The sequence below is a fragment of the Aquarana catesbeiana genome, linkage group LG10 (assembly GCF_042186555.1).
Source record: "Aquarana catesbeiana isolate 2022-GZ linkage group LG10, ASM4218655v1, whole genome shotgun sequence".
NCBI classification, from domain to species: domain Eukaryota; kingdom Metazoa; phylum Chordata; class Amphibia; order Anura; family Ranidae; genus Aquarana; species Aquarana catesbeiana.
The window spans coordinates 225,838,274-225,910,362 of NC_133333.1; positions in this window are offsets into that span (position 1 = coordinate 225,838,274).

Consider the following 72,089-nt stretch of genomic DNA (forward strand, 5'->3'; position numbering starts at 1 on the left):
TGTGATGCCGAGGACATCGTCTCACTACCTGGGAACGCGTTGTTCTGGAGAATTTCAGATACGGCCACTACACATTTAGGCGTCCATGGGAAAAATGTAGGTCACATGTCGTGCGTATTTAAAATGAAAGAGAAGAGGCTGTCTATAAAGCATGATGTGAGGTTAGCAGTGGGAACTGTGTAAATTAAACAAACCCCGTTTAAGGATTTCTGACAAACAGCAGCCCACGGGCTTTGAACTGGAAGGATCAGACGATTCCTGCACATCATCACTCAGCGCAGAATTACAACAACTTGCCTCGTGGTACGCGATGTTCATGGGACCGCCTTCACCCTGTGACTTTTTCTCTCGTAACCATTGTTTTTATTCTATTTTTAAAAAGCAGCTGTCACTTTTGCAATTTTTTATTTATTCAAAAGCTTAAGGGCCCAGTTCTATGCGTATGCATAGAGGTGCGTTTTTTTGTAGCGTTAGGTAGGTGCTTTGTCCTTTGCATTGACATGCCTTTTTAATGCATTTTTGAATTTAGAATTTGAAGTTGAATGGGTTAACAGCCATTGCCGAGGCTTGTTAATACCTGTTACCAACACTTTATTATGCATGTTATATGGGTTAGGATGTGCTGCTATTCACTTCTATGGTCTTCCAATGCAGTAAGGGCTCATTCAGACTTGTTGCAAGCTCCTCTTAAAAGCAATCCATATTCAAATACCTGTAATAAATTTCAGCTTTAAATAAATGAAATTGGCAGATTTTTACTACCCTGGTGGCATGCATTAAACAGTATTGTGTTTTCTCTTATGTCTAATGACCTGCAACGCCTTTCACGGCTGGATCTATCTGTCTAAATAAAGACTTTCAGTAAAATAATTAGAGGTGACAACCTCACACACACTGAGATCTGCGTCTTGTCACATGGAGTTTTTCTGACCTGTCAAGGGATCTCTTGCTGGTAACACCTCCGCTCCCTCCATAGGGGGTCTGGCTCACTATTCACACTATTCTCTTATCAACTTGTATAAAAGTGACGCTGAGAGCCAACCACTTCCATCTTTACTCCTGCTGTCATCACAGCCCTTGTCTGTCATGCGCACATCTTGTATCAATGTCCTCTAATCACCATAGGACAGGTTGCATGGTTATTAAAAGCTGTATCCAGGATCTGCTACTAATAGCTTCTATTTGGATTGTACATTCCACCAATTAGAAGCCTGAGAAGAAAGATGGTTTCATGTAACAGAAGCCACCAAAAACCTTGTGACTCCTCTAATGCCGCGTACACACGACCAGACTTTACGGCATACTTTGCCCGACGGACTTTTCGACGGACTTTACGACGGACTTTCCGAAAGAACGGACTTGCCTACATACGATCAACCAAAGTCCGACGGATTCGTACGTGATGACGTATGACCAGACTAAAACAAGGAAGTTGATAGCCAGTAGCCAATAGCTGCCCTAGCGTCGGTATTTGTCCGTCGGACTAGCATACAGACGAGCGGACTTTTCAATCGGACTCGAGTCCGTCGGATAGATTTGAAACATGTTTCAAATCTAAGTCCGTCAAACTTTTGACAAAACAAAGTCCGCTGGAGCCAACACACGATCGAATTGTCCGACGAAATCCGGTACGCTAGACCAAGTGTGCCGTAAAGTCCGATCGTGTGTACGCAGCATAAGCAAACTCTACAGCCAACAAGCTTCTGTTCTGCTCCAAAATTTACCATCAGATTTTCAGACAAGGCAAACAAGCAAGGGAGAATTCAACCGGTTTTTATTGGGTGTTTGTTAAACATCCCAGCAACTTCAGAAACTAGTCAACAATGGTATCTACCATTTTCTGACAGGTTTCCTTTTAAGACCAGATCCAAGCAAAAAACAAGTTCTCCCATGCAGGGGGGCTGTGTCGGCAATGCACAGGTTAACAGCTCATTTTGTCCAGGGGCGTCCAGCAAGCTTTTACTCACCCGATCCTCTGCTCCAGCGTCTTATCGTCCAGAGCAGGTCTATGGGCTTGATGACGTCAGGAACAGCCCACCGCACAAGACCACTAGACTACATGCAGGCAGGTGTACTACTACTTTCTCTACTGTAGGGGGATAGAAAGTCAAGAGAAACTTGGTTCCTCTATGGTTTCCTGGGTCACTGGGGCAGCAATCTGGTTGGATGCTGGCTGCCCATGTGACTCTGGTGGCCATCTTAGGTTAGGCAGAATGTATTTGAGACATTACCTTCTGGGTTTGGAACGCATTTCACATGTGGATAGTGTAGGGACAGATTACCTGTCTGAGTAGTGGTAGGGTGAGGTTCCAGACAAGTAGGGGAAGGATAGGAACATGCCATCCTTCCTGGAGGCCTCCCCACTTGGGTTTGGTCCGGTCAGGCTGCATTCCACCCCTCGAGACAGAAGCTGCCAGCACCTCAAAGATCTTCTCCGCTATACATTGCTGCCATATCCTGTAAGTGATCCCAGTTGGGTCCTTGCCCACTGGGCTTGTTGTGTACTGCTGAACTTTACATATTTAATACAAGTTCTGTTCCTGCAACTGGACTGTGTGTGTTTGCTGCTACCGTACCACGCTGCAGCCACGCACACACGGGGGTGCAGGAGCCACAGGGACTGGTCTTGTGTAGGGACTGGGGAGGATCAGAGGACTAGGTGAGTATATCTCCCTTCTCCAATCCCCTAGACAAAAATGAGCAGTTAACCCTTACACAGCCCCACTGCAGGGGAAAACGTTTTTCTTTTTTTGGTGCCCGGATTTGGGCTTTAAGGCACACTAGCCCATTTTTGAAAAGCAGTTGGCAGTGGATCACTTTTCAGAGTGCGGCTGAGCATCCACTGTGAGATGTTTAGGAGGCGATCCCATCCCCTTTTAAATGCCTGAGTTTTTTTGGGGGGGTTTGCCCAGTGTAGCAACCCTATTGACTTGAATTGCAGAGTTTGACAGACAGTACCTAGGAAAGAAACGGATCAAGCTCAGTCTGTGTTCAATTGGCTTCAAAAAAGTACAAGGGTAACATTAAGTATCTAAGAGACCCCTAATGTTTCCCTAAAGAGCACCTGTGATGTGCACTATGCTATCACATTGGAACCAAATCCCTGGTTTGATGTATAGCCTTCTAAAGAAAATATTTAACTACCAATAAAAGTGTTTGACAGCACTAATCATTTCAACCAATCTGTATATTTTTGCTTTTGTTATTTTGAAAAGCTATCATAATGGAAAAATATGGTGACAAAAAAACACCAATGGACATAGCCAATCATTTTTAGTGTATTAATTCTCTCTGGTCTGTGTAATTTGGGGTGTTTGGTGGAATGTGTTCTTTGCCTGAAAGGTGTCTTCTATTACATCTCAGAAAGTTGGAAGGCATGGATTGGGGGCAGTGGCGACTGGTGCTCAAAATTTTTGGGGTGGCGCAAACAAACTAAAAAATACTGAAAAAAACCCCAATCTATTACAGCCTCACTGTGCCCATCAAATGCAGCCACTGTGCCATCAATTGCAGCCAATGCGTCCATCAAATGCAGCCACTGTGCCCCATCAAATGCAACCACTTGTGCCCCTCATATGCAGCCACTTGTGCCCCATCAAATGTAGCCACTGTGCCATCAATTGCAGCCATTGTGCCTATTAAAATGCAGCCACTGTACCCCACCATATGCAGCCACTTGTGCCCATCATATGCAGCCTTTTTTTGCCCATCATATGCAACCACTTGTGCCCATCATATGCAGCCACTTGTGCCCATTATATGCAGCCACTTGTGCCACATCATATGCAGCCACTTGTGCCCCATCATATGCAGCCACTTGTGCCCATCAAATGCAGCCACCGTGACCCGCGCCTGCCCGCTGTCTGCCCGGCACTTACTCCATCTTGGTGGCGGGTCAGGCAGCGGGTGACGGCGGCGAGCTGTGGGACGGCTCCTGTGTCTTCCATTCTCCCCCCTTCTTCCATTCTGCTAGACGTCCAACAGGGGCGCCTGTGTCTTCAGCATATCAGGTGACGGGTATTAGATCCGCGCTTCCTGATTGACGGAGAGGCGGTTCAGTATTAGAAAAGCAAATTTTCATTTGCTTTTCTAACACACCTGGGTGGCCTTAGAGCGCAATACTCTGCGCTCCTAGTCCACCTTTTTTGAAGCCTATGGCTCTAATCAGGTGCTTCAAAAAACACCCCTGCCACTGTAATTCAGGCGTCCGACATCCAAAAAGGGGCCGGACACCTGAATAGAGGGTGGCCGCAGAGGCCATGGATAGATTCATGCAATGCATGAATCTATCCATTAGTCATATAGGGGGGTGGCATGATGAAGGGGGGGGCGCCCGTGTGCCCTTAATGGACGGGCCACTACTGACTTGGGGCTTGTCAACCCCCTTGTGAGAGCAATAAGATTTCAGTTTTCTAAAAGCCCTGACCCCTACATTTGAAATAAATTACATGTATTAGGAATCGCCATGCCTGCCAGAATGAGAGCAATAATTCTAGGGCCACTATTGCAGAGAAACTGCCCTACTAAAACTCCCTAAGGATTTACTGCTAAACCAAATGGTCACTACTCCATACTCCCACTACTAGACCTCTCTACAGCCTTTGATACTGTTGACCACTAGCTCCTTCTCAATAATCTCAGTTCCCTTGGCCTCCAAGATTCTGCTCTATCCTGGTTCTCCCCCTACCTATCACAGCGCTCCTTCAGTGTTACCTATAACTCTGTCTCCTCCTCTACATTTTTTCTTTCTGTAGCGGCCCCCCAAGGCTCTGTTCTTGGACCCCTTCTCTTCTCTATCTGCACCTCCTCCCTTGGTCACTTAAAAACCTCCCACGACTTTCAGTACCACCTCTACACCGATGACACCCAAATCTTTCTCTCTACTCCTCACCGCACCCCTTTAGTCTCCTCTCGCATTACTAACTGATATTTCAACATGGATGTCGCACCACTTCCTTAAACAAAATCTCTCTAAAACTGAGCTGATAATATTCCCCCCGCCCGTGCCCTCCTCCTAGACTCTGACCTGTCCTATCAGCCCTAAATCCAATCACGGTCAAAAGATTGTAGACTTCACCTCCGTAACATCTCTAAAATGCTCCCCTTTTTAACTAATAAAAGCACCGAGTTCCTCATTCACTCCCTCGTTATTTCTCGCCTTTACTATTGCAAGTCCCTTCCCACAGGCCTAGCTCTCCATAGGCTATCCCCTCTTCAGTCTACCATGAATGCTGCTGCCGGACTCATCATCCTTACCAACCGTTCAGTGTGTGCTACCTCTCTCTGCCAATCCCTACACAGCAAATTAAATTCAAAATACTAACAACAACATACAAAGCCATTCTCAACTCTGCCCCGAGCTACATCACCAATCTTGTCTCCAAATATCACCCAAACCGTCCTCTCTGCTCCTCTCAAGACCTTCTACTCTTTAGCTCCCTTGTCCCCTCCTCCCATGATCATCTCCAGGACTTCTCCAGAGCCACTCCCATCCTCTGGAACACTCTACCTCAATCTGTCCGGCTAGCTCCTACTCTGGCTGCCTTTAGGCGATACCTGAAAACTCATCTCTTCAGGAAGGCTTATCACGCCTCCAACTAACTGAACATTTATCACTTAAATCAGCTCATCCCCCCCAGTTATAACCTATTGCACCATTTGCCCCACCCTATTAGATTGTAAGCTCTTATGAGCAAGGCCTTCTTGACCCCCTTGTATTTTATTGTATTATAACTGGACTGTCTCCCTTTATATTGTAAAGCGCTGCGCAAACTTTTGGTGCTATATAAATCCTGTGTAATAATAATAATAATTATTGTTCAGAGTTAACTCCAAATTGATGACCTGTAAAGGCTTTTAAAGCATTCCCTATAGACAGTTTTGGGTACTTTTTCAAAGTTGTATAGGCATATTCAATTTTTAGACTTCACATGTTTGGTATCTATTTACTCTATGCAATTTCATATTTAATATTTTACTGAAAAATTTGAATTTATTTCGTGTTTCTGTGCACTATACTTAAAGAGGTTGGTATAAGGCATAAGGTTTCTGCATTAAGATTAAAAGCCTTCTGTGTGCAGCAGCCCCCCTAGGACTTACCTGAGGTCCCTCTCTGTCCATCGATGTCCACAAGTGTCTAAGCCATCTGATATTCTTCTTCATGATTGGCTGAGACACAGCAGTGGTGCTATTGGCTCCCACTGCTGTCAATCATAGTCAGCTAGCCAATCAGGGGAGAGAGGAGGCGAGGGCCAGGTCGGGGCTCCGTGTCTGAATGGACACAGGGAGCTGTGACTCAGCTCAGGTGCCCCCATTGCAAGCTGCTTGCTGTGGGGGCACTTAACAGGAGGGAGGGGCCAGGAGCACAGAAGAGGGACCCTACACAGAGCAGGCAAGTATAATATGTTTGTTATTTTTTTAGGAAAAAAATTAGACTTTACAATCACTTTAATTTGCGTGTTTTACTGGGAGTATGAATTTGATAAACAGTAGGACAAATATTGTGTGACTTAAAAAAAAGTGACTTAACCACTTAAAGTGGAGTTCCACCCAAAAGATGAACTTCCACTCATCAGATTCCTCCCCCCCTCCGGTGACACAGTTGGCACCTTTCAGGGGGGAGGGGGGTACAGATACCTGTATATTACCTGTATATTACAGGTATCTGTACCCACTTCCGGCATAGATAGCCGCAGAATCTGCGGTTATTTACGCCACTTCCTGCTCCCTCTCCGCTGCTTGCTGGGAAACACACGGGTCCCAGAGACAGCAGGGACCATCCGTATTGCGCTGCGCGACTCACGCATGCGCAGTAGGGAACCAAGAAGTGAAGCCGCACGGCTTCACTTCCTGAATCCCTTACCGAAGATGGAGGCGGCAGCACCCGAGGACGGAGAGACGGTTCGGCCTCGGGTGTGGACATCGCGGGCGCCCTGGACAGGTAAGTGTCCATGTTTTAAAAGTCAGCAGCTGCAGTATTTGTAGCTGCTGACTTTTAAAAAAAAAATTTTCGGCGGAGCTCCGCTTTAAGGACTAACCTCGTTTTGGATTTTAGGTGTTTACATGTTTAAAACAGTTTTTTTTGCTAGAAAATTACTTAGAACCCCCAAACATTATATATTTTTTTTTCTAACACCCTAGAGAATAAAATGGCGGTCATTGAAATACTTTTTTTTGCACCGTATTTGCGCAGCGGTCTTATAAGCGCACTTTTTTGGAAAAAATTCACTTTTATTCATGTTAGCCCAATTTTTTTTATATTGTGAAATATAATGTTACGCCAAGTAAATTCATACCCAATATGTCACGCTTCAAAATTGTGCCCGCTCATGGAATGGCATCAAACTTTTACCTTTAAAAATCTCCATAGGCGAGATTTTTAAGTGTATGGAGATTTTTAAGGGTAAAACTTTGACACCATTCCACGAGCGGGCGCAATTTTGAAGTGTGACATGTTGGGTAACGGTAGCTGCTGCCGTTAACGAGATATCCATCTTCAAAATGCCGACATATATGTACAGGAGCCGGTCAGTAAGTGGTTAAAAAATGTAAACTACCAATATTTTATCCTACAGGGCCTCTGCTTTCAGAAAATGTTTTTTAAGTGTGCTTCCATGTAAAAATAAAAATTTGAATTATTATGTGTGCAAAAAAAAAAAAGAAAAAAAAAGACTCTGGCAATGAACACGTTAAAACTCTCCCTCGCTTTTTTTCTATTTATTTTTTTAATACAATGGTATGATTATGCATATGATCCTTTTTTTTTAAACTATCATATTTGAAATACTCATTGTCAAGTTAATACCACTGTGACAACCAAGACAAAGTCAAAAGGAAGTTTACTCTACATTATCCAGTATACCCTGCAGCATATTCCAGATTCTAAAGGCCATATCCCCTTACATATAGCTCATGTGATAGATAATATTTCTGTGTACTAATGGATTACTGTAATGCTACTTCAGATCTACATTGTCTAACATCAGTAAAATCTTCCAGAAGTATCTCCTATGTGATACACAACATGTGAAACCTGAAGTAGGGACGAGTAAAGTGATCTATTCTAAGTGGTGCCCACCTTTCATCGGATATTATATGTGCTTGTCAGACACACTACGGGTAGATTAAGGATGTTTAAACACAATAAAAGATTTTATTGTAACCTGAGAGAAGCAGAAGATAGAATAGCTAGCAGGTAGAAGGGCCACAGTGATCTGTACATTGTGGGTGAGACCTGGAATGTCAACAAGAGATCGGTGATATCATCAATGGAATTGGTCGGGTGGGGTAAATATTGGATCTGGTTACCGTGGTGTGGTTGAAACTAAAAAATAAGTATGCTCTATCGTAAGGGCCCAAGATGACAGGGGACTCACCAGTAATATAAAGGGCTAGGTGGCCAGGATGGAGAAAGGCTTTTCACGCCACAGCTAATGATCTGGCACTTTTCGTGAACTGGTCTTAATTGCCCCCCTCCCGAATGAAACATGCCATATTAAATACTTACAGTATCTTCATCTCCGTTCCACCAATCTATATTGATCTGCCAAGCCTTTCCAATTAAAAAAAAAATTGCTTTTTGAGAAACAAGAAAACTGTTTTACTCCCGGGTTTTTGGCTCTCCACGGGTCTTTCCATCCTACTTCCTCAATAAATTTCCTAAGAGCCGTGCGGTGTACCCCCTTCCCTCCCACCACAGGCGGATGCTTATCTAGTACCGAGTCCGTACAATTGTTGAAGTCCCCGAAGACATACATTGGTGTCTCCGGATACTTCATTTGGAACGTCACCAGGGTCCTCAACACCAGATTATTATACGGAGGGGGTACATATATAAATGCTAGTATACATTTAAAGGTAAACAATTTACAACATAAAAATACATATCTCCCCTCGGCATCAAGCTCAGAATCTAACTCTACATAATCTATGGAGCCGTGTATCAGTACACTCACACCCTGAGAATACGAGGTGTGAGTGGAGTGATATGCCCTACCCACCCATCTGAAATTAATGCATGACAGAGAGTCGGCAGTAAGGTGGGTCTCTTGTAAGGCACATATAGCCGGGAGACGTTTCCTTAATAAAGATGATACCATAGTCCGCTTTAGGGGATCTTGCAGGCCCCGAACATTCCAAGAAAGGACAGTTACTGTCGTCATTTTTGGGTGACTAGTTGGTAGTTAACAGGGAAAAACCATACATTGCCCCTCTGACTCCCATCCATGGGGGGGGGACCATCAAATCATACCCTACAAGGGCTAACAAGTGACGAATCTGCCAGTGTAAGAAAAAGAAAGTTACGGCTCTATCCAAAAACCATGATACCTCGATCGCTCTGGAACAAATTTGTGTGTAGGAGTACCTTAGAACGCACAACAGTGCGTAAACCGAACAAAAGTGCCTCTTCTGACATGAATTATCCATCAATATGCACTTGTCACATTGAAGGGCAACTATTTCTTGTAATCCACGACACGGTGTGTCAACTGATATAACAAAACTGTGTGGGAACAAACGGTCCCTCCAGCCCCTCACGGGGTTCTGAACAACAATGACATATTTTTTGGTACTTGCTATGAAGTACATTGCCATGATCCATCTCATCATCGAACTCGCATTTTTGTAGGAAATGAATCGATATATGTTTCCGGCACTACCCTCATCCGAGGGCAAAAGAAAAGGAAAGACCCCTGGGCCTTTGTTAGGGATGTCAATCTATCTCCGCTTCTGGTCTCCTATCCTGACGGAGCTCATTTTCATTAGCGTCTAGCCAGTCTGCGGCCTCCGCCGGGTGTTCAAAGAAGTGTGCTCTGCCTCTTAGTGTAACTCTGAGTTTCGCAGGATAAAGCATTGCATAAGAGGCTTGTACTCTCTGCAGGCGTTTTTTAATTTCCGAGAACCGCGCACGATTCTTCTGGACTGTAGCCGAGAAATCTGGGTAGAATGAAATCCGCGTGCCATTGTACTGGATATTTCTCTTTTCTCTGGCTAATTTCAGGATAATTTCCCTGTCTCTATAATTCAAGAGACGGGCCAGTATTGGGCGGGGGGGGGGTTTCCTGGCGGGAGAGGTCTGGTGGGTATTCTGTGAGCTCTTTCCACCGCATACAAATGAGTGAAAGCCTCCTTGCCGAATAGTTCAGCCATCCATTGTTCTATGAATTGCGTGGGGTCACGGCCCTCCACCTTCTCCGGTAAGCCCACTATGCGCACGTTATTGCGCCTGAGACGGTTTTCAAAATCCTCAGCGCGGGTATCCATAGCTCTTGCTAGACGTGTGGTGGATTGGGAGTCTCTAATCAGTGTAGGGAGTTTATCTTCAAGCTCACTTATTCTGCTTTCTGCTGCAGTGGTACGCTCTCGGATTTTCTGAATATCTTGTCTGATGAGACTAACCTCCTCCTTGAGGCCACCAAATCGTACTTGTAGATTGTTTACAGAGGCTGTACATTTATTAACTGCTTTTAAAATGTCTGCCAGTGTGGGCTGTTCACCCCCCTCCTCCTCCTCATGTTCTTTAAGCTCATCAGCTATAGCGTCATTGACCTCTCCCTGTGTCAATATGGCCCCTGCTCCCTGTTCTCTTACACATTCTTCCTCCTCAGTGTCATTAAAGTCAGGGCATTCACTTAGTGACTGTGCTGCAGCCAGGCCTGATTTTTCAGACAGTTTTTGAGCATAGTACCTCATATCCTTAGGGTGATCAGCGGAGCCATCCTTAGAGCCTTTCTGCTGCTTGTGCTGTCCCTCCTTCAGCTTGTCACGTTTCTGTGTGGACGGAGGAACGGCGCCATTTTGAGGATCCATCCTGGAGCCTTCTCCTTTCTGTCCTCGGGTCATCATGCCCTCCTAATACACCGGAGCGGGCGCGGAATGTGCAGGGGGGTCTCCCCGCTCGATCAAGCCGAAAACGGGGGTGATAGAGTGCCGGTAACCGGATCGAATCAGGATCACTGCGGGAGCTCTGTGACTAGACGTCTGCTCACATGCCGCGCTGGCCACGCCCCCCGGCAGGGCACATGTCTAGTAAGAAGGGAGATAGAGTAACTGCAAAATGGAAACTTGCTCCCTCTAGTGGCTAATCTATATTCAGTTCAGTAATAATAATAATAATGCATCCCTCCCAACTTTTGGGCTTGAGAATGAGGAACATTTCAGGGAGATAGTGACCTGCGGCACTTGTAGTGTGCTGCAGCAAAAAGCAGATGTGGCCAAACATGATAGTGGGGGGGAGCTTAAGGGTCGTGGATAAACCTGGGCTTCCTTGTACCTATAAAATACACTTTGATTGATGTGCCACAAGCTGAAGTCTCAGGGATACATATAAATCTCAACACAATCATTTAGAAAATACTTCCAGTGTGAACCAACCCTCAGGGAGAGAGATTTAAAAGAGGGAATGATCATTGTTATTTGGAAGGAAGGATCACTATAGTATATGGAAGAAATGAAGCAGGGGTCACTATGCTAAATGAAAAGGACGAAGGATCACTATGGAAGGCAGGATGATTACTATGGTCCTCGCCTCGTCTGTCTGGGGGAGAGAGAGAGCCGTCCTGCAGCTGTCAAATTCCCTGGCGACGTGGATTAGCGAGGAGGTGAAGATGCGATGAGGCGGCCCAGGTTCTGAACCAAGCTGGAATGCATGCGGCTGATGTAACATCAGGTAAAGGTGGTGGACTAATCATTTTATGCCTATGACCTCTTACTCTCTTGTAAGTGTTTTTAATCCCATTGTGCCTGTAATAAATCTTTTAACTACTGCACTTGGAGGCGCCTTTCTCTTTCTTTTATGACCCTCCAGAGCTGCTTCTTCTCTACAAAGTGCTGCCTTCAGTGCCATCTCTCCACTGCTACAAAGAACTGGATACCCAGCCTCACCAGAGCGCCCTCATCTCTCCCTCTTTTCAGGAAGGACCATTATGGCACATGGAAGGCATGAAGAAAGGATCAATATGGCACATGGAAAGCAGGAAGGATTACTATGACACATGGAAGGCAGGAAAGATCACTATGGTACATAGAAGGCAGGAAGTATCACTATGGCACATGGAAGGCAGGAAGGATCACTATGACACATGGGAGGCAGGAAGGAAGAATCACTGTGGTACATGGTAGGCAGGAAGGAACACTATGGCACATGGAAGGCAGGAAGGATCACTATGGCACATGGGAGGCAGGAAAGATCACTATGGCACATAGAAGGCAGGAAGGATCACTATGGCACATGGAAGGCAGGAAGGATCACTATGGCACATGGAAGGCAGGAAGGATCACTATGGCACATAGAAGGCAGGAAGGATCACTATGACACATGGAAGGCAGGAAAGATCACTATGTTACATAGAAGGCAGGAAGGATCACTATGGCACATGAAAGGCAGGAAGGATCACTATGACACATGGGAGGCAGGAAGGAAGAATCACTGTGGTACATGGTAGGCAGGAAGGAACACTATGGCACATGGAAGGCAGGATGGATCACTATGGCACATGGAAAGCAGGAAGGATCACTATGACAAATGGAAGGCAGGAAGGATCACTATGGCACATGGAAGGCAGGAAGGATCACTATGACACATGGAAGGCAGGAAAGATCACTATGGCACATAAAAGGCAGGAAGGATCACTATGGCACATGGAAGGCAGGAAGGATCACTATGACACATGGAAGGCAGGAAGGAAGAATCACTGTGGTAAATGGAAGGCAGGGAGGAACACTATGGCACATGGAAGGCAGGAAGGACCATTATGACACATGGAAGGCAGGAAAGATCACTATGGTGCATAGAAGGCAGGGAGGATCACTATGGCTTATAGAAGGCAGGAAGGATCACTATGGCACATGGAAGGCAGGAAGGATCACTAAGACACATAGGAGGCAGGAAGGAAGAATCACTGTGGTACATGGTTGGCAGGAAGGGATACTATGGCACATCGAAGGCAGGAAGGATCACTATGGCACATGGAAAGCAGGAAGGATCACTATGGCACATGGAAAGCAGGAAGGATAACTATGACACATGGAAGGCAGGAAAGATCACTATGGTACATAGAAGACAGGGAGGATCACTATGGCACATAGAAGGCAGGAAGGATCACTATGACACATGGAAGGCAGGAAGGATCACTATGGCACATGGAAGGCAGGAAGGATCACTATGACACATGGGAGGCAGGAAGGAAGAATCACTGTGGTACATGGAAGGCAGGAAGGATCACTATGACACATGGAAGGCAGAAAAGATCACTATGACACATGGGAGGCAGGAAGGAAGAATCACTGTGGTAAATGGAAGGCAGGAAGGAACACTATGGCACATGGAAGGCAGAAAGGATCACTACAGTATGGCACATGGAAGGCAGAAAGGAAGGATCACCATGACACATGGAAGGAAGGACTAAATAGAAGAAAGAGAGAAGGGGGAGAATTCACTCACCTGAGGCTGGCTGGTCTCCAGAGGCTAAGGCAGTGATCATGTGCACTGCTTTAAAATTCCTGCCCACATAAGCCCTTTACAGGCACAGCATTGGCTGCACGCCAGGGGTTGTGGGCGGACATATGGGGAAGAGGTGGAGCAGACCTAGCTTCCCTCCTCTATCATTCATATGTTATGTAGAGCGGGTGGCATGCGGGGGAGGGGGAGATGTGCTGACTGGACACTGAGCATGTCAGTCTCAGCCTTGCCAGCTGCAGCTTGGCGTGCACCTGACAGGCGGATTAGTGGAGTCAAGTGCCGGAACATGTTCTGGCACTGGGCACCGCTGCGGGATTCAGCCCAGATTTGCGGGACACCAGGATTTACTTGGAATCCCGGGGCGGTCCCAGCAAATCTTAGATGGTTGGGAGGTATGCTAATGTGCAGGGCTTTTTTTCAGCGGGAACATGGGGGGACACAGTTCCAGCACCTCCAGTACTGAATGTATGTAATGGCAAGGGGTGCTGAAGGATCTATTGATGCTGGCTGCTGGGGGATCTATTGTTGCTGGGGAGGTCTAGTGTTGCTGGGGGTGGGTCTTAAGTTGCTTGGGGGTCTGTTGTTGGCGGGAACCCAGATAGCAATAATAACTTGCTACAAAATAGTGGCAGTGTTGAATTGTAAGTCTGTTAACTTGCTGCACATTTTCACTGGCAAGTTGTACACTTGCAGAGCACTTGAACCACAAGTTCTAGTTGACACTTTTCCAATCTGTAGCAAATTTGCGCGGCAAGTCTCTAGCAAGAGCAAAATTTAGCCACAGTGCCCCCTGTGGTGGGATGATTGTTTCACAACATAATGGAACCAGAACTTGCAGCAGACTTGCAGAATGTTTGCAAAGAAAGTTGATCTCATGCAATGCAGACTTGCTGCAAATGTGCAACAAACTTGTGAAGCCTGGCAAGTGTAGCAATAGCTTAGCAAGTCATTTTCAAACTTGCAGCACAATTGCTTGCTATTTGGGAAGAGATCTATTGTTGAGGGTGGGTTCTATTGTTCCTGGTGCTGGAGGAATATATTGATGCTGGCTGTTGGGAGTCTATTGTTGCTGGAGTGGATCTATTGTTGCTGGGGGGGGGGGTATCTATTGTCCCTAGCTACATTGGATCTATTTTACTGCATTTCTTGTTATGACAAACAAATGACATACACATTACTTAGTGCCGCAAAACGATACTTAGTTCGGTATTCTCTGTGCTTAGAGTTGGGTAGGGAGCAGAAACATGGGTTGACTCAGAAGGGGGGAGTTCCTGCACCTATTCTCTTAGAAAAAAAAGCCCTGATAATGTGGATGAGCAAATATGTTAAAGTGTGAAAGTCAGTTACTTTACGGTAAAAACCAAAGGATGAGCTTGAGTTTGGTCCAAACCCAAAAGTTAGCTGGGTTGCTGGCCAAGGAGCTTTGGGTGGGTGATTCCCTGCCCTGCAGCTTTAGGTATACAATAACAGTGCCCTGATATGGCCATGTGTAGGTCAATGAAGTCAAAGCATGCCTGCACCTTTCTTAGTGCAGCTGCGTGGCTGGGAATATCCCCTCAGCAGCTCGTTGGGCCAGTGGAGATTCGATCATGTGAAAGCTTTATGGACCTGAACCCAGCTCACCCCTAGTAAACAGTGCAATGATAACTCCAAAAATCTGCTTACTGACAATATACTATACTTTCCCTAATAGGAATCTGAGGGCTCCCCTTGTTTTGTATAGAACAGTTTTTTCAACCAGGGTCCCATGGCACCTTAGGATGCCTTCTGGGTTCTTCAGGGGTGCCTTGGTAAAATGCCAAAAAATTGCCCCAAATAGCCCAAGAATTGTCAACAAACCACAGGTTTTTTTTGTGCACTTTTGTGCATCATTACAACCTTGGGCACAGCGTGATTGATTGATAAGGAGGACATCAGGCACCTGCACAGCCTCCTTGTTTGCTCTTTCCTTTACCCTCTCCATCAGCACCGGGGTCACATTAGCGGAATGAGGGAGAAATACTGAAGGTTCAGTGTGTAAAGGTGTATTTGCTTTGTAAGAATAAATCCTCTCCAATATTGGGTGTCCTACGTATGTGGATGTAAAGCTATTAGTTTACTTTTTAACATTTTAGAAGGGGGTGCCTCAAGATTGTGCTGGTGCCTTGTCCAAAAAAAAAAGAAAGAGAAACACCTGTATAGAGAGCCGCAGAAAGGTTAAAATATTGGATGTCTGATGAAAATATTGAATTCCACAATTCAGCTGAGATCCACCTGCTCCTACCCCATGTACCTACCCTTCTGATAATGAGCTCCATCACATGTGGTGGCCAATAGGAATGCAATTAGGGCAGGAAGATCCAACATGGAAACTGTGATCAAATAAATCAAATCAATAAAAAAAAAAAAAAAATACAATTACATTCTGAACGTTCATCTTTCAGGGAAGGAGAACTTCAAGCCTTACCTGGCTTTGCCCAGGCAAGGTAAACAAACCTCACCTAACTTCTCCCCTTTCCAACAGCAGATACGACTTTCTCTCCTGGAAACCGAATGGAGTGGTGGGGTGTGAAGGGAAGGTCATAGTCATGGGCTTTTGACTAAAATGCTATTTTTATTTTAGTCGTATTTTAGTCATCTGAATTATTTTAGTTTTAGTCCTATCTTAAATATTTCCTTCGATGAAATTAACCACTTAAGGACCAAGCCTCTTTTTGAGATTTGTTGTTTAAAAGTTAAAAACAGTTTTTTTTGCCAGAAAATTACTTAGAACCCCCAAACATTACACATTTTTTTCTAACACCCTAGAGAATAAAATGGCGGTCATTGCAATACTTTCTGTCACACCGTATTTGCGCAGCGGTCTTACAAGCGCACTTTTTTGGAAAAAATACACTTTTTTTTTAAATTAAAAAATAAGACAACAGTAAAGTTAGCCCAATTTTTTTTATGTTACACCGAGTAAATTGGTACCCAACATGTCACGCTTCAAAATTGCGCCCGCTCGTGGAATGGCGACAAACTTTTACCCTTAAAAATCTCCATGGGCGACAATTGAAAAATTCTACAGGTTGCATGTTTTGAGTTACAGAGGAGGTCTAGGGCTAGAATTATTGCTCTTGCTCTACCGATCGCAGCGATACCTCCCATGTGTGGTTTGAACACCGTTTTCATATGTGGGCGCTACTCAAGTATGCTTTTGCTTCTGCACGCAAGCTCGGAGGGAGCTCGGAGCGCGCGTTTAAATTTTTTTTTCTAATTATTTATTTTACCTTTTATTTTTTATTTTTACGCTGTTCTTTTAAAAAAAAATTCTGTCACATTTATTCCTATTACAAGGAATGTAAACATCCCTGGTAATAGAAAAAAAAGCACAACAGGATCTCTAAAATATGAGATCTGGGGTCAAAAAGACCTCAGATCTCAAATTTACACTAAATGCAATAAAAAAAAAAAATTGTAATTTAAAAAACAAATAATAAAAAAATAGCACTTTAAGAGCTGTGGGCGGAAGTGAAGTTTTGACGTTGCTTCCGCCCTGCAATGGTATGGAGGCAGGTGGGGGCCATCTTCCCCTCACTCATCTCCATGCCAAGGAAGGAGCAACATCCGATCGCCTCCGCCGCTGTCGATGGCTCCGGTAAGCGGCAGAGGGCACCAGAGCACAGCGGGGGGGGGATAAAAGTGATCTTACGGTGAATCCGCCGCAGAGCCCACTTTTATCTGAAAGCGGACCATGGGCCGAAGAAGAGGATACCGGGGTTATGGTAGCTAGCTGCTGTCATAACAACGTCAACGTTATATCTCTTCAAAGTTACGGCGTATATCGGCGTGCGGCGGTCCGGAAGTGGTTAACACTGGCTGCTGGGAGGGGGGCAGTTAAGTAAACTTGTTAAAAAAAAATAGTACATCCGGGTATAGTAAACATGTGGCTCACTCTCCTTCCTTCTACGTCACAACTGGGGCACACCTCATCACATGGAGCTTAAAGTTTCATCTCTTCATTTCTCCAGGGGTAAGTGATGGTGAGTAAGTAAAGCTGGGGAGGGCTCTAATAAAGTGAACCTGTGCTTTTACCCTACATGGACAAAGCACAGTGTCACTTCAAATTGCAAATGACTATGACTCCATATCTTACCCCCCTGAGATGCTGCATTTTCCCATTAGTTGAGGTATTCTTTCAAAGTTACAGTAAAACATAACTTTCTGGTCTAGGGGTGAAAGGTGAGAACTTCAGGGACTGAAAAGTGAGCTGTGCTGATAGCATTGCTGATCTGCGTCCCTCTTTCCGTCTTTGAAGGATTTTGTTACCAGAGAGCGGAGTGATCCCAGAGGCTGACCTGCAGAGTTTTATTCTATCAAGTACACAGAAACAGTAAATGTACAATATCCTGATAGCAGTTACACACGTGTGGTCCTGATGGCCTGTGTTATCTCAATGGAGGTGACTGATAGATGGGTATGGTGGTTCCATAGCATTTTGTTGATATGTTGGTGGAATGATTAGCAGTTATTACTGTAACGTTTACTTGAAAGGAGCAGCTGTGTGAAGTTGGCACCCCATGTTTGTAAAACCTGAATAAAAATATACCATTCGTTTGTGCCGCGTTTGTGCTGATTTGTGCCGCAAAAATGAGCGTTTGTGCCGGTTCGGTTTCTGAGATATTAAACATTCAATTTAATGCAAGCCCCGCCCACTTTGCACCCCATGTCTTTGAATTTTAAAAACAAACGCGCCATTCGTTTGTGCCACGTTTGTGCTGGTTTGTGCCGCAAAAATAAACGTTTGTGCCGCTTTGGTTGCAGAGATATTGTGCGTTATAGTTGCTGTAACCCCGCCCATTTTGCACCCCATGTTCCTGAATTTTAAAAACAAACGTGCCATTCGTTTGTGCCGCGTTTGTGCTGGTTTGTGCCGCAAAAATAAACGTTTGTGCCGCTTTGATTGCGGAGATATTGTGCGTTATAGTTGCTGTAACCCCGCCCATTTTGCACCCCATGTTCCTGAATTTTAAAAACAAACGTGCCATTCATTTGTGCCGCGTTTGTGCTGGTTTGTGCCGCAAAAATAAACGTTTGTGCCGCTTTGGTTACGGAGATATTGTGCGTTATAGTTGCTGTAACCCCGCCCATTTTGCACCCCATGTTCCTGAATTTAAAAAAAAAACGCGCCATTCGTTTGTGCCGCGTTTGTGCTGGTTTGTGCCACAAAAATAAACGTTTGTGCCGCTTTGGTTGTGGAGATATTGTGCGTTATAGTTGCTGTAACCCCGCCCATTTTGCACCCCATGTTCCTGAATTTTAAAAACAAACGCGCCATTCGTTTGTGCCGCTTTTGTGCTGGTTTGTGCCGCAAAAATAAACGTTTGTGCCGCTTTGGTTGCGGAGATATTGTGCGTTATAGTTGCTGTAACCCCGCCCATTTTGCACCCCATGTTCCTGAATTTTAAAAACAAACACGCCATTCGTTTGTGCTGCGTTTGTGCTGGTTTGTGCCGCAAAAATAAATGTTTGTGCCTCTTTGGTTGCGGAGATATTGTGCGTTATAGTTGCTGTAATCCCGCCCACATTGCACCCCATGTTCCTGAATTTTAAAAACAAACGCGCCATTCGTTTGTGCCGCGTTTGTGCTGGTTTGTGCCGCAAAAATAAACATTTGTGCCGCTTTGGTTGCGGAGATATTGTGCGTTATAGTTGCTGTAACCCCGCCCATTTTGCACCCCATGTTCCTGAATTTTAAAAACAAACACGCCATTCGTTTGTGCTGCGTTTGTGCTGGTTTGTGCCGCAAAAATAAATGTTTGTGCCTCTTTGGTTGCGGAGATATTGTGCGTTATAGTTGCTGTAATCCCGCCCACATTGCACCCCATGTTCCTGAATTTTAAAAACAAACGCGCCATTCGTTTGTGCCGCGTTTGTGCTGGTTTGTGCCGCAAAAATAAACGTTTGTGCCGCTTTGATTGCGGAGATATTGTGCGTTATAGTTGCTGTAACCCCGCCCATTTTGCACCCCATGTTCCTGAATTTTAAAAACAAATGCGCCATTCGTTTGTGCCGCGTTTGTGCTGGTTTGTGCCGCAAAAATAAATGTTTGTGCCTCTTTGGTTGCGGAGATATTGTGCGTTATAGTTGCTGTAATCCCGCCCACATTGCACCCCATGTTCCTGAATTTTAAAAACAAACGCGCCATTCGTTTGTGCCGCGTTTGTGCTGGTTTGTGCCGCAAAAATAAACGTTTGTGCCGCTTTGGTTGCGGAGATATTGTGCGTTATAGTTGCTGTAACCCCGCCCATTTTGCACCCCATGTTCCTGAATTTTAAAAACAAACGCGCCATTCGTTTGTGCCGCGTTTGTGCTGGTTTGTGCCGCAAAAATAAACGTTTGTGCCGCTTTGATTGCGGAGATATTGTGCGTTATAGTTGCTGTAACCCCGCCCATTTTGCACCCCATGTTCCTGAATTTTAAAAACAAATGCGCCATTCGTTTGTGCCGCGTTTGTGCTGGTTTGTGCCGCAAAAATAAATGTTTGTGCCGCTTTGGTTGCGGAGATATAGTGCGTTATAGTTGCTACAACCCCGCCCACATTGCACCCTATGTTCCTGAATTTTAAAAACAAACGCACCATTTGTTTGTGCCGGGTTTGTGCTGGTTTGTGCCGCAAAAATAAACGTTTGTGCCGCTTTGGTTGCGGAGATATTGTGCGTTATAGTTGCTGCAACCCCACCCACTTTGCACCCCATGTCCCTGAATTTTAAAAACAAACGTGCCATTCGTTTGTGCCGCGTTTGTGCTGGTTTGTGCCGCAAAAATAAACGTTTGTGCCGCTTTGGTTGCGAAGATATAGTGCGTTATAGTTGCTGCAACCCCGCCCACATTGCACCCTATCTTCCTGAATTTTAAAAACAAACGCGCCATTTGTTTGTGCCGCGTTTGTGCTGGTTTGTGCCGCAAAAATAAACGTTTGTGCCGCTTTGGTTGCGGAGATATTGTGCGTTATATGTTGTCAAACCACATTGACTTTACACCTTGTTATTAAAGCTTACATACAGAACCTAAACTCAGATTGGGTTTCCTTAATGTAAAGCTCCTCCCACTGTACTGGCACTGCACTTCATATTGTACCCTGAAAAAGGCACCTCTGCCGGGTTAGCCCCTCATATCAAAATTTTTGAAAAAATCTTATGCAGTTTGTTAGATCTTTGTTAGATCAGGTTAGATCAACCGTTGTTTGCATTAGATCTCACACAGAAGAAGCGATATTAACAGTTATTTGCTGGGGGGGCTAACCCGTCATCAGCCCCCCTTATCAAAAAATTGACCAAACAGTTAGCTATTTTGGAAGCAATTTGTTAGATCCGGTATGATCAAGTGTTTTTAACGTTAGATCTCACATAATTAGAGACTTATTAAGTGATTAATGTGGGGGGGCTGGCCCTCCCTTATCAAATTTTCGCCCCAAAAATCATTCAAGCTAATAGATATTGGTTAGATCCGGTAAGATCAAGTGGTTTTAACGTTAGATCTCACATCATTTCAGAGATATTCCACATCAAAATAGAGATATTAGGTGGTACATATGGACGGGCTGGCCCCCCCTTATATTCAGCGCAATGAAAATCACACCCAACTTTTGCTGCGGCACAAAAACTTTTCCTCAGCTGCAGGGGCCCAACTTATGATCCTGCACACAAGCCCTCTGCTTTCAGAAAATGCCCCTGACCTGAGCTCATCATTGCACATCCATTCCAGATGCTCGTATGTGACATCACATACATCCCATACATCACATACATCCCACACATCCCATACATCACATACAAGCACGTGGTCTGGATGTGAGCGGTGGATCAGCTGGATGAGTGTGCCAGGACAAGTAGATGTGTCTCATCTCTGCTTCCTTTTACCACTCTGCATATCACACATATCATAGATGAGAAGAGGGTACAGTGGTGGGAAAAATGAGCAGGAGGGGTTTAGATGTGGGACAGAAGAACAGGAGGGTACAGCCGTGGGGCAAATGTGCAGGGGGGTTCAGTTTTGGTGCAGATGAGAAGGAGGTTCAGTGGTGGGACAGAAAAGCAGGTTGGGTAGAACAGTGGGGCAAATGTGAAAGGAGGTGTATTGGTGGGACAGATGAGCAGGAGGTTACAGTGGTGGGGCAGGAGAACAGGGGGAACATAGGTGGGGCAGAAGAGCAGGGGGTACAGAGGTGAAACAGATGTGCAGGAGGTACATTAGTAAGGCAGATGAAAAAGCGGGTTACAGTGGTAGGGCAGATGAGAAGGTGATTCAGTAGTAGACAGAAGAACATGGGAATATGGCGGTGGAGCAAATGTGCAGAGAGGTACAGTGGTGGGGCAGATGAGAAAAATGGTACATTGATGGGGTAGATGAGCAGAGGGGTTACAGTGGTGGGGCAGAAGAGCAAGGGGGTACAGTGGTGGTGCAGATGTGCAGAAGGTGCAGTGGTGGGAGGGATGCGAAGGGGGTTCAGCAGTGGGACAGAAAAGCAGGGGGGTACAGTGATGAGGCAGATGAGCGGGGGAGGGGTTTAGTGTTGGGCCAGATGACAAGGGGGTTACAGTGGTGGGAAAATGAGCAGGAGGGGTTCAGTGTTGGGGCAGATGAGAAGGGGGTTTAGCGGTGGGACAGAAGAGCAGGGGGGTACAGCGGTGGGGCAGATGTGAAAGGAGGTGCATTGGTGGACAGATGAGCAGGGGGTTACAGTGGTTGGGCAGAAGAGCAGGGAGAACAGAGGTGAGACAGATGTGCAGGAGGTACAGTGATGGGGCAGAAGAGAAAGGGGGTTACAGTGGTGGGGCAGATGAGAAAGGGGGTTACAGAGGTGGGGCAGATGAGAAAGGGGGTTACAGAGGTGGGGCAGATGAGAAAGGGGGTTACAGAGGTGGGGCAGATGAGAAAGGGGGTTACAGTGGTGGGGCAGATGAGAAAGGGGGTTACAGAGGTGGGGCAGATGAGAAAGGGGGTACATTAGTGGTACAGATGAGCAGGGGGTTACAGCGGTGGGGCAGAAGAGCAGGGGGAACAGAGGTGAGACAGATGTGCAGGAGGTACAGTGATGGGGCAGAAGAGAAAGGGGGTTACAGAGGTGGGGCAGATGAGAAAGGGGGTTACAGAGGTGAGGCAGATGAGAAAGGGGGTTACAGTGGTGGGGCAGATGAGAAAGAGGGTTACAGAGGTGGGGCAGATGAGAAAGGGGGTTACAGTGGTGGGGCAGATGAGAAAGGGGGTTACAGAGGTGGGGAAGATGAGCAGGGGGAACAGAGGTGGGACAGATGTGCGGGAGGTACAGTGGTGGGGCAGATGAGAAAGGGGTTTACAGTGGTGGAGCAGATGAGAAAGGGGGTTAGAGAGGTGGGACAGATGAGAAAGGGGGTTACAGTGGTGGGGCAGATGAGCAGATAAGTTCAGTGTTAGGACAGATGAGAAGATGGTTCAGCAGTGAGACAGAAGAGCATGGGGGTACGGTGGTGGGGCAGATGTGCAGGGGGTTACAGTGGTGGGGCAGATGTGCAGGGGGGTACAGTGGTGGGGCAGATTTTCAGGTGATACAGTGATCTGAGGTGTGAAGGTGTATGAATTGGGGTTGATCTGAGGCGTGAGAGTGCAGGATGTTAATTTCTCACTGCTAAAGTAGTTTACAGCATTTACTTTATAAAAAATCCTTTTCGTGATTGAGATTGTGAAGTTGACTTTTTTTGTTATAAAATCGGTACGCTCAATTTCTTTGAAAACATTTTTCGGCACACTGCTCAAAAGGCTGCTTACCTCCTGGCCTATCAGTTTTTATTAAAGATGGAAAATGGGCTGTGGAGCAAGACCCGCTGTCGCCCAAAACTATTTTCTCATTTTCAATAATCAAAGAAGGTAAGGAAAAAAGGATGGAAAAGGTAAAAGGATAGAAGGGGGGGGGAGGTAAGGCTGGGGGGGGGGGTGAAATGGCGTTGGTTCAGGATAACTATGATGAATGGGCTCCGGAACTTTTCTGTGACATTAAGTCCCAAGAAGGGCAGTACCCTCTGCGGAGACGACAATCTGGTTCCATAGTCCCCAAGTGTTAGAGTATTTTTCCTGTTGGTGTTGTGCAGTGAGTACTCGATCTTCCATCTCATTTGGAATGGAGTTTTTATAGAGTTTGGCTCAGATGGAGGAGACATGTAGCAGGAAAAAGCTGGATCACCAGGAACCTTGTATTCCGTAAATTTTTGCGTGGTTTATCTGTCTCCCAGAAGTGGATCAATTTAGGGCACGACCAAAATATGTGAAGTCATGTTCCTCCATCCCCCTGGCATCTCCAACATTGGTCAGTAGTTGCAGGGTGAGGTACCACCTTGTTAACAGTTTATAGTTGGTCTCTTTAATTTTTGTACAAACCGATGATTTCAACGAAAATCTGAGGACATGTTGTATCTGAGCAGATGTTAATGTACGCCCCAGCTTACTTTCCCATTTGTTCAAGAACGGTAAGTGTGGTTGTTCAGCCGGACAGTTCAAGAGGGCGTATGTTTTGGATAGAGCCTGTGGAAGGGAACCCTCTTTGGAACAGTATGCTTCAAAGGACGTCAGGGGACGATTAAATCCCTGTGAATTAGGCAAAGTATTGAGAAAGTGTTGTAATTGTAGCGCTGTCCACAAGGAAAGTTTGAAGGGCTCATTAGCACTACTGTGGAAGGCCATTGGCCTCCCGTTAGGAAGTAGGATGCCTGGACCCTACCTGTTTGGCTTAGGGTCCGAAACATTTGCGGTTCCAGACCAGGGAGGAACCACGGTTTTTCTATGATAGGGAGCAATGGGGAATCAGGGAAGAAAGCCGGTTCTGTGTGCTGACCTGGGAGCATATGCGGAGTGTCGTACCCAATATGGGGTGTAACTTCAGCACAGGTGGTAGTTGGTCATAGCACCACAGAGCCCCTGGCAGCAGAATGTCAGTCTGGGCCTGTTCCAGTTGTGCCCACAATTTAGAGCAGCGATGCCAAAATTTATTAATTTTAAGCTACTGCCACGGGGGCCTAACTTCTCATATAAAATAACGAACTGTTATGTATTTATCATAGATTAAATAAAACATCTCACTGATCAAACTGCAACAAGCTTTTATCCCTACTTACATTGCGATTATTACTGATTTCTGCCATGTGCATGCTAGGTTTAATGCAATAATAACTTCATCTAACAATTAACTACTAACTTGGATGTTGTTATTGGCAAAGAATATGAAATCTCTGAAATGATGTGAGATCTTACGTTAAAACCTCTTGATCTTACCGGATCTAACGAATATCTATTAGCCCGAATGATTTTTGGCCCGAAAATTTGATAAGGGGGGGCCAGCCCCCCTCATTAATCACTTAATAAGTCTCTAATAATGTGAGATCTAACGTTAAAAACACTTGATCATACCGGATCTAACAAATTGCTTCCAAAATAGCTAACCGTTTGGTCAATTTTTTGATAAGGGGGGGCTGATGACGGGTTAGCCCCCCCAGCAAATAACTGTTAATATCGCTTCTTCTGTGTGAGATCTAACGCAGACAACGGTTGATCTAACCTGATCTAACAAAGATCTAACAAACTGCATAAGATTTTTTCAAAAATTTTGATATGAGGGGCTAACCCGGCAGAGGTGCCTTTTTCAGGGTACAATATGAAGTGCAGTGCCAGTACAGTGGGAGGAGCTTTACATTAAGGAAACCCAATCTGAGTTTAGGTTCTGTATGTAAGCTTTAATAACAAGGTGTAAAGTCAATGTGGTTTGACAACATATAACGCACAATATCTCCGCAACCAAAGCTGCACAAATGTTTATTTTTGCGGCACAAACCAGCACAAACCCGGCACAAACAAATGGCGCGTTTGTTTTTAAAATTCAGGAACATGGGGTGCAATGTGGGCGGGGTTGCTGCAACTATAACGCACAATATCTCAGCAACCAAAGCGGCACAAACGTTTATTTTTGCGGCACAAACCAGCACAAACGTGGCACAAACGAATGGCGCGTTTGTTTTTAAAATTCAGGAACATGGGGTGCAAAATGGGCGGAGTTAAAGCAACTATAACGCACAATATCTCTGCAACCAAAGCGGCACAAACGTTTATTTTTGCGGCACAAACCAGCACAAACGCGGCACAAACGAATGGCGCGTTTGTTTTTAAAATTCAGGAACATGGGGTGCAAAATGGGCGGGGTTACAGCAACTATAACGCACAATATCTCCGCAACCAAAGCGGCACAAACGTTTATTTTTGCGGCACAAACCAGCACAAACGCGGCACAAACGAATGGCACGTTTGTTTTTAAAATTCAAGAACATGGGGTGCAAAATGGGCGGGGTTACAGCAACTATAACGCACAATATCTCCGCAACCAAAGCGGAACAAACATTTATTTTTGCGGCACAAACCAGCACAAACACAGCACAAACAAATGGCGCGTTTGTTTTTAAAATTCAGGAACATGGGGTGCAAAATGGGCGGGGTTACAGCAACTATAACGCACAATATCTCCGCAACCAAAGCGGCACAAACGTTTATTTTTGCGGCACAAACCAGCACAAACGCGGCACAAATGAATGGCACGTTTGTTTTTAAAATTCAGAAACATGGGGTGCAAAATGGGCGGGGTTACAGCAACTATAACGCACAATATCTCCGCAACCAAAGCGGCACAAACGTTTATTTTTGCGGCACAAACCAGCACAAACGCGGCACAAACGAATGGTGCATTTGTTTTTAAAATTCAGGAACATGGGGTGCAAAATGGGCGGAGTTAAAGCAACTATAACGCACAATATCTCCGCAACCAAAGTGGCACAAACGTTTATTTTTGCGGCACAAACCAGCACAAACGCGGCACAAATGAATGGCGCGTTTGTTTTTAAAATTCAGGAACATGGGGTGCAAAATGGGCGGGGTTACAGCAACTATAACGCACAATATCTCCGCAACCAAAGCGGCACAAACGTTTATTTTTGCGGCACAAACCAGCACAAACGCGGCACAAATGAATGGCATGTTTGTTTTTAAAATTCAGAAACATGGGGTGCAAAATGGGCGGGGTTACAGCAACTATAACGCACAATATCTCCGCAACCAAAGCGGCACAAACGTTTATTTTTGCGGCACAAACCAGCACAAACGCGGCACAAACGAATGGCACGTTTGTTTTTAAAATTCAAGAACATGGGGTGCAAAATGGGCGGGGTTACAGCAACTATAACGCACAATATCTCCGCAACCAAAGCGGAACAAACATTTATTTTTGCGGCACAAACCAGCACAAACACAGCACAAACAAATGGCGCGTTTGTTTTTAAAATTCAGGAACATGGGGTGCAAAATGGGCGGGGTTACAGCAACTATAACGCACAATATCTCCGCAACCAAAGCGGCACAAACGTTTATTTTTGCGGCACAAACCAGCACAAACGCGGCACAAATGAATGGCACGTTTGTTTTTAAAATTCAGAAACATGGGGTGCAAAATGGGCGGGGTTACAGCAACTATAACGCACAATATCTCCGCAACCAAAGCGGCACAAACGTTTATTTTTGCGGCACAAACCAGCACAAACGCGGCACAAACGAATGGTGCATTTGTTTTTAAAATTCAGGAACATGGGGTGCAAAATGGGCAGAGTTAAAGCAACTATAACGCACAATATCTCCGCAACCAAAGTGGCACAAACGTTTATTTTTGCGGCACAAACCAGCACAAACGCGGCACAAACGAATGGCGCGTTTGTTTTTAAAATTCAGGAACATGGGGTGCAAAATGGGCGGGGTTACAGCAACTATAACGCACAATATCTCCGCAACCAAAGCGGCACAAACGTTTATTTTTGCGGCACAAACCAGCACAAACGCGGCACAAATGAATGGCATGTTTGTTTTTAAAATTCAGAAACATGGGGTGCAAAATGGGCGGGGTTACAGCAACTATAACGCACAATATCTCCGCAACCAAAGCGGCACAAACGTTTATTTTTGCGGCACAAACCAGCACAAACGCGGCACAAACGAATGGCACGTTTGTTTTTAAAATTCAAGAACATGGGGTGCAAAATGGGCGGGGTTACAGCAACTATAACGCACAATATCTCCGCAACCAAAGCGGAACAAACATTTATTTTTGCGGCACAAACCAGCACAAACACAGCACAAACAAATGGCGCGTTTGTTTTTAAAATTCAGGAACATGGGGTGCAAAATGGGCGGGGTTACAGCAACTATAACGCACAATATCTCCGCAACCAAAGCGGCACAAACGTTTATTTTTGCGGCACAAACCAGCACAAACGCGGCACAAATGAATGGCACGTTTGTTTTTAAAATTCAGAAACATGGGGTGCAAAATGGGCGGGGTTACAGCAACTATAACGCACAATATCTCCGCAACCAAAGCGGCACAAACGTTTATTTTTGCGGCACAAACCAGCACAAACGCGGCACAAACAAATGGCACGTTTGTTTTTAAAATTCAGGAACATGGGGTGCAAAATGGGCGGGGTTACAGCAACTATAACGCACAATATCTCCGCAACCAAAGCGGCACAAACATTTATTTTTGCGGCACAAACCAGCACAAACGCGGCACAAACGAATGGCGCGTTTGTTTTTAAAATTCAGGAACATGGGGTGCAAAATGGGCGGGGTTACAGCAACTATAACGCACAATATCTCCGCAACCAAAGCGGCACAAACGTTTATTTTTGCGGCACAAACCAGCACAAACGTGGCACAAACGAATGGCGCGTTTGTTTTTAAAATTCAGGGACATGGGGTGCAAAGTGGGCGGGGCTTGCATTAAATTGAATGTTTAATATCTCAGAAACCGAACCGGCACAAACGCTCATTTTTGCGGCACAAATCAGCACAAACGCGGCACAAACGAATGGTATATTTTTATTCACGTTTTACAAACATGGGGTGCCAACTTCACACAGCTGAAAGGAGCATGTGACATGACATTTTGCATAGCTCCCAACTGTCCCTGATTTTGAGGGACTGTCCCTGATTTGGAGCAATGTCCCTCTGTCCCTCTTTCCTCCTCATTTGTCCCTCATTTTGGTCTGATCTATATAGTTGTATATAAAATGCACTTTTTATCTATAAAAAAGTGTTTCCCAGCGCTAAACCTTTCATCTGATTTCTAAATTGCTGCATTTGTAAATTCCAAAAGCCAATATAAAGGAATAATAGTGGTAAAAAAAGCACTTGTGTGTTCAACCAACTCGTGTGTTTAACCAATCTTGTTTTTTTATACAATTCTCCTTTAAGAGGGCGTGGCAAAGGGTGTGTCCTATGCCTGCATACCTTTGCTGATAGGTGTCCCTCATTCCCATCTCAAAAAGTTGGGAGGTATGCATTTTGGGGTTGATTTACTAAAGGCAAATAGACTGCACTCTGCAAGTGCAGTTGCTCCAGAGCTTAGGAAATGAGGTGAAGCTTCACTTTACAAAGAATACCCAATCACATGCAGGGAAAATTAAAAAAACAGCATTTTTGCTTGCTCGTGATTGGATGATGGAAGTCAGCAGAGCTTCACCTCATTTACTAAGCTCTGGAGCAACTGCATTTGCAGAGTGCACAGTTTATTTGCCTTTAGTAAATCAACCCCTTAGATTTTTGTATAGGCAGAAATGTAAATGTTGCATTTGGTGGCCATCAACTAAATGTAAATGTCAAGACAAGAATTATTTTACATGACATTTACATTTACAGTGACTTTCAGATAATGTACACATGTAGATGTGGTAATGATTCTGTTGGTGGCCCATCTGTAACAGCTCAATTAGTCCTACTGAGAGTCCTATCTCGGCCTAGTACTTGGCGGTTGGCTTCGGCTGACCACAAGGAAAGGGGTCCACCAGGCCTTCTGGCTAGGCAGACCATGTCATACCCTTTGTCCCTGGGATGGGGCTATTTTTTAAGCACATGATTAGAGCCAGAGGCTCTATGGAACCCGCCGCCCGCCACTCTGGCGGGGGGAGGGTGTAGTTGTTTGCCACTCACCCAGAAAAAAAAAAGCCACCAGCCGCCACTGGGTCCTACCCCTTCGGGAAGCGGGACGAAAGCACACCCTTAAGGGCACTTTCTAGTGTGTGTTTCACATGCATGTTTCTTGTTCACTTGATGGTTTTTCCATTTTAGGTTTTTGTACTAGGTTTTGGATTAAAAAAAAAAAATGTTTTTTGAAATATTAGCATGCAGTGGCGGCTGATGGTTTTTTTGTTTGGGGGGGCGTGGCAAACAACCACACCCCCCCCCGTGGCACCTCAAACCCCACTCCCCGCTGTCTGCCGGTCCACCGGCACTTACCACGATCGGCCAAATATTCGTAAATTAAAATATTCAAAAATACGTATATTCGGAAATTCGGAATTTGAAATTCGAAAATCCAAAAACCTGAAAATTCGAAAATCCAAAATAATAACTAACTAATAATAACTCAACTATTATTAACTAATAAATTATAGGTATTGGAATTTCTATTCAAATTTGGCTGTTAGTGAATGTAATGAATACGAATTTATCCGAAGTTACGAATTATCAGAAATAACGTATGCCGTATCTAAACGAATGCAACGTAACAAATTCATAATAATAAATAACAATAATAATACTAAAAACCTTTTATTATTATTATTATTTTTAGTATTATTTATCATTAATTTGTTCCATTCCATTTGTTTAGGTGCGGCATTCATTATTTCAGATAATTCGTAACTTTGGATATTCGTTACGTTCACTAACAGCCAAATTTGAAAGGAAATAATATTTAATAGTTAGTGATAATTAAGTTATTATTAGTTATTATTTCAGATTTTCGAATTTTCGGATTTTCGAATTTGCGAATTTATTATTAGTTAGTTAGTTCATTATTCTTTCAAATCTTTGAATTTTCTTTCTTATTTTCAGGTTTTCGAATTTTCGAATTTACAAATTTATGAATTTTAGAATTTACGAATTTACGAGTTTACAAATTTCTGAATGGTAAACATAACGAATGACCCGAAAAACGGAAAAAAAAACAAAAAAACGAATGAAACGAAAATGAAAACAAACACATTTTTCGGCAGCGCATATGTTTACTCTCCGGGTCTCACCAGGACTGTATATCTTTAGCTCTGTATATAAAGCAATACCTTAGATAGGACATTCTAGCGTTTGTTTTTATTAAAACCTTTGCATGACACAAGGGCATAGGTATGCACAGGGGGTGTGCCTGGTATGCTTGGGCACACCCTAATCACTGTGTGCGTGGGCGATCCCCCTACTGTCTGGGCTCCCCCCACCCCTTAGTGCTGCTGGCTTCCCTCCTCTCCTCTCCCCCTGGCTACTGAAAGGGATGTTTCAAGATGGAGAGCGAGGGAAGGAGCTAGTAAATAGGTAATTTACCGACCCCTTCTTTTTCTAAATTAACACACTCGCTCACTGTGTCCATTCAAAACTGGAGCATAGTAAACTGTGTTTACTATGCTTCTATTTGTGAATGAACAGGAAGCCACTCAGCACAGAGCACTTCCCATTCATTCACTGTCCCATGCAGCAGAGGCTGCAGAGAAAGGCATGTGTGTTTGGGCTTTGGGGCGCACACCCTAATGCAATAGGCTGCACACACTTATACACAAGGGACTGTGCTTGTATAAAAGAGTGTCATTTTCCAGGCAATATACAACTTCACCTCTTATTTTGTAAAGTTGGCCATCACATAAAAATGTAATTGTAGCATCTCCTTAATGCTGATCATACAATTATCAATGTGATTGTTTGAGAAACAATTGTTTTTGGTCAAATCTAGCTATAATCGGCTTTACTAGCATTTCCAACTATTTCTATCAATATCTGCCCAGTCCAAACTAAGAAGATAGCAATTGTATGGTGTGAATATTTCTGATCCTGTTGTACACGGGGCAATTATTCTATTCTGAAATGATCACTTTTGACTTTTGATTGCCTTTTCTATAAACATTTGACATTGTAAATGTTTAGGTTGATAAAGGCAGTTATGCTGTTTGTGTTGCTCTGAACAATCACTTCAGATTTCGATTTGACTAAAACAATCCGATAAGACCCGGGCTTTTTTCAGCAGGAACACGGGGGGGGGGGGGGGGGGACGTAGTTGTTGCACCTCTGGCACCGAATGTATGTAATGGCTGGGAGGTGCTGAAGGGTCTATTGCTGGCTGCTGGGGGATCTTTTATCTCTGGAGGGATCTATTGTTGCTGATGGGAGATCTATTGTTGCTGGGAGGGACCTATTATTGAGGGAGGAGTCTATTGATGCTGGGTGCTGAGAGATCCATTGTCGCAGGGGATCTATTTTGCTAGGTGGAGGTATTGTTTTTGGCAGAAGATCTATTGTTGCTGGGGTGCTCTATTGTTGCTGGGGGGGGAGCTAATAAAAAAAAAAAAAAAAAAATAATAATAATTTAGGGCCAGCCTAAGGAAGGAGAAGCAGCCAAGTTGGGAGAAGAGGCGGTAGTGGCCATTGAAGAAAGTTCTGTTGGGGGATGGACTGGTGGCTGTATTGTCTATCTCTCTCAGCGGCAGGGACCCCAGGCTGGGCCCGCTGCATAGCAGAGCTTTCCTATGGCCTGGGCCTGGACCAATAGTGTGCGAGGCCTTATCAATCATACAGCAGTTTCCCTCCATGCTTTTGGGCTGAAGAAAGTGTAAAGTGTGTCGTGTGTTAAAGAACTGGTGGAGGAAAATCTGTGTTTAACTGCTTCAGATCCGCGCTATAGCCGAATGACGGCTACAGTGCAGATCTGCTTTGTCGGGACGACGTCTATTGATGTCCTCCCCTTTTCAGGCTCGCCACGCCGCCCTGAAGGCCCCTTACCACGTTATCAGCTGTCAGCCAATGACAGCTGATCACGTGATGTAAACAGAAGATTGGTAATCGTTTTTTTTTTCTTCTCACGCTGACAGCGTGAGGAGAAAAAAAGCCAATCACTGGCTGCTCTTTGAAGGGATATCGGTCCCAAAGAGGAAGAGCCTGTGTGCCCACCAGTATCTCCTGCCAGCAATCAGTGCCCACAGTAAGTGCCAGCAATTAGTGCCACCTATCAGTGCCCACCAGTGGTGCCAATCAGTGCCTCATCAGTGCTACCTAGCAGTGCTGCCTATCAGTGTCACCTACCAGTGCCGATCCCTGCTCATCACTGCCACCCATCAGTGTCCATCAGTGCCAGCTATCAGTGCCACCTATTTGTGCCCTTCAGTGCCACCTATCAATGCCCTTCAGTGCCGCCCATCAGTGCTACCCACAAGTGCCCACCAATGCCACCGATCAGTGCCCACCAGTGCCACCTCATCAGTACCCAACAGTGCCATCTATTAGTGCCCATCAGTGCCGCCTTATCATTGCCCATCAGTGCAGCCTATCGGTGCAAATGAGTGCAGCCTATCAGTGCCCATCAGTGTAGCCTCATCAGCGTACATCAATGAAGGAGAAAAATGACCTGTTTGCAAAATTTATTTAAAAAATATAAAACGGTTTGAATTTTAAAAAAAAAAAATCAGTCTTTTTAATTTTTTTTAGCAAAAAATAAAAATCCCAGAGGTGATCAAATACCACCAAAAGAAAGCTCTATTTGTGGGAAAAAAATTATAAAAATTTAATTTGGGTACAGCGTTGTATGACAGCGCAATTGTCATTCAAAGAGTGACAGTGCTAAAATCTGAAAATTGGTCTGGGCAGGAGGGGGTTTAGGTACCCAGTAAGCAAGTGGTTAATACTATTTCCCTCAAAATAACTTCGAAATCAGTGCTGGAACAGGTGTCACTGTCAGGTGGAAAGACGTTATCCTTCCGGTGTGGGGCTCAGTGTAGTGCTTAGACCTTCACCAACTTGGGGTGCTAACCCAAACAAGAAGCAGATCTCCATGCAAACACTTAACTAAATGAGAATTGATTGCATAGAATTCCCCCACCAATTCCAACAAGCATTAGATTTACCAACAGCTATTGTAGTGCAAAAAACTACCTGGTTCCATATACATTGAATGGACTGTTTAAGTTGAGATTGTACCGTCTAATTGTTATATAAGTACCTACTTTAGGGGGAATGATGGGATCAGCACTGAAGAGAGTAAGGAGCAGACTTTTCTCCAAGAAATGTAAGCATTTCAGTCAATTACTCTTTATCATTCTCAGAAAGCCCAGCTCTAGGTAACGTTTGAGTACAGGTCCTCTTTATCACATGACTATAAAATAAGGCTTATTAGTGTTTGAATTAACCCCTTTAAGACACCCCACAACTTATGCAATGAAGATCCTTAGTGCGTTAGATGACAATTTAATCCTTATAAACCTTTACTCGATTTTAATATGTCAATAATGGGCCAACCTACGTCACTGCTAGTCACTTTGTGAATACTAAGCTTGATGAATTGACCCCATAAAACCCTTGAAAAAGATGGAGAAAGGACATTTTTCCCCCACACCCACTGACACTTTTGTGGACGTTTTCCTCCCTTTGGTTATCTCTTTTGTTAGTTAGAATTTATCGCCGGCACATCCTGCAATAAATCACTCTGGTGATGGAGATTCCAAATTAGACACCTAAAGACTATTGTTTGTGCTGCTTTTCAGGGATGCACAAAGAGGCCGCTGCAAAAGTCAAGAAGAAAATGAGAAGGGAGGGAGCCAAAAGCAACATCAAGTTAATAAGATGGCACGGTTACAAAAAGTGAAATATACTCAACTTCACGGCTTCCGCTGGGGAAAATAGCTCTTTCCTTACTGAATATTTCATTTTTGGATTAGTTTGATGCAGGTTAATTCTCCTAGCTGTATGTTCTACATATACTGTATAGGGACTGGTGTGGCAAGACCTATGGGAACTCCTAATACCATACAGTTACAGCCTTTAGAAGGGGCAATCTTCTTTCCTGGAAAGAATCAGTCTATCCAATTGTATCTCACCAACAGTGAGGCTGGAACCTCAAAGGTAAATCCAAGTTCTATCAACATCCTATAATGTTTTCAGCTGTTTCCCAATGAAGAAAACTCAAGGCTCAAAGTAGGTGGGACTTTTAAGTTGCACAAATAAATTTAAGATACCGAATAAACACAAATCATATAATTGTATTCACTTTAGTGAATTGTGGTGTTTTGAGAGCCCATAAAATGTGTTGTGTATCTGCCAGCCCTCCCCAACTTCATCGGTACACATGATAATATGTTATACCTGTAGTGCCCTCCTAGTTAGGCTGCTAGGTGTATTTATTTTATGGCTCCACTGTAGTAAGTGGAATGGTTGTTGATTGGTTGGGTCTGGTTGGGATTCCTGAGCTAAGAGTTTGATTGTTTCTCCCTGCTTCTGGAAGCAGCTTTCAGAGCATAGGGAGGGAGATTCAAATGATCAGATGAAGATTTATCATGCCCTGGCCAATCCCAGGAAGGGGACATCCAGAAGGTAGCTGGGGATGTTATAAATATGCAGGAAGCCTAAGCAGATCAGGGAGTGTTCCAGTCTCTTGGGGGGCTGTTGCCCCTTGGAGATGGCCAGAGAGACAAGAGATTCCTGCTTGGGGCTCAGCGGATGTTGGGCTGAGGGCCTAAAAAATAATTGTTAAAGAAATACGTTTGCTGAATGGCACTGTCTCTGAGTCCTGGACTGAAAGAGGAATTCTTATTTCCTTTACAGAGGATTTGCCTGAGGATGCTGGATGGCGGACAGTTCCTGGGACACTGTGAGTAAAGACTTCACTCGGGCTGATAGTTGGGCAAGTGCCAGAGGGGAACCAGTTGCCAGAGGTTACTTTATGGACTGCTGTTGCAGGGCAGTCGATATACTAGCCATGCCCTGCTACCCCCAGAAAAGCTGCTTTTGGGAAGATTTGTCTTTCTACTGTGTTTATTGATTGTTTTGGAGTATCCCATGACCCTAAACCCTAAAAAGGCATACCCTAGACCAGTGATGGCAAACCTTGGCACCCCAGATGTTTTGGAACTACATTTCCCATAATGCTCATGCACTTTTCAATGTAGATGAGCATCATGGGAAATGTAGTTCCAAAACATCTGGGGTGCAAAGGTTCGCCATCACTGCCCTAGACTATGCCTTAATTTTCGGTATGATTGGGACTTTGCCTGGGTGGCCGGCAGCAGGCAGCCTCTGTACTATTCTGGAGAACTCATCTATTTTCAGTGGTCTCATAATGGGTAAGCGCTACATACCTCTGATGTAAAGGAGGATCATAAGAGGGTGTGGGACATGTGTGCAGAGTTTAAACTTATCATTATAATTGTTGTGGTATTTATATTTTTGTGGTATTGTGTCTGCCTTTTTTGGAGGCTTATGTTTGCCTTTGGGAGGCTATTATATTTTAAATAACTAAATTATCATTTTTAGACTACTGTGAATAAAATTATATGATTTTTAGTTAATTGGGGTCTTAAATGTATGCGTGCACCTTAAGGCCCGTTTTACACGTGCGCCTTCACTAAGCGGAATCCACTTGCTCAGCAGGGGATCTTTCTGCTGATCCCCGCTGAGCAGGCGGATGACAGGTCCATGTCCGCTCAGCTTTGCAGAGCGGACATGGACACAGCCTCACTTGCCTCCATGGTGCAATCGGATGGAAATGCCATCCGATCCGCCGGATGAATGAGGAATAGGACCAGCATTCATCTGTTTTTGGCAGAAAGGATCGAATCGGATAGCTGCAGGTGCCAGTGGACATCCGACGCTCCATAGAAGAGACTAGAGGGTTGGATCAGGTCCGCCTGGAAAACTAACAGGCGGACCTGATCAGACAGCCTGTGTGAAAGGGGCCTAGAAGTCCCACCTGTTTTGATGCTTGAGTTTGTGACACTGCAAGGGACATTGGTACCAAGTTCCAGCTTTATTTGGGGTCCTGTTTCCTAATGTCAGCTTAACGTGCTTTTTGGTAAATGTTCCTTCCCTTCAGTCAATTAAAAAAAACACTAATTAGAATTGAACGGTCCTTAGCAATTTGTTATCAGCTAAATCATTTCCCAATTTTGTGAGACCAAACAATAAAATGTTGTGGTGGAAATTAATCAAAGCCACTGCAGTGCCCGTGTGAAAGCAGTTTTTAATTGATTACAGTTCAATGCCCATTAGATGATCAATAGACACAAGTGAGGTTATACTTACCTGCTCTGGTACCCATTTGTGGAATTTCTGCTCTGCTACAGGGTTAGGCCACTGGAAGAATCTTCACATCTGACACACTTCCAAGTGTGTCTTATGTCTGTATCCTTCTCTGCCTTTTGTGGTTCCCTACACGATGAACAGTGCATTTCAAATGTACACCATACTGGAGTCAACCCATTGGTTTTCAGGGTGATATAAGGACTCCCATCTGGTCTGGGAGCATTATTTATTGAATGACCGCAATTTGGGGCCATGTCCTATGCCTGATGAAGGGTTACTACATGAGGAGGTTCCTAGGACACGGCGCAACCCCGATCTAGGTAAAGAGCCTATGACGTTGCTCTTTATCCATGTGATCGGCTGTGTCCAATCACAGCAGGTCACATGTAAACAAGGAAGTGCCATTTATCGTCTCTCCTCGACTCACACAGGGAGAGCCGATCAGCAGCATCTCCTTGGAGGCGAGACCTGTACAGGTAATCAGGGCACTGATTACAGTGCAGTGCCCATCAGTGACACCAATCAGTGGCCCATAAGTGACACCAATCAGTGCCCATTAGTGATGCCAGTCGGGGCTGCCTTTCAGTGTCCATCAGTGCTGCCCATCAGTGCCTTTCAGTGCCGCCCATCGGTGCCCACGAGTGCCCACCAGTGCCACCTATCAGTGCCCATCAGTGCCGCCTATCAGTGCCACCTATCAGTGCCCATCAGTGTGGCTTATTAGTGCCTCCTCATCAGTACCACCTAATCAGTTCTCTTCAGTGCCGCCTCATCAGTGCCCAAAAGTGCTGCCTCATCAGTGCCCATCAGTGCCACCTATCAGTGCCGCCTATCAGTGCCACCTATCAGTGCCCATCAGTACAGCTTATTAGTGCCTCCTCATCAGTACCACCTACTCAGTTCCCTTCAGTGTCGCCTCATCAGTGCCCATAAGTGCCGCCTCATCAGTGCCCATCAGTGCCACCTATCAGTGCCACCTATCAGTGCCCATAAGTGCCGCCTATCAGTGCCACCTATCAGTGCTCATCAATGAGGCTTATTAGTGCCTCCTCATCGGTACCACTTCATCAGTGCCCATAAGTGCTGCCTCATCAGTGCCCATCAGTGAAGGAGAAAAATTACTTAATTACAAGATTTACTGACAGAAACTAAGACTTTTTTTTTTTAACCACTTCAATACCAGGCACTTAGACACCTTCCTGCCCAGGCCAATTTTCAGCTTTCAGCGCTGTCGCAATTTGAATGACAATTGCGCGGTCATGCAACACTGTACCCAAACAAATTTTTTATCATTTTGTTCCCACAAATAGAGCTTACTTTTGGTGGCATTTGATCACCTCTGTGGTTTTTATTTTTTGCGCAACAAATAAAAAAAGACCGAAAATTTTGAAAAAAACAAGTTTTTCTTTGTTTCTGTTAAAATTTTTTGTAAATAAGTACGTTTTCTTCTTCAATGATGGGCACTGATATGGCAGCACTGACGGGCACTGATACGGCAGCACTGTTGGGCACTGATGAGGTGGCACCAATGAGGTGGCACTGACGGGCACTGATGATGGGCACTGATAGGCGGCACTGATGGGCACTGATAGGTCGGAGGCTCTTTACCAAGATCGGTGTATCGGTGTGTCAGACTGACACACCGATCCACTGATCGCCGCGATGCGTGCCGGCGGCATGTTATCCTGCTGGACGTCATATGATGCCCAGTCAGGATAACTGAACCACCGCCCGGCCGTCATCTGCTATGGGCTGGGCGGGAAGTGGTTAAATATTCTGTCGTTTTTTTAGCAAAAAATAAAAAAACAAGCAGTGGTTAAATACCACCAAAAGAAATCTCTATTTGTGTGAAAAAAATGATACAAATGTAATTTGGGTACAATGTTGCATGACCGTGCAATTGCCATTCAAAGTGTGACAGCACTGGAAGCTAAAAATTGGCCTGGGCAGGAAGGGGGGTAAGTACCCAGTAGGCAAGTGGATATAGTCACACTAAACTATATCCTTATTCTCCAATAATAATAATAAAATCCAATCAGATACACTACATAATAGCCCTGTAATCTATTTTTCATGGGAAAAGTATGTTTTTCTGCCTCCTTGTAATGTACAAGTCAGATCACAACAACAATAAAAAAGGAATCTGGGACATTTAAAGGAGGCTTAGAGCAATTGAAGGGATTTTTTTAAGTTAGGAGGACATACTTAATTTTGCTTTTTAATTTCATGTACTTGATCTTCTTTTTTTTTCAAGCAACAGGGTCACTTTAACTAGGAATAACCCAGACAGAGAACCCCTTCAGTTGAGCATGGAGGGTTCAAGTTTAGTAGCAGGGTGAGCCCTACAAAAACAGTCATAGTCTGTTGCCATATAGTGTAAATGACAGACGTCAAACTAACAGACCATGCCGTACTATGTAAAGCATACATAGGTAAAAACAGATATTTTTTTGAGGCCTTCAAACGAAGAAGGAATATACGGAAGGTAGATTCTGTCTGTCAAAGGCTCATAGTAAACATATTTTACACATGGATAGAATTTAGTGTTATGGTTTTAGTGTTGTCATAGAGAACAGGTTTTCCTCTTCAGTACTGTTTGCAGATTATAAAATAGAAACAAAAAGAGTAGCAAATGTAAAAACATCCATTTAGTCCCATTGCGGTTGACCGGTTGGGAAACTGGGAAGTCACACAGGAGGTTTGGACAGAGCCATGATTTGGATGAACAACTACCGAAGTTTATGTACTTGTAATAAATAGTGACTTTCACTGGGAATTTCAACGGTTTCACACAAATAAAACCTGCAAAGTTTGTTTTCTAACCCACTACAGTATTTTTAATTTTGGAACCTTTTTTTTGTTCCATTTCGTTCCCACGTTTTATGTTGACTCTTTTTTCTTTTCTTTTTTTTACTCCTGTATCGCCTTTGCTTTTTAAGTCACTAAAACCTGCTGCCATGATAGATTACCTGACAATATCACATTTTTACATTGGAATCTCTTTTGATCACCCCTGGTAACTAAAAAGCCAGTGAACTTCCACAGATGTCATTAAACAGAGGAACTGAGTAAGTCTGGGGACAATAGGGCTGTTACGTGTACAAGTGACTGTGTAACCTTGATGGAGGTGTCCGTCTTTTTTTGCGTCAGTGAGAGCCTTTTGTATTTAGAATTTCAAGGGCTGAAACAACGGCTGATTCCCCCTTTTCATGTTGTAGGTTTCAGTGGCATATGTAGGGTTGCCACCTCATTCCTTTAAAACCGAGCACATATGAATTACACAGGTTCTGAGGCAAATTTAATGCAGATAAGGCACCAAGTGAGTTTAATTACTTTACCTACCCAATCAGCCACAGAACCCGTGTACCTAATATGTGTTTGGTTTTAAAGGGATGAGGTGGTAACCCTAAGCATACGTTAGTATACAGCAGTCTTTCTCAACCTTTTTAACATGGAGCCCTTGATAAAACTTAACTTTCCAGCCCCAGGGAACCCCTGCTAAATTACTATATCTACATCAAATGGTAGATTAGTGTGATGGTCAGTGAGAAGAATGCTCCTTACATTATGGTCCTTGGGAAGGATCCCCCCTTGGAGATAGGTAAAACTATCATGGGTGTCAGTGGGAAATTATCTTAGAGGCATAATCTTTATATTGCTCAAGAAACCCCTAACAACCTCTGGAGGAACCTTAGGGTTTCACGGATACCTGGTTGAGAAAGGTTGGTTTAGAGTATCAGGCCCAGGAACATAGTAAGTGACCTCATTGGGATAAACATGAATTAATAATGAGGCTGGTTTTAGATGTTCTTTCTTTATACTTACCTTTTTTAAATGTTTTTAGGCTGGGTCATGGGAGGCCTTAGGAGTGCATTGCACAGTTTCAGCGGACGTCTGTTTAGTTCTTTTTGGCCCACCTTACCAAAGCTCTACTCCAACTTTCTCAGCCTTTTTAACATGATGGAGCCCTTAACTTTCCAGCCCCAGGGAACCCATGCTAAAAATTACTAAATCTACAGCAAATGGTAGATTAGTGTGATGGTCACTGGGAAGAATGCTCCTTACATTATGGTCCTTGGGAAGAGAAGGCCCCCCCCCCCCCCGGAGATAGGTAAGACTATCATGGGTGTCAGTGGGAACTTATCTTAGAGGGAGAATCTTTACATTGCTCAAGGAACCCCTAACAACCTCTGGAGGAACCATAGGGTTTCACGGAACCCTGGTTGAGAAAGGCTGGTTTAGAGTATCAGGCCCAAGAACATAATAAGTGACCTCAGTGGGATAAACATTAATTAATATTGAGGCTGGTTTTACATTTTTCTTTCTTTTTTTTTTTTTTCTTTTTTTCTTTTCTTAGTTTTCTTTATACTTACCTTTTTAGATGTTTTTAGGCTGGGTAATGGGAGGCCTTAGGAGTGCATTGCAGTGTTTCAGTGGACGTCTGTTTAGTTCTTTTTGGCACACCTTACCAAAGCTCTACTCCATAGGATTGTTTCCATACACTAAAAGCCTAAAGCTGTATTCAGTTTGGAAGAAATTGCTCGATATTAGACTGTTTATGTGCTGTAAGCCAGCAGTTCTAGAAATACTATTGGCCCCATGGACATTAAGGAATAACTTACATGGCACTGCCAAGTATACTAAAATGAGGAATATCCCTATTATACGTATATATATATATATATATATATATATATATATATATATATATATATATATATATAAAAAAACAAGTTAAGCACTGTTCTTAGTAATTCTTGTTTCCTGGAGCAAGAGTTCTGTCCAATCTAAGCACATTTTTTTTTAAAAGATGGAGTAAAAACAATTATGAATAGTGTAAAAATAAACCTAATGTATTACGGTACATTAATTTGTGATCATTGTATTGCCAGTAAATTTTTTTTTTTTTTATTTTAAGTGATGTATATTTTTTAAATGTCATTTGTTTTTCTTTTTTTTGTTTGAAATAATTTCAATTATTGATTTTCAGCATTTAATTTTTTCTCTAAAGCGTAAATAATTTTCGTATCAAAATTCAGCTTTCTGAAAACTCAATTTCCAATATTGTCAAATCTTTATACTAAACAACAGCTTGTGACTCATAATCAATAAAACATACAGATTTACTGGCTAACTTGAGGAAAAAAAAATAGACAAATCCTTTGAGAAAACTGTTCCCGCATTTCCACTATGAGAATTGTGTTTTCTTTTCAAAGTCTAACATATTGTTCCCTTACTAGATCTCAGACGCTTTCCATAAAACAACATCATAGAATGGATTCAAAATCGAAAACTTTGTGTCAACCCCTCACACTGAGAGGTGATTGCTTTTTCTCACACCTCGCCCCATCAAAAGAAAGGAAAAAGTTTCATTGTAAAAAAAAAAATTCAAACCACCAGGAAAGCTATAGGGTATATTTACTGTATGTATTTTTTTAATAAATATATATATATATATATATATATATATATATATATAATTTATTTTTTAATTAAATGTTTTAAATTTTTTTTAGCGACCACCCCCCATACATTTACTGCGGCAGGGTGGCCGTTCTGAGCCAGATCATGTACCTAGTAAGTGATCTGACACCCGGGGCGGGCCTCTGGCGACCCGTTCCCGCTGTGATTGGACACAGCGGGAGCCAATCAACAGGTCCGATGAACTTGATGTCCGCCGGAACCCGCCAATCATTTCGGGACACAAGCAGAACAAGGCAGACTGTCATTCTGTCAGCGGGGAAGGCTTTGATCCTGTGTTTCTGCAAAGCAGGAATACGGATATTTGCCTTCCCCTAGTCAAAGCAATTCTCCCCACAGTGAGTAAGCACAAACTAGGCATGCATTTAACCCCTTGACTGCCCCTGATGTTAACCCCTTCCGTGCCAGTGTCATTAATACAGTTACAGTGCATAATTTTTAGCACTGATCACTGTATTGGTGTCACTGGTCCCCAAAAATTGTCAAAAGTGTCAGTTACTATCCAAATTGTCTCCTGCAATATCGCAGTCCCATTATAAATATATATAAAAAAAAGCCCTCACTGATCTCAGTAGCTGTAGGTATTGTGGAGCAATTCAGCCTCAAAGTTTTTAAGAGAAGCAGTGAAGTCATTCAAGTCAAGACTTAGCACTCAGCACTGGCAAGCTACTAACTCATGGTTGGTCAGGGTAGCAGACAGAGTTGAATTGATAAAAATCAAATCAAAAAGTGCTTCTGCTGTTAATTTTGAGGTTGAATTTCTCCACAGTATAAATAATCCACAATGGGGTAGGCGCTCCCTATAGGGTTATATGGGATGACCAACTACAGTGAGGGGGGGTGGGGGGAATTTTCTCCTATTGTCCTGAGACGTAGTACTCTAAACTAAAGTAAATGAGGTTTGCAAACACCACGTAAGCTCTAATGGTGGTCCATGGAGACCATAATTAAATTGTACCAAAATAATAACACTCTTAGGTGATAAGACAAATCATAGTGAATGGTGAACACATGAATATAAAAGGTGTAAGCTAAACAGCTATATTTGGTAGTGATACAATTTCAAAAAGAGGCCACCATATAGTATAGTGATTTAGCATTAAACAGAGACCTAAAATTGCACCTCTACCTACTAGTTCAGGTATATGCAAATAACACCAAACAAATTATAAATAGTGATCGTAGTCCATAGGTTGATAGATTTCTGCAGAAAACGTGTATAAATTTTCTTCATACAAAGCCGTGACTGAAGTGCTTTTAAATGTTCTTAGTGACTTTTGTGCTCCCCCTCAAGGGTCCACACTCACCGAATCCAACAACCCCAAAGGGGCATACAGCATATGATTGTATCATCCACGATCTCCTCACCACCGCAATCATGTAGGGCACCCAGGGTAGTCTCCGATCTCCGTATTGATGATTAAATTATATTGATGGTAGCTCCCTCATGGAAAAAATAAATATACGGCTCCCATAGTGTAGTAGATAAAAAAAAAATTTTATTGACAAATCTCCATATTATAACCGTCAACAGGTAAAAATTGAAAAAATTGAGAACAAGCCAAAAACTAATTAAAAATACAAAATTAAAAATAAAACTGAAAAAGTCCAGCAACAGTGTATCAGATACACCACAGATCAAGGTACAGATACCTTATATGGAACGTGCCAGAAAAATGACCCAGGTGTAACTCAGCAGCGTGACGCTGGATGGAGGTAGTGCTGGTGTTTGCACTCCACCTGCGTTCCAAAGGTCCGTACCCGGAAGTGACGTAGCATGCATGGCGCCATCGTACGCGTTTCGTCATAGACGTCCTCAGTACTGGAGTGTATCATACTATGTCTCTCTTTGTGTAAGTAGCATGATACAGTGGAAGAAAGACGAGCAACTTTTTTTTTTTAATTCTGACTCGGTTTGCTAGTGTTAGCTCGCAAAACAAGCAGAATTTAAGCTAATGGGGTGTGTAGTACCGCATTTGGCCAGAGGTGCGGGGGCGTCAGGGTCACTTGGAACGGTTCTGAGCCGTTCGGAAATACTCGGAATTACTCGGAATTACTCGGAAATACTCGGAAACACTCGGAAATACTCCGTTCCCTAGTGTTTCCGAGGCTTTCCGAGTTCAGCCAAGCTGTCCCTGAGTATTTCTGACTTTTTCCGGCACCCCCCCACCTCTGGCCACATGCGGTATTGCATGTAATAGAAGTCAATGCGGAACAAATTATCTTCGCATTGACTTCTATGGGAAAACGCACTTTGATATGTGAGTGCTTTGGTTTACAAGCATTCTCCTGGAACGGATTATGCTCGTAATCCAATGCTGCCAGTGTTCCTATCAAATGCTGCCAGTGTGCCCATTAAATGCTGCCAGTGTGCCCCTCAAATGCTGCCAGTGTGCCCATTAAATGCTGCTAGTGTGCCCATCAAATGCTGCCAGTGTGCCCATTTAATGCTCCCACTGTGCCATCGAATGCCGCCAGTGTGACCCCCCCGCCCGCTCACCTTACCCTGTCTTGGTGGGGCAGCAGGTGATGGCGACGAGCGGGGTCCTTCAAGCCAGAGTCTCCTGCCGTCCTCATTTCCTGACTCCCGTCCTCGCCTCCTGATAGGCGTCCAATAGCGGTGTCTTTCGTTTTATCCAATCAGGTGACAGGTAACAGACCCGAGCACCTGATTGGTGGAGAGGGGGATCAGTGTTAGGAAAGCGAAGATTCATTCGCTTTCCTAACACAGCTGAGTGAACTGAGAGCACCAAGCATGGCGCTCGCAGGTCACTGATTTTTGATGCCTATTATAGCCTATGGCTCCAATCAGGTGCTTTAAAAACACCCCCCGCCGCTGTAATTCAGGCCCCCGGCTCCCGAAAAGGGGGCGGACACCTGAATAGGGGGTGGCAGCCGCGGCCATGGAAAGATTCATGCAATGCATGAATTTATCTATAGTGCACAGAGGGGGTGGCAGGAGAGAGAGGGCGGCGCCTGTGCGCTCTTAATGCACGGGCCGCCACTGAAAAAAACTGACATGACCTCAACATTGGTGTGAACAGGACACGTAACTGACACGCATGAAAACGGATGTGAAACTGATGTCTCTGCAAGTGAAATCTGCGTGCTTTTCCCTTCAGTTCCCATCAGTTTTCATTCACGTACAGCATGAACAAGCCCTAATGAAGCCGCACAGATGTCAGCAAGCCGCACATGAAATTGCACTGATCGGCGGCTATGAAATCACGCTGAAGTAGCATGATTTCAAACCTGCACTGGTGTGAACCAAGGCTAATGCCAAAAAATTTTTAAAAATACTTAAAATACAAGCTAGTTTCTAAGTGTGCATGGAGATGCTAATGCATTATATGTGAGACAACCCAGATCTTTTCTTTGCTAGAATAAACAGTCCATTCTCATTTTACAAACGCCAAGCCATTACATGGTAAAGTATAGACACCACTGATACACAAAGCTCCATTATGCATCTTCAAAAAACAAAGGGGAAATTAGCGATCTAGTTCCATTTTCAGTTGTATATACTGTATACTAATACATTGTGTCCAATTCTGCCACAAACAGCGGGATGTAATCCACCACTAGGAAGGGCCTGAAAGAAAGTCTTCTCTGTGTCATGAGAAATTGTTCCTTTATTGTTTCCTCCTGACATCTCCAAGGCCTCTAGTATGATTGATTCGCCGGCGCACAATAAAACGCCTCTCCCTGGGCCATAAGAAGACTGTAATTTCACAATTAGTTGGTAAAACACACCTTAGGAGAAAAATGAATCCAAGCGGGCCAAGTTTGACAGGGGTGAGAGTTAACCCTGAGGGCCAGGTCTGGGCACCGAGCTGTGCTCGGGAAGGGCATAGGAAGAGGGAGTAATGGATCCATTTATGGATTATATTATAGTTCTTTAAAAGGAATATAGAACACTTTTGTATGTAGCAAGGTCCCAGGCCTCCTTTGATCTAATGAGGACCTCCAGGGCCAGGGAGAGCCGACATCCTTCTGTATGTGGTGGGTTGTGAGGCATGGTGGGTGCAGAGTTGTTAGAGTTATTGGGCGCCAGACACTTCTTGAATGCAAAAGAAAGTTTATTTCCTTTAACAAATTTTTGGGGGGGAGAGAGGTTAGGGCCAGGACACCCTTGGGTAGTTGCAAGATTAATTGGCAGACTCCGAGACTTCAATAGGAGGACAGCCATGCAGGGAAAGGCATCCAGCAAGACGCTTATCTGTGCGGGAATGCTGTCTCCTACTGTTTGGCAACAGTCTTTAACAGTTCCTAACACAAACGTAACAGTTCCTTCTTTCACTACAATCACTCATTGTAGTTCTTCAGCACACTGAGCTCCCGGTCTCTCTCACTAGACCCTCTCATTCACTGCCACTGAATCCCTTGAGCTCCTCCGATCTTCACGGTGGTATCTTCCTCAAGCATCACCCCCACTTCTCTGCTGGGTCCCTAGCTCGGCACTCTAGATACCTCTCAAGCTTCACCCCACTGGTCTGTTCGGTCCCTGGCTTGACACACAAGGCTGCTCTGCAAGCGTCACCTCCACTGGCTGGGTCCCTGACTTGATTCCCACTGAAGTTTTCCGATTCTTCACCATCCCCAGTTGGTGAGAATACTGCTCCAGTACTTGCTTCAGCTACTCACTGTGATCCCTGGTAATAAGGCGGATAGTCCCTTACTTGCGACAGCTTCCCTTCTACCTCCAACCACTGACAAGTTCTCCGGCCGGCAGAACTGTCACATCTTGTTGGACTGCAAGCCGCAGTCCCAACCCTGCACTGCTCTCCTGCTTCTAGATAGGCCCTCAAACAGCCTAGCAGCCAGATGTGCCTGGGATAGGCCCCATCTCCGGCTTAACAGCCCTGGCAATACAACACATATCCACCCAGACAGCCGTCCAGGTGGCACAGAACACAGATCACCTAAATCCACCCGAATATATGTGCTCTCCTAGCAAGCCAAAGGATTCAAGAAAACCCCTGCCCATTGGCTGAGATACCCCATATACCCATAACCTGACCTTGAGTTGCCCTTCTCATTTCTAGTACCACCAAGTACCCGGCCACCTAGTGGTAGAAGAGAAAAGTACAACAAGGCCAAACTTGGAGAAATCAATAGATCTCTAACAATCGACCATGATAATTACCGTATTTATCGGTGAATAACACGCACTTTTTTCCCCTTAAAATCAGGGGAAAATCACGGGTGCGTGTTATACGCCGATCCCCTGCGATCCTGACCTGTCAGAACTAAAAAATCACCGACCGCGATTTGAAAATGGCGCTGCCGGCGCCGAAATACACAGTGCCGGTCCTCGGCTCTTCTCGGCCACTTTCGGTTTCACTCGAGCGCCGCCCGAACCTAGCCGAGTATACTCGGCTAGTTTCGGATAGCTCCGCTCACCGTCCAAGTGGAGCCGAAAGTGAACGAGAGCCGCCGAGAAGAGCCGAGGACCGGCTCTGTGTATTTCGGCGCCGGCGGCGCCATTTTCAAATCGCGGTCAGCGATTGTGAAGCTCAGAGGCTTCAGCAAGGCTGCACTGGGGCAAGGCTGGACTGGGGCAAGGCTGCAATGGACACTGGGGAAGGCTGCACTGACATGGCTGCACTGACATGGCTGCACTGACATGGCTGCACTGACATGGCTGCACTGGCAAGGCTGCACTGACATGGCTGCACTAGCAAGGCTGCACTGACATGGCTGCACTGACATGGCTGCACTGGGGCAAGGCTGCACTGAGAAGGCTGCAATGATGGGCATTTAAATGTAAGTTTTTTTCCCTTCAAGTTCCCTCCTAAAAGTTTTTTTTCCCTTAAAATTCCCTCCTAAATTGGGGTGCGTGTTATACGCCGATTAATACGGTATTCCTTGCAAGTAAATTTGTGAGGAGCAACCCTGCCTAAACTCCAGGGTGCTACATCCATATGGTATATTCTCATATCATGGTCAGGACTATTATCGTTATGTGTAACAACATTGTGAAATAGATACATGTTTATATACTATTGGAGTCTCTGAAATTGATACATGTTCAGACATCATTGGAAATTTTAACCATATTATTGGTGGAAATGTATTAATTCCTCTGTTTATGTGACACTTTGGTGATTTGTTAGATATAGCTACTAGGCTATCTGTCTCATAATAACTTAGTTCATGTCTACTATATCTACATACCCTTTTTTTCACTCATGCGGGTGTTTCATTGATGTATGTATTATCATTATTTATCTTCATTTTTCTATTTTCATTCTTTACTATTTGTATTTTATTTTATTTCATTCCCATTCTTTCTCATTTTCCTCATTATTATTTCTTTTTGGGTTGTTGTTTTATATTTATTACACCTTTTGATATGCATACTGTGATAAGCTAATACCATGGCCTCTATTTTTTGAGTGTCATTCATTGACATTTGGTTATTCGGAATGTCAATATCTGGTTATTCCCAATCCACAGGTGTTCTTTATCCTTGGGATTTTGGGTTTAATTTGTGTCAAGGGTGTTGTCTAATTGTTTAGTTTTTATTGGTGGTTTTCCCGCCTATTTTTTCTATTTATATGAATATTTCTCCTTAAATACTTTAGTTTTGAGTAAGCATCCACTGACGTGAAACGCGTTAGATATTGCTCTTTGTATTGTCCTTATGAGGTGAATCTTGTTGGATTTTAACGATTTATAATAAAGATGCCTTATTTCGGAGTGCGGCAGTCAAGGATTTCTTAATTTCCATAGACTTGCGTAGAGCCTGCACCTGAATCCAATTGCATAGGGTGGGAGCAACTACATGAGGTCCAGAGGCTTGGTGAGTGGCCTTTCCCTTCTATCACATTACATATTGGCATTCATGGTTCTCTCAATGATCTGTAGCTCCCCAGTACCGGCAGCACTCATGCAGCCCCAGACCATGACACTCCCACCATCATGCTTGATTGTAGGCAAGACACACTTGTCTTTGTACTCCTCACCTGGTTGCCGCCACACACGCTTGTCACCATCTGAACCAAATAAGTTTATATTGGTCTCATCAGACCACAGGACATGGTTCCAGTAATCCATGTGCTTAGTCTGCTTGTCTTCAGCAAACTGTTTGCAGGCTTTCTTGTGCATCATCTTTAGAAGAGGCTTCCTTCTGGGACGACAGACCAATTTGATGCAGTGTGCGGCGTATGGTCTGAGCACTGACAGGCTGACCCCCCCACCCCTTCAACCTCTGCAGCAATGCGGTCAGCACTCATACGTCTATTTCCCAAAGACAACCTCTGGATATGATGCTGAACATGTGTACTCAACTTCTTTGGTTGACCATGGTGAGGCCTGTTCTGAGTGGAATCTGTCCTGTTAAACCGCTGTATGGTCTTGGCCATCATGCTGCAGCTCAGTTTCAGGGTCTTGGCAATCTTCTTATAGCCTAGGCCATCTTTATATAGAGCAACAATTCTTTTTTTTTCAGATCCTCAGAGAATTCTTTGCCATGAGGTGCCATGTTGAACTTCCAGTGACCAGTATGAGAGAGTGAGAGCGATAACACCAAATTTAACACACCTGCTCCCCATTCACACCTGAGACATTGTAACACTAACAAGTCACATGTCACCAGGCAGGGAAAAGGGCTAATTGGGTCCAATTTGGACATTTTCACTTCGGGGTGTACTCACTTTTGTTGCCAGCGGTTTAGACATTAATGGCTGTGTGTTGAGTTATTTTGAGGGGACAGCAAATTTACACTGATATACAAGCTGTACACTCACTACTTTACATTGTAGCAAAGTGTCATTTCTTCAGTGTTGTCACATGAAAAGATATAATAAATATTTACAAAAATGTGAGGGGTGTACTCACTTTTGAGAGATACTGTATATACATTTAGGAAATAATCCAGGCCTTTTTTAAAGCAATCTACTGAGCTGGCCAGAACAGGCTCTTGAGGGATTCTATTCCACATTTCCACAGCTCTTATTGTGAAGAAACCTTTCCGTATTTGGAGATGAAATCTCTTTTCCTCCAGATGTAAAGAGTGCCCCCTTGTCCTCTCTGATGACCTTAACCACTTTCCACCCAATCCTATTCTGGCACTTCTCTCCTACATGTAAAAATCATAATTTTTTTTCTAGAAAATTACTCAGAACCCCTAAACATTATATATGGTTTTTTTAGCAGAGACCCTAGGGAATAAAACGGCGGTCGTTGCAACTTTTTATGTCACACGGTTTCATGAATTAAAAAAAAAACTTAGCCCAATTTTTTTGTATAATGTGAAAGAAGATGTTATACTGAGTAAATAGATACCTAACATGTCACGCTTTAAAATTGAGCACAATGGTGGAATGGTGCCAAACTTTGGTAGTTAAAAATCTCCATAGGTAATGCTTTAAAAAATTTTTACAGGTTTCCTGTTTACTGAGGAGGTCTTGTGCTAGAATTGTTGCTCTTACTCTAACGTTTGTGGCGATATTTCACATGTGTGATTTGAACGCTGTTTACATATGTGGGCGCAACTTACGTATGCGTTAGCTTCTGTATGCGAGCAAGCGGGGACGGTGGCCTTTAAAAAAAAAAAAAAAAAATTTTATTGTTTATTTTATTCAAATTTTTTTATTTTTGATCACTTTTATTCCTATTACAAGCAATGTAAACATTGCTTGTAATAGGAATAGTGCAGGACAGGTCCTCTTTATGGAGAGATGTGGGGTCTATAAGACCCCACATCTCACCTCTAGGCAGGAAAGACTGAGATCAAAAGAAAAAAAAAATCTCTGCCTTTCCAGCTGAGTCCCGGCAATATTTACTTTTGCCGGGCCGGATGTGATGCCATAACGTCGTGCCCGGGCCTTCGAAGGTCATAGAGACTGCTGGGGACCATCTGGTCACCGGAAATCTCTATGCTTAACTTCTAGCACCGGTGGATTTCTTCTCCCGCTCACCAATCGCACGGCGAGCTGGTAGAAGCACCGGAAGGCGGCGGGAGGGGGGGACGCCTGTAAAAACGATCAAGCGGCTGAACATCTCCACTCAAAGCCCAGGACGTCATATGATGTACCTTGGACGGCAAGTGGTTAAAGTGAATAACTCAACACCAAGTTCACTATATGGACCACTTACAGTGGTGGCCCGTGCATTGCATGAATCTATCTATGGCCACCACTGAATAGGATCCCCTATCCAGGCATCTGGCCCCTTTTTGGGCGCAGGGCGCCTGAATTACAGCGATGTAGGGGTGTTTTTGAAGCACCTGATTAGAGCCATAGGCTCTAATAGGCGTCAAAAAAGGTGACCTGCGAGCGCCATGCTCGCAGGTCACCTTCGAAGGTCATAGAGACTGCCGGGGACCATCTGGTCAATGGAAATCTCTATGCTTAACTAACACTAAAGTGTTCGCTTTCCTAACACTAAACTGGCTCTCCGACAATCAGGTGCTCGGGTCTGTTACCTGTCACCTGATTGGCTGAAACGACAGGCGCCGCTATTGGACGCCTATCAAGAGGAGAGGACAGGAGATGAGGACTGCAGGAGACGCATGGAGGACCCCGCTCGTCGCCGTCACCCACTGCCCCACCAAGACAGGGTAAGTTCCGGGCAGACGGCGAGCGGGTGGGGGTTACACTAGGGGCATTCAAGGGCACACTGGCAGAATTTAATGGGCACACTACACTGGCAGCATTTGATGGGTACACTGGCAGCGTTTGATGGCACAGTGGCAACATATGATGGGCACACTGGCAGCATTTGATGGCACAGTGACAGCGTTTGATGGCCAGAGTGGCTGCGTTTGGCACAGTGGCTGCAATTGATGATTTTTTTTCAAAATTTTTTTGCGCCCCCCCCCCCAAAAAAAAATTTTGAACACCAGCCACCACTGACCACTTATGTACTTATACATGGTGATCATATCCCCCTTAGACCCCTTTCACACTGGGGTGGTTTTCAGGGAGTTTAGTGCTGGAAATAGCCTCTGCTAAGCGCCTGAAAACCGCCTCTCATTCATTCCAGTGGGACTTTTCATACTGGGGCGGTGCGCTTGCGGGACGGGAAAAAAAGTTGGAGCAGGTTGGGAGAGCTGTATACACCACTCCTACACCGCCCCTGCCCATTGGAATGAATGGACAGCGCTTTCAAAACACCTTAAAAGCGATTTGAAAGTCCTGCAAAAGGGGAGTTTTTAACCCCTTTTTTGGGGTTAAAAGCACCCCGCTAGTGGCCGAAAAGCGTTGCAAAAGCACTGCTAAAATGAGCTGCGCTTTAGTGTTAACCTGACCGCGGCCCCAGTGTGAAAGGGGTCTAAATCTTCTTTTCTCATATCATTTTTATTTAAATAAATAAAAGACATTAAAAAAAAAAGTTGCCATTGAGCTCAGAGGGAACATTAACCCTGACTCACAACTAGATCTCTGTCTTAAAGTCCCTTACATATACCCAGTGAAGTGACTGGCCTCAGGTGATTAAACAAATCATAATACATAAGCTGTACCTGTTTATCTGCAGTCTTCTCTTCTCTACATCCATTCAAAATCCAGAATTTACAAAGCTTGTCTGTGCTGTCAGAAAAAAAGGGGGGTGGAGAGCTGAAATTACACTCTGCTAAGCTCGGTGAGGAGAGCTCTGACAGCTGATTGGACGAAAGGAACACATCCCCCTTCACACAGCACACAGGAGCAGAGCTGAGGCTGTCAATAAGCTTGAGGTCCCTCCCCTGTCCCCATTTTTCTTTTGGTTTTAGGGAAAACTTGTCAGAAGTGATTCATTCTGATAACAAATTAGCCAAGCAGCAGACAGAAATGACACTTATGCCGCGTACACGCGGTCAGATTTTCCGACGGGAAATGTTCGATGGGAGCTTGTTGTCGGAAATTCTGACCGTGTGTAGGCTCCATCAGACATTTTCCGTCGGAATTTCCGACAAACAAAATTTGATCTGGATCTCAAATTTTCCGACAACAAAATCCGTTGTCGTAAATTCTGATTGTGTGTACACAATTCAGACGCACAAAGTTCCACGCATGCTCGGAATCAAGCAGAAGAGCCGCACTGGCTATTGAACTTCATTTTTCTCGGCTCGTCGTATGTGTTGTACGTCACCGCGTTCTTGAAGGTTGGAATTTCCGACAAGATTTGTGTGACCGTGTGTATGCAAGACAAGTTTGAGACAACATCCGTTGGAAAAAAAAAACATGGATTTTGTTGTCGGAATGTGCAATCGTGTGTACGCGGCATAAGTGCTCTGGAGTGAGACAAGGACACACTATAGAGGGTTATGCTTTGTTCATATTTCATGTCAGAGGTTTACAACCACTTTAACCTCTCCTTCCATTAGCATAAACTAAAAACATTCTGCAATCTTAAACTTTTTTAAATGAGTACATCACAATAAAAAATGTGTTTTTAATTTCTGGGTTAACTCTTAATTTATTTTTAGCAAACACAAACCTTTTATGTTCTTCTTCTTCTATGGTTGCAACAGGGACATCACCAGCTTTTTAAGCGAGCATTCCATAGACAACCATTAACAGCTCTAAACCGTCTTGCTTATTGTACACCCACACGAGAGACAAACCTTTACACAGTTCTCAGAAGGGATACTTCAAGAGTCTGCTCTTGTAATATGCAATGTGCTAGCTCAATATATTCTTTAGCAATGATTTGAATTGATATCCTAGTTACTATTTTGATGGTGAAGCCCACAGTTCTTCTCAAAGTTTTCTTCAAGATACAGAATGTTCCCGAGAAGAACCTTTCTCCATGTTGCTTCATCAGACAGGTGCTGTAGGGTTCTACTGACCTCCAGTGGAGTTGTAAAACCAATTAGGTAAATGTGCACTTGAGAGATTCGGGCCGTAGAAGAAATAACATTTCGATTAAACCTGATCCAAGAGAGACGACCCGTCCTTCTCCACTTTAAGGCCCCATTCACACTAGCGCGTTTTTTGATGCATTTTGCATTTTGCAGAAATGCACGGGAATTTTTTAACATGGGTTCCTATGGAACATGTTCACATCAATGCTTTTTTGTATCTCTGCGTTTTTGGAAAGGGTCGGGGACTTTTTTTCATGCAAAAAGCAGCGTTTTGCATGTAATGGTTTTCAATGGACAAGCATCAAAAACGCAAGTGCACCATTTTTGCAGCGTTTTTGATGCGTTTTTGGTGCGTTTTTGGTGCGTTTTTGCCGTTTTTTTTATTTTTTTTTTTTTTGTAATTTTTTTTTAAGACTGTAAAAAAAATGAAAAAAAAAAAAAAAAAAACGCAAATCGCAAATCGCGGCAAAAACGCGGCAAAAACGCGGCTCAAAAACGTGCCAAGCATGAAAAAAAAACCTTCAAAAGCAACATGCATAGGTGTGAATCGAGCCTAAGCCCTGTTGATCTTCTTGTTGCTGGGTGTTCTGGAAAGGTCTTCCTGGCTCTTCACGGTAACTATAAGCTTCATTCACACCTGAGAGTAGCGTCTTTGAGTGCTTTTCCGGCGTTTTTTTGCACATTTTTATACGCGATTTTGGTCGCGTTTTTGCGCGACATTGTGCGTTTGTATGCAGCGTTTTTGGGCTAATGGGAGTTTTTTTTATTAGCCGATAGAGAAAATATCTGTTGCATCATTTGTTACTAGGTGTTTCAGCTTTTTTAGCTTTTCCATTAGCTTTTAATTCTTCTTTTGTTATTATTTATTTATTGTAATGTTTTTTTCGTTAGGGTAAGGGGTTCGAGTTCAGTTTAGGTTAATAGGAGTTGGGGTTAGGGTTATTTATTATTATTTTATCTATTTTTTTATTTTATTCTATATATTATTATACAAATAATAATAAATACATTCATAAATGTAAAATAAATACACAAATAAATAAAAATGAATTCAATAAATACTAAGTAACAATAAATCAATAATTAACCCTTAACTTTAACCCTTAACTTTAACCCTTACCCCTTAAAAAAATTAAATAATAATAAATAACTATTCATCGGCGTATAACACGCACATTCATTTTAAGAGGGAAGTTTCAGGGAAAAAAACTAAAATTTTACATAAGGAACTTTGAAGCAAAATAAGGGTCAGTGCCCATCTGCAGCCTCACCATTGTCATCAATGCAGCCTGATCAATGCCCATCTGCAGCCTCACAAGTGCCATCAATGCAGCCTCATCATTGCCATCAATGCAGCAGCCTCGTCATTGCCATCAATGCAGCAGCCTTGTCATTGCCATCAATGCAGCAGCCTCGCCATTGCCATTAATGCAACAGCCTCACCATTGCCATTAAAGCAACAGCCTCACCATTGCAATCAATGCAGCAGCCTCGCCATTGCCATCAATGCAGCAGCCTCACCATTGCCATTAATGCAGCAGCCTCATCATTGCCATCAATGCAGCAGCCTTGTCATTGCCATCAATGCAGCAGCCTCGCCATTGCCATCAATGCAGCAGCCTTGCCATTGCCATCAATGCAGCAGCCTCACCATTGCCATTTATACAACAGCCTCACCATTGCAATCAATGCAGCAGCCTAACCATTGCCATTAATGCAGCAGCCTCACCATTGCCATCAATGCAGCAGCCTCACCATTGCCATCAATGCAGCAGCCTCACCATTTCCATCAATGCAGCAGCCTCACCATTTCCATCAATGCAGCAGCCTTGCCATTGCCATTAATGCAGCAGCCTCACGATTGCCATCAGTGCAGTCTGATCGATGCATATCTGCAGCCTAGAGGGGACAGGGAGGGGGTGGGATGAGCGCCAACAGATTACATACAGTGAGAATCTCCTATGATAGACAGAACAGTGGTCCAATGGTGGCCGAGGAGACGGACCTTTCTATTACAGAGGCCGCCAAGTAAACAGGAGATTCTCGCTGTATGTAATCTGCCGGCGCTCGTCCCACCCCCTCCCTGTCCCCTCCGAGGCAGCTAAAATTGAAGTATTGGCTTATAACACGCACACACTATTTGCACCCAGTTTTCATGGTGAAAAAGTGAGTGTTATACGCCAATAAATACAGTATATATTAATGCATTTTTACACATTATTCATTTGTTTTACTTACTGTGTTATTTGAGTATTTATTTTACATTTTTTTATCCATATATTATTACTATTTTGTTTTTTACTTTTTTTATTTGAGCAGAAAATCACGCAATAACGCATGCAGAAATGTGCAAAACGAGGGAATATAAACGAGCCAAAAACACCCAAACCTGCCCGTTTCAAGTGACAAAAAAAGCTCCAGAAATTGTTTGATCTTCAGGCGACATGGAGAGGAGATGTGAACCAACTCCATAGAGAATAATTGATTTTTTTCTCCTCCAGCGTTTTTTAGCTTCAAGCAGATAATCGCTCAGGTGTGAATGGGGCCTAATTGATATTGTATCTTCTGTTATTCTGGACCTCTCTGGGGTCTTTTTATCCTTCTAATGTGATTTACTGCTCTGTGTATGCCGGATACTTTAACCGCTTAAGGACCGCCCCACGTACTCATACTGCAGCAGGGTGGCCCTTTAGCGCAAAATCACATGAAGATTTTTTTCTTCAGCGTCTGGGGCGCCAGCAACTCGCTCCCGCTGTGATTGGACACAGTGGGAGCCAATCAGCGGGTCCGACGGACCCAATGTCTACCGATCATTCTCGAGGAAGACAGAACGGCGATCTGCCTATGTAAACAAGGCAGATCGCCGTTCTGTGACAGGAGAAGACAGAGATCTTGTGTTTCTGCTAAGCAGGAATACGGATCTCTGTCTTCTTACAGTTAAAGCACATCTCCCATAACTAGCAAACACCCCCTAGGGACACATTTAACCCTTTGATTGCCCCTGATGTTATCCTCTTCCCTGCCAGTGTCATTAGTACAGTGGCAGTGCATAATTTTTAGTACTGATCACTGTATTAGTGTCACTGGTCCCCAAAAAAGTGTCAAAAGTGTCACTTAGGGGGTTATTTACGAAAGGCAAATCCACTTCGCACTACAAATGCAAACTACAAATGCAAAGTGCACTTGAAATTGCACTGAAAGTGTACTTGGAAGTGCAGTCACTGTAAATCTGAGCGTGATATGCAAGGACAATAAAAAACACCATTTTATCTTGCACATGATTGGATGATAAAATCAGCAGAGCTTCCCCTCATTTCAGATCTACCCCTCAGATTTACAGCGACTGCACTTCCAAGTGCAGTTTCAGTGCAATTTCAAGTGCACTTTGCACTTGTAGTTTGCACTTGTAGTGCGAAGTGGATTTGCCTTTCGTAAATAACCCCCCCAAGTGTCCGATTTGTCTGCCGCAATGTCACAGTCCCGCTATAAGTTTCTAATCCTCGCCATTAGTAGTAAAAAAAAAATTCAATAAAAATTCCATAAAAATATCCCATAGTTTGTGGACGCTATAACTTTTGCGCAGACCAATCAATATACGCTCATTGGGAATTTTTTTTTACCAAAAATATGTAGAAGAATACATATTGGCCTAAATGTATGAATAAATTTGAGTTTTTACATTCTTTTTATTTGAGTATGTTTTATAGCAGAAAGTAAAAAATATTTTTTTTTTTTCAAAATTGTTGGTCTTTTTTTTTTTTGTTTATCGTGCAAAAAATAAAAACCGTAAAGGTGATCAAATACCACCAAAAGAAAGCTCTATTTGTGGGGAAAAAATACAACAATTCTATTTGTGTACAGTGTCGCACGCCGGCGCAATTGTCAGTTAAAGTAACACAGTGACATATCGCAAAGAATGGCCTGGTCATGAAGGGGGTAAAACCTTCCGGGGCGGAAGTGGTTAAATAAAGAATTTGAAAGAAAAAAAAAATTGTTTTGCTTATAAATTGCCTTTAAAAAGAAAGATAGGGAGAGGGTAACGGAGAAGGAGAGAAACAGATGCCGCTGCCGTGAAGCCCCTTGTGCAGGTTCTTCTTGTTATAAGCTAACAATGCTCTGTCCTTGTTCTCCAGTTGTGCTTCAACATTGTCACCCTTCTCACATCGACTTCCAATAGAGACTACAGGTGACTCTTTTAACACACATTACATAGACATGGTCCACTGTTCTCTCCAACAGGAAATCAAAGCAGCCATTGTTGGAGTGCTTGTAAACCAGAAGTGGCTGTAAAGAGAATGCAGTAGATAAGCAGCACCAAGATGCAGCAAAGCATGAAAAAAAAAGCATGGAGTACAAGCTGTACTTTTTACATTCACTTCGGATCAGTTTTTAATGACAGGTGACTTAGAGGGGATATGTCACCTCTGGAACATCTGTCTTAACCCTTAAAAGGCTGCACACCGCAGCATTCCGTTGCAGGGCAGTTGAGTCACCGCTCCATTCAGTCGAACCTTCACCTGTGGCATGTGCATAGCTCCCAACTGTCCCTGATTTCGAGGGACTGTCCCTGATTTGGAGCAATGTCCCTCTGTCCCTCTTTTCCCCTCATTTGTCCCTCATTTTGGTCTGATCTATATAGTTGTATATAAAATGCACTTTTTATCTTTTAAAAAGTGTTTCCCAGTGCTAAACCTTTCATCCAATTTCTAAATTGCTGCATTTGTATTTTTTAAAAGCCAATATAAAGGAATAGTAGTGGTAAAAAAAAGCACTTGTGGATTTAATTAACCTTTCTTTTTGGTTAAGTCTCCTTTAAGGGGGTGTGGCAGGGGGCGTGTCTAATGCCTATATATATTTGCTTGTAGGTGTCCCTCATTCCCATCTCAAAATGTTGGGAGGTATGCATGTGTTTCATTTTAGGTTAAAGGGGGGGAGGGGGGGGGTGTTAAAAATGTGGATCAACTGCCATTTTTTCTTGCCCCCTGGCCGCAAGTGTAAATGAGGCTGGTCTAAATAACTTGAAGGTGCGTGGACATACTTTTGTCCATATAGTGTTCAGGGCAGTACTAGGCACTACAGACTGTGATGATCTGGTGAATTCAACAAAATTCAGCAGTGATATCAGTATACCAATTAGGATATAATGGTGCAATGCTTTTACATTTCAGTTGTGGTCATAGGTGTGTACAGCCTATTACATTAAGGTGTGCACCTCAAAGCTCAAACACACATGTGTGCGTGTAACTAATGAAAGTATCAGTAGAGCAGTGGACGGTGTCAGTAGGGCAGTGAATGGCGTCCAGTAGTTTTTATTTTTATTATGTTATTCATTATTTTTTACAATTTATTTTTTTAATTTTTTTTTAATAATTTTTTTTAGGTGCCCCATTAGGGGGCTTTGCTGAAATATCAGGGCATACCACCCTGTGTGCACGCCTATGGTTGTGCAGAGGTGTTGCTGGGTAACAAAAAGACCAGGGACTTCAGCCTGCAGTCCAAGACCGGGGGGGGGGGGGGGAGGGGGGGCGGTAGTGGCGTGGGGTTTTTTGGCTCGGCGGTGGGGTTGTGTGGCGGGGGGTGGGTAAGCTCACTTGCTGGTTGCTGCCTGGCTTACCAGTGCCCATCAACGCTGACCGCTAAACTCACCTGCCTGACACACTGACCTACCTACCTGACATATATACACTGATGGTAGTGACATGCATACACTGACCTACCTACCTACCTGACATACATACACTGAACTACCTACCTGACATGCACTGACCTACCTGACATACACTGACCTACCTACCTGACATACATACACTGAACTGCCTACCTGACATGCACTGACCTACCTGACATACACTGACCTACCTACCTGACATACATACACTGCCTACCTGATCAGGAGACAGATTTCATGTGCACTGCAGCAGCTCAGCTCAGCTGTGGTGTGCGGTGCGCAAATCATCATCACAGCAGGCAGACAGCCAGAGGAGGAGAACCGCCCTCCCGAGCGCAAAGCGGGGATCTCTCAGTGGCGAGGCAACCGCATTGTAATTCCTGCCTTCTGGAGCCTGCAGCGCCTATGATGGACGTCACACATCCTGCGATCCTCGCATTGGACCAGTGGGACATGCATCATAGGCGCTGCAGGCTCCAGAAGGCGGGACCTGCTATGTTACTCGGCCGCACTCAGGATAAGATCGGTCCCCACTCAGCGGCGCCGCTCAGGGCTAACAATGAAATGGTGTGTGCATGAGACCCGGGGCTTTTCGGAGACCCATTCGGGGCTCCAGCCCCCCCACAGCCCCCCCTCCCGACGCCACTGTGGTTGTGGCCCCGTTCCACAACGCTCCCTGCACAAACCAGGCTGTGACAGTTTGCTCAGCCACCTATGGAGCTGTTGCTGTCATTTATCCCCCTCTCCCCTTCCATGATCATGTGTAGCGGCTTCAGGAGGAAAGAGGAAGAAAGCAAGCCAGAGGATACAGCCTCTCTGACAGGGCTGCCTTTCTAGTCACAGTCATGGGTGGAGGAGAGCAAGCCAATGCCCAGGATACATGACACTGTGATTGGCTGCTGTACAGTCTTGGAAAGGAAGAGCCTGCCTATAGAGTGGGGAAAGACTGCTGGGCGCTGCTTGGAACTATGGGAAATGTAGTCCCCAGTTGACAGCTTCTTTTAAGTGGAGAACTGTATGGGTCTACAAGTCCCAGGAGAACGATGTTCTGTAGAGAGAAGGAAAAGGAAAGAGAAGGTCTCACATAAAGAGTGAGAGGTGTCTGTTGAAGTAGTTGGAGTGAGTCGGAGAGGCTGCTGTTGCCAGAGCTGTTGGAGAAGGACTGTGTTGCTATATTCACACATTGGCCACAGCTGTTGGAGCTCTCCATTGAGCTGGAGGTTAAAGGCATCACTAGTTTTGGAAAATTTCACGGCTTCAGAGTCCAAATCCATCACCACCGCTACAGGTGCCAGACACCAGGGAGCAGGAAGAGGCTTCATAACAGACTGCATAGTGATGAGAGGCCGCTGGATATGACCTCCCCTACCTTTCTCCTAAAGGGGCATGCCACCCTAATTTGGAACTTAGTTTGTGGCCTTCTGTCCTTTACCATGTGATACAAATCTACCCGAGCGCTCCAACACAGGACTTTGGGCCCCAACATTTAGTACCACACTAAAGGAGGGGTTTGTGGAGAGACTCAAGGACCTTTCAGCTTCTCACACTGTTAGGACCCCCTATATTTAGGAATCAGGTACACAAATACTTGTCCCTCGCATTGTTTGTTGTGATGTACAAATTTGTTTTATTCTGTTACTATTTATTGCTGTTGCTGTTGTTTCTGTTGTTGTTGCCACATGGGGTGTATAGCTAAAATAAATCCTACTTTTTCAGATTTGGTGTGTCAAAGGGTGTGGAGTTGCCAGAAGGGCCCTTGTTGCCCAGAATCAGGGAACCCATACATCAGCAGCTCCTCTGAGGTTAAGTGCTACACAATACATGGATTTTTGGAGCTCAAGATTAAAAGAAAAAAGGCAGAATACGTTGTGTGATATTGTATAAGTTTAGAGAGAATTTACAGTTGTGCTCATAAGTTTACATACCCTGGCAGAATTTATGATTTCTTGGCCATTTTTCAGAGAATATGAATGATAACACAAAAACTTTTCTTTCACTCATGGTTAGTGTTTGGCAGAAGCCATTTATTATCAATCAACTGTGTTTACTCTTTTTAAACACAAACTACCCAAATGACCCTGATCAAAAGTTTGCATACCCTGCTGATTTTGGCCTGGTAACATGCACACAAGTTGACACAAAGGGCTTTGAATGGCTATTAAAGGTAACCACCCTCACCTGTGATCTGTTTGCTTGTAATTAGTGTGTGTGTATAAAAGGTCAGTGAGTTTCTGGACACCTTACAGACCCTTGCATCTTTCATCCAGTGCTGCACTGCTGTTTCTGGATTCTGAGTCATGTGGAAAGCAAAATAATTGTCAAAAGATCTGCGGGAAAAGGTAGTCAAACTATATAAAACAGGAATGGGATATATAAAAAGATATTCAAGGAATTGAGAATGCCAATCAGCAGTGTTCAAACTCTAATCAAAAAGTGGAACACGAGGGGTTCTATGGAAACCAAACCATGGTCAGGTAGACCAGCTAAAATTTCAGCTACAACTGCCAGGAAAATTGTACGGGATGCAAAGAAAAACCCACAAATAACTTCAGGTGAAATACAGGACTCTCTGAAAACATGTGGTGTGACTGTTTAAAGATGCACAATAAGGAGGCATTTGAAGAAAGATGGGTTGCATGGTCGAGTCGCCAGAAGAAAGCCATTACTACGCAAATGCCACAAAGTATCCAGCTTACAATACGCCAAACAGAACAGAGACAAGACTCAAACCTTCTGGCACAAAGTCATTTGGAGTGATGAGACCAAAATTTATCCTTTTGGCCACAACCATAAACGCTACATTTGGAGAGGAGTCAACAAGGCCTATGATGAAAGGTACACCATTCCTACTGTGAAACACGGAGGTGGATCGCTGATGTTTTGTTGATGTGTGAGCTACAAAGGCACAGGAAATTTGGTCAAAATTGATGGCAAGATGAATGCAGTGTGTTATTAAAAAATACTGGAGGAACATTTGCATTCATCAGTCAGGAAGCTTCGCATGGGACGTACTTGGACATTCCAACATGATAATAATCTAAAACACAAGGCCAAGTTGACCTGCCATTGGCTACAGCAGAACAAAGTGAAGGTTCTGGAGTGGCCATCTCAGTCTCCTGACCTCAATATCATTGAGCCGCTCTGGGGAGATCTCAAACGTGCAGTTCAGGCAAGATAGCCCAAGAATTTACAGGAACTTGAGGCTTTTTGCCAAAAGGAATGGGCAGCTTTACCATCTGAGAAGATAAAGAGCCCCATCCACAAATACCACAAAAGACTTCAAGCTGTCATTGATGTTAAAGGGGGCAATACACGGTATTAAGAACTGGGGTATGTAAACTTTTGATCAGGGTCATTTGGGTAGTTTCTGTTGTCATTATGATTTAAAAAGAGTAAACACAGTTGATTGATAATAAATGGCTTCAGCCAAACACTAACCGTGAGTGAAAGAAAAGTTTTTGTGTTGTCATTCATATTCTCTAAAAAATGGCCAAGAAATCCTAAATTCTGCCAGGGTATGTAAACTTATGAGCACAACTGTATATCTTTAACAAAAAAAAATATCAGTGGTTATTGGAACTAGTATTCTGGGAAACTGATGATAAGGAAGATAAGAAAAACCTCTTCAACTGCATCAAACTACTGAGAACTAAACCTAGTTACTGCAAAAATCTCAAATTTTCCACCTTACTTTTTATATGTATCATTATGTCAATGCTGATAATTTCTATCCTGACCCTCCCTACCTATCTTCGGCAGAGTTTAGTAGACTTTCCTGTTGACCTTGGTGGGAATTAACATTATCCTTAAAATCAGAAATAATTCCATTGGTTGCAAAAAATCAGCTGTCACTTTAGACTTCAGAACTGAAATATCTGGACCACTCCCCACAGCAATGTTCCTTTATCCTACTCTAGGACTCCAGTTTCCATTCTCCACCTAGAAGCCGGGCTTATTTACTTAGTGATATCAGGCCATGTTTTCAAGATATACATTGGTTGGGCGTGTGGAAAGTTTAACATCAAAGAGAATCTAATTCCCAAGACTTTTTTCCTTTAATCCTTGTTGCCATGTCATCTTGTGAGCATCAAACAGACACTAACAGAATGAATCTACTTTTGTTTGAGATGGAATTTAGTACATCTAAGAACGTCCGCCAAGATTCCATTTAATACACATTGAAAGAATATCAGCACTGAAAGATATAGTTGATCTTGGATAACCAACGTAAATCCTGAGAGTCAAATTAGGTGATGCACAAAAGTTTCCTAATTAAAAGGGTAATCTCTCAAAATATGTTTTACAGAGGAAGTCACCTCTGTAAGGAGATTGACTGAACCATAATTCCAGCCAGGGTTTAGGGCTCATGCACACGGCCACGAAAAATGTGATGTTTTATTCTTGGAAAAGAAAAATGTGATGTTTTTATCAGTAAACTTTTTTATACAGATCTGAACACAGGTGTCAAATTGTTCTTTGGACGCGTGTACACAGCTGCATAAGGTTCTGCATGCTTCAGATATGTTAAAAAACATATAGTCTTCATCTGAGGTCCTGTCTATGAACTGTATTTTAAGCTGTACGCATACTGTTACTACTGCTATTGTTTACATGAATACATGGAAAATGTAGTCTATTGGAGTACAAGAGCCGCTTGCATTGGAGCAATAGAAGAATGTTAGGTGGCTTAGCAAGGGTAGGACATTAGGAGGCAGAAGCCACCTGCGTCCTAGCAACGGATGAGAGACAGCTGCTTTTAGAAGATAGATAAAAAATACTAGATGCTCTACCAAGGATGGAGTGCTAGGTGGCAGAAGCAGCCTACGTCCTAGCAATGGAGGACACTAGGTGACTTCCTTCTGAAATCCTTGAGAAGCTGATTGCCTCTTAGCAACAGAGGACACTAGGTGGCTTCCTTAAGAAGTTGCCTGCATCTTAGCAACAGAGGACACTAGGTGGCTTCCTTAAGAAGTTGCCTGAATCTTAGCAACAGAGGACACTAGGTGGCTTTCTTAAGAAGTTGCCTACATCCTAGCAACAGAGGACACTAGGTGGCTTTCTTAAGAAGTTGCCTACATCCTAGCAACAGAGGACACTAGGTGGCTTTCTTAAGAAGTTGCCTACATCCTAGCAACAGAGGACACTAGGTGGCTTTCTTGAGAAGTTACCTGCGTTCTAGCAGCTGAAAAACATAAAGTGAGTGACTTCCTTGAGAAGCTGCCTGCATCCTAGCTTCAGGGCTATTCACTCTTTAATGCTGTATATGTTGCTCAAACATGACATGTGTACAGAGCACTTTTTTGCAGGATCTTGCTGCCAGTTTCTGCCAGAAAAAGACTGCATCCTAATAGTTGTATTTTCATATGGATATGTGCATGAGCCCTTAAAGGATAAGTGCGATTTTAAAAGAGTCTGCTTATATTTTTTGCCACCCCCTACCCTAATCTAAACTATGCCCCTCCCCCTCCCAGCCCCATACGCATAGTTATCTTCATCCCATGCCCCATAGATGTCTATGGAAGCGGCAGGTGCAGCCAAAAGATTTTCAGGCTGGATGTAGACAAATGCAGTAGGCAGTGGCTGCAGAATCAATGGATGGGGGGGGGGGGGGGTGTCGTTTAAGTCTAGGGGGAGGGGGAAATGAGGATAACTGTACTTATCCTTTAAATCCCAAAAACTAGCTTAAAAGTTTGTGTTATTTTGGACAGTGTTAGGAACTCTGTTTTTATTGTCGAGTTTGTATATGCGGCACTAAAAGAAATTTGAACAGATGTTTCAAGTGTAATGCCGCGTACACACGAGCGGACTTTACGGCAGACTTTGCTCGGCGGACTTTTCGACTGACTTTATGACGGACTTTCTGAATGAACGGACTTGCCTACACACAATCCACCAAAGTCCGTCGAATTCGTACGTGATGACGTACGACCGGACTAAAACAAGGAAGTTCATAGCCAGTAGCCAATAGCTGCCCTAGCGTGGCTTTTTGTCCGAACTAGCATACAGACGAGCGGACTTTTCGACCGGACTCGAGTTCGACGGATAGATTTAAAACATGTTTCAAATCTAAGTCCGTCCAACTTTTGAGAAAACAAAGTCCGCTGGAGCCCACACACGATCGAATTGTCCGACGAAGTCCCGTCCGTCGGGCAAAGTCTGCCGTAAAGTTTGCTCGTGTGTACGCGGCATAACAGTCCACTTTATTGAGTACAAGAATCCAGCAAGTTTCGGGAGCTTATACACACTCCCTTCATTAGGGCTGACTTGCATTTATAGCAGTAGTGAACACACTGCACACAGATCATATTGCAGCGGAAAGTAACTAGGAAGGTGGACTGCAGATCTGATTATGTCTAAGTATTGTCAGTTATAATGAGTTGCAGACAGGGGGCAGTGAGTGTCAGAGCCCGTGTTCTGCACTCAGAGGATTAGTACTGCCATGTACAACTACAGCAGCCCTGAGGAAGGGCTTCTTATGATCAATAAAGTGGACTGTTACACTTGAAGGGTCTGTTCACATTTCTGGTGCTCCACATACAAATGCTATTAATGACTTAGCGCCATCATCCACCCACATTACTGTATGTGTCTAGGGAGATTTCCCCCATACTCCCTGTCAGAACTGGGGAAACTGAGCTGAGCATGCATCCGCTGTGCAGTTCAGCTGGTTTGCCATCAACTATGGTGTTACAGTGCATATAGGCATGCCCCATGTTATCTAATGAAACTCTACAGCAAACAAATGTGCCATTTTAGTGAGAGTAGGCAAGGAAGTGGGCTGTCAGAAATACTTGCCAATTTTCAAAAGTCATAGCCAAGAACAAGGAGAGTGGGTAAAAATCATAGAGGTATCCCCTCCAAAAGGATATCACAAATCACTGAACATGCACATGGTTAATGCAGCTAAATCATCCATACTGGTATATTGGAACTCTACATGTGTGCCCTCCTTATCAGAATAGTTTACACGCATCAATAAAATAGAAGAGATGGAGGAACTGATACATACAGCTAAAGAATCCCCAGCCAAATTTATCTCAACATGGGCCCAATGGCTCCATTTGCGAACTAAATGTTTGTTTCTATAAGCGGACATGCAATCGGGGCAAATGCCCACTGTTCACTTGTCATTACAGTTTTCCTTTTTCTCTTCACTACGGAATGTTTGTAACACTAATTCTGTATGTGCGGTTTATTACCAAATAAAACATGTTTGGAAAAAAAAAAAAGCATAGAGGTAAAGGGTGCTTAATAGGAGGGAAGGGGTAAGTCTATCTATACAGTGGCAATAGTTACCTACTTAATGCTCAACTCCAGGCTATTGCAACCCCTTGGCAAAATCGGTACAATGCTTGCCGAATTTCTGCCAAGTCTTCCAGAACTTCTACTCTCTGAATCCTTGCCAGGACTACCAGAATCCCTGCCAGGACTACCAATGATACTTGCAGCATCCATTCCAGGACTTCCAATGGTACTCATATAACCCCTGCCACGACTTTCAATGGTACTCACAATCCAGGTCACTAAATTATCCTCTGTATCCTCTGACCAAAAGGATATTTAAACACCAGCCCTTTAAAGTGGCTAGTGCTATATCTTTTCACCAGCTCCCTGAAAGCCTAAAAGAGAAGTATAGGATTTTTTTTCCCCCCATAATCATACTTACCTAGGTGGATGCAGCATCGGTCTGATGCTGCATCTGTCCCCCGGTGCCTCTGCACTGAGAACCGAGCCACAAACATCGCCGCTCGCTCGATTCTCTCAGCTCCTCAAGAGGAGAGCTGCTGCCTGTCAATCAGCATCTCTCCTCTCTGCTCCTCCATGCTCACTGGAGCGCTGAGCTGTGGAGGGGCGGGGAGCGGCCATCTCAGGCTCTCAGTGGCTCGCTGAGAGGCTGAGACAGGCATCGGTCCAGGCACCTGGCGGATACAGAGTTTATTGTCGGGATGACGCGGTGCCTGGACTGATTCCAGTGACGTCAGCAGAGAGTGGACTTCAGCCCGCTCTCTGCTGAATACGGGTCACAGGACTGCTAAACGAATTGCACTCCTGTGACCCTTAGGAGAAGCCCAGCCAAACAAGCTCAGGCTGGACTTCTTTGAGAACTATAATACTTGCTTGCTAGTAGCCTGTTTGTTTCTAACTGGGATTGACCTATTTTCTCATTGTAACTTGCCAAGACTGTCACCTGACTCTGACTCTTGCTCACCACCTGCTTCAATCTCTGCTTGGACCCTGACTACTTTTGTACTCACCACCTACCTCAATCTCTGCATGGACCCTGACTACTTTTTTACTCACCACCTACCTCTATCTCTGCTTGGACCCTGACTAATTTTTTACTCACCACCTACCTCAATCTCTGCTTGGACCCAAACTACTTATTTACTCACCACCTACCTCAATCTCTGCTTGGACCCTGACTATTTTTTTGCTTGCCACCTGCCTCGGGCTATGTTCGGACCCTGACTACTTTTCCAAATATCTTCCAGCTGGTTATGTGATGCATAGTTCTTTATGGTCCTCTCCCAGCCTCAAGCAGTTCTTGATGAGGCAGAGTGACTCTTATTTGATGATGCCATTGCCACCCTCTGCAATAAACTTTAGTTCAGGGTGCTGTGGTGACGCCTCCTCCAGAGGATGGGTTCTTGGTGACCTACACTCACAGTATGTCCTCAGTCTTTTGGGTCGAATGAAGACTGAGGACATCTTGTGAAGAAGAAGTAATTTGGAATATGCCCTGTACACACGATCGAACTTTCCGACAACAAAACCGTGGATTTTTGTTTGAAGGGTGTTGGCTACCAACTTGTCTTGCATACACACGGTCACACAAATGTTGGCCAACAATTACGAAAGTAGTGACGTACAAGACGTACGTGATATCTCCATTATGAAGGCTAGTTTTACAAGACCGATCGCTTCTGGCTCGTCCTTGATTCCGAGCATGCGTATTTGTACTTCGGACTTTTGTCCGACGGACTTGTGTACACACGATCGGAAAGTCAGACAACAAAAATTTGTTGGTGGAAAATTTGAGAACCTGCTAGCCAACATTTGTTGGCGGAAAGCCCGATAACAAATGTTCGATGGAGCATACACACGGTCGAACTTTCCGCCAACAAGCTCACATCCAACATTTCCTGTCGGAAAATCCGACCGTGTGTACGTGGCATTACAGTTCTGAATTGAGTAAGTATTGCAGATAGAGCTGCTTTTCCTTAAAAAAAAACTCAAAAAAAAAAAAAAGAAAGAAAAAACATTTAGCCGCCATTTGGGTTTAAACAAAAGTAAAAGTGCCTCTTTAATAATAATGAGCAGCTGGGTTTGTAGTGTTATTATGAGGTCATAGGGTAAACCTGCCATCAGTTGGTATCATGCAGCTCACACTCTCTACACTCAGGCAAAGCATCTCTGGTGTATCTAAAAAAAAATAAAAAATAAACTTGTAATAAAAGTTTGTGTTTTAGTGGCAGCGTGGGTCCCCCTCAGTGCGATACCTATCGCCGCGCCAGCACTTCTACATGTGATGTGTGCCATTGCAGACAACTTTGTGCAGCTGAGAAAATAAAATGCAGCCAGCAGAAACAAGGACTCAACTCTTGACACACAGTTTTGACTTTTCTGTGCCATAAATTAACCAGAGTATATATAATAACCTTTCCTGGCAAATTCCTACCTGCATTATAAAGCCTCTCATGACTAAGTCACTTGGCAGCCTTTCTGTAAAGTTACAATAGTTCTGTGCAGCGGGGAGCCCGGCTCACTGAAACCTGTCAGTTGACGAGATGGATTGCGCGGGAATTTGGACGAGGATGATGATGTCATCATCTTTTACTGTGGAGCACATTCTACTAAGCTCATTGCTTCCTAAAGTAGCAGCTAAACAGCTGGGAGCCCAATAAACATGTTTCCTAGTAGTAGACAGCACATCTTCCACTTGTCTTATGTCTACTGTCATAGGAGAAAGACATAGGCCACCATTGCTGACCTCCTTCTCAAAATGATATGAGTTAAAGTGGAGTTCCACCCACTTTTACATCTCTTCAGCATCCCTCACTAAGCGGTGCACTGTACACAAATTGGATATTTTTTTTTATTCTCAGTACCTACTGTATATCTGCTGTATTCATTTTTCACTTCCTCCTCCCTGGCCGCGGCCCATCGCATCATTTCCTGTTTGCAATGCCTTCTGGGAAGGGGCGGCAACTTCCTCTGAAACTGCTGTTGCTATGGAAACCTGACCTGAAACCTATTACACTGCTTGTGCTGCACTGAGCATGTGCGAGATCTGCAAGGATGAGATCCAGGAAGAAATACAGTCTGGCTTCAGATGCCCACACTTAAGATGGCCACAGCCTGCTGTAAGTTTATAGAATAACAAATTACTGCTATAAACTAACAAAACAGACCTTAGTTTACAGACTAACTTTACTAGAATACATTAAGCTTGTGTATTATAGGGTTATTTTTATTTAAAAAGTATAATTTCGGCCGGAACACCACTTTAAAGTGAGTGACACTAAACTCTAATTTAACCACTTCAGCCTCGGAAGATTTTCCCCCTTAATGACCAGGCCATTTTTTGCGATACGGCACTGCGTCACTTTAACTGACAATTGTGCGGTTGTGCGATGCTGTACGCAAACAAAATTGGCGTCCTTTTTTCCCCATAAATAGAGCTTTCTTTTGGTGGTATTTGATCACCTCTGCAGTTTTTATTTTTTGCGCTATAAACAAAAAAAGAGCGACAATTTTGAAAAAAAAACACAATACAGTAAAACCTTGGTTTGCGAGCATAATTCGTTCCAGAAACATGCTTGTAATCCAAAGCACTTGTATATCAAAGCATTTTTTTTTTACAGGGTATAAAAGAGAAGAGAGGCACCTCTAAGTGTAGCAATAAGTTGCTAAATGTTGTACCTTCATTAACCACTTGAGCCCCGGACCATTATGCTGCCTAAGGACCAGAGGTCTTTTTCCAATTTGGCACTGCGTCGCTTTAACTGCTAATTGCGCGGTCATGCAATGCTGTACCCAAACGAAATTTGCGTCCTTTTCTTCCCACAAATAGAGCTTTCTTTTGATGGTATTTGATCACCTCTGCGGTTTTTATTTTTTGCGCTATAAACGGAAAAAGACCGAAAATTTTGAAAAAAAATGATATTTTCTACTTTTTGTTATAAAAAAAATCCAATAAACTAAATTTTAGTCATACATTTAGGCCAAAATGTATTCGGCCACATGTCTTTGGTAAAAAAAATGTCAATAAGCGTATATTTATTGGTTTGCGCAAAAGTTATAGCGTCTACAAACTAGGGTACATTTTCTGGAATTTACACAGCTTTTAGTTTATGACTGCCTATGTCATTTCTTGAGGTGCTAAAATGGCAGGGCAGTACAAAACCCCCCCAAATGACCCCATTTTGGAAAGTAGACACCCCAAGGAAATTGCTGAGAGGCATGTTGAACCCATTGAATATTTTTTTTTTTTGTCCCAAGTGATTGAAAAATGACAAAAAAAAAAAAAATATTTACAAAAAGTCGTCACTAAATGATATATTGCTCACACAGGCCATGGGCCTATGTGGAATTGCACCCCAAAATACATTTAGCTGCTTCTCCTGAGTATGGGGATACCACATGTGTGGGACTTTTTGGGAGCCTAGCCGGGTGTAAATTTTTGCTTTCACTCTTCACTGCCTATCACAGTTTCGGAGGCCATGGAATGCCCAGGTGGCACAAAACCCCCCAAAATGACCCCATTTTGGAAAGTAGACACCCCAAGCTATTTGCTGAGAGGCATATTGAGTCCATGGAATATTTTATATTTTGACACAAGTTGCGGGAAAGTGACACTTTTTTTTTTTTTTTTTTTTTTTTTTCATAAAGTTGTCACTAAATGATATATTGCTCACACAGGCCATGGGCATATGTGGAATTGCACCCCAAAATACATTTAGCTGCTTCTCCTGAGTATGGGGATACCACATGTGTGGGACTTTTTGGGAGCCTAGCCGCGTACTGGACCCCGAAAACCAATCACTGCCTTCAGGATTTCTAAGGGTGAAAATTTTTGATTTCACTCTTTACTGCCTATCACAGTTTCGGAGGCCATGGAATGCCCAGGTGGCACAAGACCCCCCCAAATGACCCCATTTTGGAAAGTAGACACCCTAAGCTATTTGCTGAGAGGCATGGTGAGTATTTTGCAGCTCTCATTTGTTTTTGAAAATGAAGAAAGACAAGAAAAAACATTTTTTTTTTTTCTTTTTTCAATTTTCAAAACTTTGTGACAAAAAGTGAGGTCTGCAAAATACTCACTATACCTCTCAGCAAATAGCTTGGGGTGTCTACTTTCCAAAATGGGGTCATTTGGGGGGGTTTTGTGCCACCTGGGCATTCCATGGCCTCCGAAACTGTGATAGGCAGTGAAGAGTGAAATCAAAAATTCACGCCCTTAGAAAGCCTGAAGGCGGTGGTTGGTTTTCGGGGTCCCGTACGCGGCTAGGCTCCCAAAAAGTCTCACACATGTGGTATCCCCGTACTCAGGAGAAGCA